This window comes from Oncorhynchus masou, chromosome 14 (assembly GCF_036934945.1).
Source record: "Oncorhynchus masou masou isolate Uvic2021 chromosome 14, UVic_Omas_1.1, whole genome shotgun sequence".
Taxonomy (NCBI): Eukaryota; Metazoa; Chordata; class Actinopteri; order Salmoniformes; family Salmonidae; genus Oncorhynchus; species Oncorhynchus masou.
The window spans coordinates 17,685,815-17,749,607 of NC_088225.1; the positions used below are offsets into that span (position 1 = coordinate 17,685,815).

Sequence of the window (63,793 nt, forward strand, 5' to 3'; positions counted from 1 at the left end):
ATTCATACACAATCACATATATCTCTCTATTATACATTGGAATAGTTTGGAGATTTCAAAAATTAAAAACACTTGGAGCTGATTTGCTGATGTTTTTTCAGTCTTGTGTCCAACAGAATATATTCCAAAACATGCACCCTGTTTGCAACAAGTCACTTAAAATGTGACAAAAATGAACTTTCTGTCCTGAAAACAAAGTGGGGCAAATACAAATACAACACAACACGACTGAGTACCACTCTTCATATTTTAAAGCATGGTGGTGGCTGCATTATGTTATGTGTATGCTTGTCATCGGCAAGGAATATGGAGTTTTTGGGGATAAAAATAAATGGAATACAGCTATAAGCACAGTCAAAATCATCAAGGAAACGTGGTTGTCTTCTTTCCAACAGATACTGGGCGAGGAATTCATCTTTCAGCAGGACAATAACCTAAAACAGAAGGGCAAATCTACACTGGAGTTGCTTACCAAGACAACAATGAATGTTCCTGAGTGGCCTAGTTACAGATTTTACTTAAATTGGCTTGAAAATCTATGGCAAGACTTGAAAATGACTGTCTAGCACTGATCAACAATGAACTTGACAGAGCTTGAAGAATTTTAAGAAGAATAATGGGCAAATATAGTACAATCCAGAAACTTACCCAGACAGTCTCAGCTATAATCATTGCCAAAGGTGCTTCTACAAAGTATTAATCAGGGGTGTGAATAGTAAGGTGAGAGATATTTCTGTACTTCATTTTCAATAAATTTGCATTTTTAAACACATTTTCACTTTGTCCTTATGGGGTATTTGTGTGTAGATGGGTGAGAAAAAAAATATTTAATCCATTTTGAATTCAGGCTGTAACAACACAATGTGAAATAAGTCAAAGGCTATGAATACTTTCTGAAGGCACTGTACATATGATTAATTGGAACGGTATACCGGGTTCACTTTAAAAAGAGACAGGCCGAATGTAACAATGTAACTCGCTGAACCCAGAACATGCTGGGCTGGGTATATTGGTGGCAGTGAGCACCCATTGAGACAGTGTGAGAGAGTAGCTAACACATGCAGAGTGGAGAGGAGCTGCTCACCAACCAGGCAGGTGCCAAAACGAGCACAGGGAGTTTGTGCCTGGTAAAGTTCAGTGCATTTTTTTAAACATGTATTTTGGGTGAGAGTTTTTGTGTATATGTGTGTGAGTCTCACCAGGTTGGCCTGTCTCTGCTGTTCCTCCATCAGAGTGACCTGACTAACAGAGGGCATGCCCACCACCACAGACTGAACAGAGGAGAGAGAGAAGGGGAGGAAGAGAAGGTGCAGAAGGGGAGGAGATGAAAGTCATTGCGGGACATGCAGTCATTGCGGGAAAATAGAAACAGGAGATGCAGACAGGAGGAGTGTGTGAGGGGAGAGGGAGGAAACGAGGAGTGCACAAGCTGAGACACCACAGGATTAATCACAGTACCTGCTGCTGCACGTTGCCATGGGAGACAGGGATGGGCCCCTGCGGCCGGTTGAGGAAGTTCTGATTGGGTTGAACCTGGCCAGGTGGCCCTGGCATCGGCCCTCCTGAACCTATCTGGAGAAGAGAACCAGCAAGGTTACTTTTCTAGTGTAAGGTGACCGAAAAATGAGACAAAATGAGAGAATTTTTCCCCCCAGAAAATCACATTGTAGGATTTTTAATGAATTTATTTGCAAATTATGGTGGAACATAAGTATTTGGTCAATAACAAAAGTTTCTCAATACTTTGTTATATACCCTTTGTTGGCAATGACAGAGGTCAAACGTTTTCTGTAAGTCTTAACAAGGTTTTCACACACTGTTGCTGGTATTTTGGCCCAGTCCTCCATGCAGATCTCCTCGAGAGCAGTGATGTTTTGGGGCTGTTGCTGGGCAACACAGACTTTCAACTCCCTCCAAAGATTTTCTATGGGGTTGAGATCTGGAGACTGGCTAGGCCACTCCAGGACCTTAATGCTTCTTACGAAGCCACTCCGTTGCCGGGGCGGTGTGTTTGGGGTCATTGTCATGCTGAAAGACCCAGCCACGTTTCATCTTCAATGCCCTTGCTGATGGAAGGAGGTTTTCACTCAACATCTCACGATACATGGCCCCATTCATTCTTTCCTTTACACGGATCAGTCGCCCTGGTCCCTTTGCAGAAAAACAGCCCCAAAGCATGATGTTTCCACCCCCATGCTTCACAGTAGGTATGGTGTTCTTTGGATGCAACTCAGCATTCTTTGTCCTCCAAACACGACGAGTTGAGTTTTCACCAAAAAGTTCTATTTTGGTTTCATCTGACCATATGACATTCTCCCAATCTTCTTCTGGATCTTCCAAATGCTCTCTAGCAAACTTCAGATGGGCCTGGACATGTACTGGCTTAAGCAGGGGGACACGTCTGGAACTGCAGGATTTGAGTACCTAATGGTAGGCTTTGTTACTTTGGTCCCAGTTCTCTGCAGGTCATTCACTAGGTCCCCCCGTTCTGGGATTTTTGCTCACCGTTCTTGTGATCATTTACCCCACAGGGTGAGATCTTGCGTGGAGCCCCAGATCAAGGGAGATTATCAGTGGTCTTGTATGTCTTCCATTTCCTAATAATTGCTCCCACAGTTGATGTCTTCAGACCAAGCTGCTTACCTATTGCAGATTCAGTCTTCCCAGCCTGGTGCAGGTCTACAATTTTGTTTCTGGTGTCCTTTGACAGCTCTTTGGTCTTGGCCATAGTGGAGTTTGGAGTGTGACTGTTTGAGGTTGTGGACAGGTGTCTTTTATACTGATAATAAGTTCAAACAGGTGCCATTAATACAGGTAACGAGTGGAGGACAGAGGAGCCTCTTAAAGAAGAAGTTACAGGTCTGTGAGAGCCATACATTTTGCTTGTTTGTAGGTGACCAAATACTTATTTTCCAACATCATTTGCAAATAAATTCATTAAAAATCCTACAATGTGATTTTCTCATTTTGTCTGTCATAGTTGAAGTGTACCTATGATAAAAATTACAGGCCTCTCTCATCTTTTTAAGTGGGAGAACTTGCACAATTGGTGGCTGACTAAATACTTTTTTGCCCCACTGTACTTACAATGGTATTCCTGCCTATCCTAACCTGTCTAATCGTGGCACTGGATGAGACAACACCACCATCTACGTGTCAAACTCAAGGCCACAAGACAATTCAATCCTGCCTGCAGTTTTTTTTAGATATTTTTTTCCGGGTGAAAACCAATCTCAATTAACATTGCATTGACTAAAATTCAAAACTGTAGAAATTATAATTGATCTACATTTATAGTCTCTTCACTCTGTCCAGTGTGCTAACAGTCATCGAAAGCTAACAGTCAGGGAGCAATCGAAAATTCCAAAAGTGATGGAGGAATATTTTTGCACATTTTGACGGAGAGGAATTATTACCCATTTGAAGTGCGGCCCTCCAGACCTCAGTGAAGACAGAATTTGGCCCGCGGGGTAAATTAGTTTGACACCCCTGATCTAGGATCAGGATAAAAGCTGTCCGTCTCCTCTATTTTCTCCTCTCTCTTCCCTGTGGACTTCCTATTTAACTCAGCAGCCTGCCTAAAAACACCCAGAGCACACATTAAAGGCCCAGTGCAGTCAAAACGTGATTTTACTGCGTTTTACACACTGAGGTTGGAATAGTACTATGAAAATAATGCTCTTTTAGTGTCAGAGCTGTTTTAAAAGACATTCTGAAATGGGTTGGCGTTTTGGCCTACCTGGTGACATCACCAGGCGGTAAAAAGTTCCAAACCTCTCTGCCAATAAGAGCTAGTTAAGTTTTCCCCTCTTCACTCAGACCATGCTCAGACAGCTTAAGAAAATAATCTTTGCTAAGAAGCAATTTTTTTTACAATTTTACCTAGGGATGTGCATGTATTCAAATACTTGTGAGTATTCATTTTATCAACAAAAAACATCATAAGCCTATTTTAACACTGAAAAAGCCCTTTCTAAATTAAATGTAACATTTCAAATAATAATAAAACATTTTCTGCATAGTTTTTAATAAAACAAACTTTACAATGTAGTTATGACGTGCTCCCCAGAAAAAAAAGACGTATCCTTCTTGTGTAGCTTGTTATTTATGTTGGCCAATCAAAGCTGTGAAGAGTCTCAATTTGTAGAAAGTGGAATGAGAGTTTACTAATACATGTGAGATGGAATAAAATTATGTAATTAAAAGTTAGTGAAATGAGAAGAGGTAGGCTACAACAAGCATCCAACAAATAGGTTGTTGTTAGCCTAGCTTACTATAACCATCTCTCTCGCTCCCTCCGGTCCCATCTCACATACACCGCCCCCTCTGCAGCATAGTGCACCAGCCTCTCTCCTTCAGGCAGCAGTGCTCAGGTTAAAGTTTAAAAACCACATGCATTTAGAATATCCAGATATCTGACAAATATTCATGATACTATTCAAATAGTGAAATTATTTCTCACCACATCCATAATTATAATTGAATACAATCACAGTAAGGTACTTAATTGTTACCCAGAAATGATTTGATATTGAGAGAAAAACAGCTGCATTGGACCTTTAACATCAAGTCATCTGTATGGTTCAGGGAAAATATTCAATTTGGGTCTTTCACGGTTATAAAATCATATCTAATCACCAGTAACACTATTCCAGAGCCACGTCTGGAAAAAAAATACCCCAAACAACGATCAAATAATTGAAATTTTAATTGTGTTGAGATTGCCATAGCAATTCCCCATTAGCAATGCAGCTTTGAATATGTAATGGGACACAAGGTCTCTGTCTTCTCTAAATACACACGGTCTAACATGTTTCACTTAAATTTGCAGCATGAGTAGACAGGCGGCATCAACTATAATGGGAGCAGAAAGGCTGTGAGGATATAAAGTCATGTAGACCACAAGCAGGTTGGATTTGTAAGTGAGGCATTCCGTTTCTGTCACAAAATCTGCACGCTAAATGTTAACCTGAAGGAAAACACGGTATCCTAACGGTTGTTAGAATTGTGTTGACTGTAATCGAGATCAAACCAGAAATGACAAGGGGCGGTGCTCTCAAACAGGAAAACATTTTCCGCAGGTAGCCTTGTGGTTAGAGCGTTGGACTAGTAACCAAAAGTTTGCAAGATCCGAATCCCCGAGCTGACAAGGTAGAAATCTGTCGTTCTGCCCCTGAACAAGGCAGTTAATGCACCGTTCCTAGGCCGTCATTGAAAATAGGAATTTGTTCTTAACTGACTTGTCGAGTTAAAAAGGTAAAAAAATATTTAAAAAATAAAATCCAAATTGACCACCGCATTGGCCCAAGCCTGCTCTTGGGAAGCCCTTCCACTGTGCTGGTTAGTATAGCTCCAGTTACTAGCGCGTATACTACCCTCTTTTCTCCAGGTTGAATCCCTTCATTCCCTCCTAACTCACAGAGTGGTGCTGCTGGACCTGTCTGTCTGACGCACCGCAGTGTTTGTGGTTGTTGATGACCCGTGTCTGTATGACTCACCGAGCGGTGCTGCTGGACCTGTTTGTGGTTGTTGATGACCCGTGTCTGTATGACTCACCGAGCGGTGCTGCTGGACCTGTTTGTGGTTGTTGATGACCCGTGTCTGTATGACTCACCGAGCGGTGCTGCTGGACCTGTTTGTGGTTGGTGATGACCCGTGTCTGTATGACTCACCGAGCGGTGCTGCTGGACCTGTTTGTGGTTGTTGATGACCCGTGTCTGTATGACTCACCGAGCGGTGCTGCTGGACCTGTTTGTGGTTGGTGATGACCCGTGTCTGTATGACTCACCGAGCGGTGCTGCTGGACCTGTTTGTGGTTGTTGATGACCCGTGTCTGTATGACTCACCGAGCGGTGCTGCTGGACCTGTTTGTGGTTGTTGATGACCCGTGTCTGTATGACTCACCGAGCGGTGCTGCTGGACCTGTCTGTCTGACACACCTAGCAGTGTTTGTGGTTGTTGCTGGACCTGTCTGTCTGACACACCTAGCAGTGTTTGTGGTTGTTGATGACCCGTGTCTGTATGACTCACCGAGCGGTGCTGCTGGACCTGTTTGTGGTTGGTGATGACCTGTCGGATGCCGTTGACGAAGCCACTCTGGTCGTTGGGGATGAGGCCCATGAAAATCCTCTTCTTGGAGGAGTAGAGCAGCATGAGCACCCGCACCTCACAGGGGGCGCTGTGGGGGAAGTGGACGCACCCCGCCTGCAGCCAGAGGGGGGACATAGGTCAGAACTGTCTGTCAGTCTGTCACAGCCCTCATCATAGTTCAAGTGACACAAAACCAGTCAACCTGACCTGAATTCAATCGGACCTGGGTAAATCTCACAGGCTGCATGTAGTTTTTCTATGACGCCCGACAGCGTTGAAAATCTCTGTAGACGTTTACTAAATGATGAACATGGTGCCCCCTCTAGTGTTCTCAGAGTGTAAGTGCAGCCTATTTATATCTGCCTAGTCCATCTAGTGCCAATGGAGGGAACTGCTGATGTCTATTGTTGAGACTCCACTGTATTGAATATTGAGACAGAAAAGGATAGGGACAAATGGCAGCAAAAATGGAGCATGTGAAGCAGAAGAGCTGGACTTACAAATCCAGTGGCCATGATACGATAAAGACCTTTTAGTGACTCCACATCTTTGTTGGTGAAGAGAAACTGAACCATTCTAGAGTTTCTGAAGAGGGGACCGAGTGTTGTCTGGGGAGGGAGAAAGACTTTATTTAGATGTCTGTATTCTCAATGTCATCGAGTAATTTCTGAACACACACACACACACACCACACACACATACACCACACACACATACGCACAGAGAGGGTTCTCTCACCAGTAGCTGTTGTGGGATCAACTGCATGATGAGCTTCTGTGGCCACTGGTCGGCATTTCTGTCATGAAGAACAGGGAACAAACCAATCAGAACTCTTCATACATATAGCAATACACACAATGACCAATCAGTGCAGCTGACACTGGAATGATATCAAAGATAGTTGCAGTGAAACACTCACAGGTTCTCTCCTTGGTTGACTTGCACCTGGCAGGGCAGGGAGCGAGTGAGTTTGGTATTGGAATCCATAGACGAGGCTTTAGGCTTCTGAAGTGATGGATGGAGAGAGGGTGGGGGAGGTAGGGAGGGAGGAGAGGAATGGAGGGATGTTTGGAGAAACGGAAGGAGAGGTTTGAAAGTTAGCATACAGAGTGACCAGGGGGCTTCGATCCTACACCCAGGGGCACCGTTTGAATAAAAACCTCCATGTTAGAAATTACCCAGCATGCAAAACAGTGCTGCCAGTGGAACATTGTGAAGAGGATGGATGGCGCCAATCCTACGGGAAAATAAGCAGCGTTCATCTTCAGGGGATCAATCTCAGATCGGTCCGCTCTGCTGCAGTCCCTGTTGAACATTACTACTGCATTGTGTTGGGATTAAAGACCAGATGTATGGGTTCTTTATATGTGTACTGTACAGCATTTGGGAGGACTCTGGTGGATTAGAGGAGACTAAAATATGATCCAGCAATATCCTGACCTGAACAAGGAAGATATACAAATCTAACCTGAATGCTGCATCTATTGATACGTGACTTCAGATGCACTTTAGTGACCTGTGGCAATACTATGTATATTGTCTATGTGTTTGGGGATGTTGTGGTCTAACTGTGTGTTGGTTACAGTGTGTAGGCTTACTGCACATTGTTGTGTGACAGTTTCATGGTCAACAGGCATCACAGAAGAAGTAGTGCAAATCAGTCAATACCTTAGTGATTATTGACCAAGTCAGGTTTTCAAATGGCTTGGAAACACAAACATCTCCAGAGTTGATTAGTATTTTAGATCATTAAAATCCATGTTCCCCTACAACAGGTTCAACCATGTCAAGTAACTCCATCACTTTGATCGAAGGTGAAATCCATCACAAAGGTATAGTATGATTATTCACATCACAATCAATGACAGTTGATTCAATCAGTTCCAAGCATAGCTTTGTTGCAGACCGTATAACATTTCCTTACAAAGTCAGAGGATGACTTGAACACACAAATAGAAGACGTATAGACCTCTTCAGCAACATGTTTACACCAAGTTCTAGTTTCCCTCACCTCTTGCCACTCCAGTACCCCACTCCATGCTACAATCTTATTGGCAACGCCTTGCTGCTGCCCCCCAATCGGATTTGCCTGGGCTGCAGACACACCAGGCTATCAGAAGAAAATGAGAGAAAGAGAAAGCGTTAGATGGAGAGAAAGACAACTTGACTGGGGGCAGAGAAGTTGAATATTGATGTGGAGTATTGTGGGAAGATGATGCAACATATGGACAGGCCTCACCATGCCAGGCTGTGAGGATGGGGGCGTCTGCTGATTGGCTGTGGGCTGCTGCTGCTGAGGGGGCACCGGCTGCTGCTGATTGGGCTGTGGTTGTCCCGGCGGCTGGACTTGTTGCTGCTGCGGGGGAGGGGCTTGTTGCTGGGGCAACATGGGTGTGGAAACTATGGTGACTGTGGATAGGCTGGGCTGACTGGAGGGAGCCAACTTCACTCCTGCTACAGATGGGAGAGTTGACTGACCGCTGAATGGGGGACCAGGGTTGACCATGCCTGGGACTGGATGGGGGATGCCAAAAAAGACAAGGTAACAGATATAATAGACCCCTCATATTCAACTCTGGAATTCGAAGCCAGTTCAGTACTGCCCCCCCCCCCATTCTAACCCTCTAATCAGGGACTGATTTTAACCTGGTGCATTTAATGATCAGGTAGAACAGAAAACCTGCAGGCTCCGGACCTCGTAGGGTAAGAGGTGAACACCCCTGTAATAGACTAACAATCAACCTGGGCTGATGATCAACCATACTGGTGACAGAGGATAGAAGAATACAGGCTATTGGTACTCACAGCGACTCTTCTGGTTGTTGGCTGCCTCTACAGCCATCTGTGCAGCTGCCTGGGCCGCGTTAAGGGAAGGTGGGGGCTGACAGGGCAGCAAGAGAGGGAGAGAGAACAATGTGTCAGCTAAGAGCCTGTCAATCCAATGTTGATGGGCTGGTAAAAGCTACCAAGTTAAAACATATCTTCAGTACCTGATATGGATGGGCCGTGCTTATTGGTGGAGGAGCCTGCGAGGAGGAACCAAGAGGAGGCTGACTGACAGGCAGGGGTTGAGGGGGTAGAATTGGTTTGAGAGGGCCCGATCCTCCCCCTGATGACACTGGAGAAAGAAACAGTTTAGAATTTGATCGGCCGATACTGACTTCAATCAATCTGTTCTCTGTCAATTATTTTGAGTGCTGCTCCTCACCAGGAAGTGAGATACCCCTAACCAGGATCATGTGGAAGGGGTCTTGGCTGTAGTCTGGATGGGGGTCGACCTGTCCCCCGACTGGTGACGCCCTGTCGAACAGCGCCCGTAACGCTGGCAGTTTCCGTGGCGACACTACAGAAAAATGAATCCCTCTCTGAGGAAGAGGCACAAGGTTATTATGGGATATCAGCAGCCATTAATAAGTACAGAAGTCACATCATTCCCCAAAATGCCACAGCGGGTAGTCTATACAGGCTATCTGATAGAGGTGCTATGTTACTTACATCTCTGATGATCTTGACCAGATTGTCTGCAGTGCAGCCCGTATAGCTGACACTCTCCACGGCAGGGAGCAGGTATGGCGGAGAGTTACACAGCAGCACACAGACTTTGTGTGTCTGACCTCTGATTAATAGAGACAAGAGACATATGCTAGTGTGTGTGTGTCTACTAAACTCAGCAAAAAAAGAAACGTCCCTTTTTCAGGACCCTGTCTTTCAAAGATCATTCGTAAAAATCCAAATATCTTCATTGTAAAGGGTTTAAACACTGTTTCCCATGCCTGTTCAATGAACCATAAACAATTCATGAACATGCACCTGTAGAACGGTCGTTAAGACTAACAGCTTACAGACAGTAGGCAATTAAGGTCACAGTTATGAAAACTTAGGACACTAAAGAGGCCTTTCTACTGACTCTGAAAAACACCAAAAGAAAGATGCCCAGGGTCCCTGCTCATCTGCGTGAACGTGCCTTAGGCATGCTGCAAGGAGGCATGAGGACTGCAGATGTGGCCAAGGGAATAAATTGCAATGTCCATACTGTGAGACGCCTAAGACAGCGCTACAGGGAGACAGGACGGACAGTTGATCGTCCTCGCAGTGGCAGACCACGTATAACAACACCTGCACAGGATCAGGACATCCGAACATCACAGGTACAGGATGGCAACAACAACTGCCTGAGTTACACCAGGAACGCACAATCCCTCCATCAGTGCTCAGACTGTCCACAATAGGCTGAGAGAGGCTGGACTGAGGGCTTATAGGCAGGGGGCTGTTGTAAGGCAGGTACTCACCAGACATCACCGGCAACAACGTCGTCTAGGGGCACAAACCCACCTTCGCTGGACCAGACAGGTCTAACAAAAAGTGCTCTTCACTGACAAGTTGAGGTTTTGTCTCACCAGGGGTGATGGTCGGATTCACGTTTGTTCTCGAAGGATTGAGGGTTACATCGAGGCCTGTTTTCTGGAGCGGGATCGATTTGGAGGGGGAGGGTCCGTCATGGTCTGGGGCAGTGTGTCACAGCATCATCGGACAGAGCTTGTCGTCATTGCAGGCAATCTCAACGCTGTGCGTTACAGAGAAGACATCCTCCTTCCTCATGTGGTACCCTTCCTGCAGGCTCATCCTGACATCACCATCCAGCATGACAATGCCACCAGCCATACTGCTCATTCTGTGTGTGATTTCCTCCAAGACAGGGATGTCAGTGTTCTGCCATGGCCAGCAAAGAGAGGACCTGGGATCAGAAGGTGAGGGCTAGGGCCATTCCTCCCAGAAATGTCAGGGAACTTGCAGGTACATTGCTGGAAGAGTGGGGTAACATCTCACAGCAAGAACTGGCCAAATTGGTGCAGTCCATGAGGAGATGCACTGCAGTACTTAATGCAGCTGGTGGCCACACCAGATACTGACTGTTACTTTTGATTTTGACTCCCCCCCCCACTCCCTTGTTCAGGGACACGTTATTCCATTTCTGTTAGTCACGTCTCTGGAACTTGTTCAGTTTATGTCTCAGTTGTTGAATCTTGTTATGTTCATACAAATATTTACACATGTTAAGTTCGCTAAAAATAAACGCAGTTGACAGTGAGGACGTTTCTTTTTTTTGCTGAGTTTAGTAATAAAAGAAGAACTCACATTTGCTCCCTCATCTTTTTGAAGTCATCAAAGAGCTGCAAGGCCACAGACAGACCCTCTGCGATGAGACTACAGCTCTCTGCTCCTCCTCCCATGAACCTGACAGAGACAAAGTTACACATTGATCAAGGAAGATTAATACTCACGAATCTTAACATGTCCTTCTAAATAGCATGACAAAAACAAATCTTACTGAATGCTGTCAATCCACGAGACAAACTCAAAGGCTGAGCTGGTTGGTGCGTGACACTGGACGTAGGATTCAGGAGCACAGTCCACTGTGTTGAACACAACAAGACCATACTGTGTGCCTCCATACTGAGAGAAGAGGAGAGAATTGGCATTGTTGTTCTCATACCTTCTTAAATAAAGAGTAAGTAAATAGTAATAACCGTAAGGAGAAAACAAAGTTGAATTAAGACTCACATCTCCTCCAAAGTCTGTCTCTGCTGGAGGGCCTCCATTGAAGTACCTGTGATGATGGGACAGGGACCAAGTCAGGACTCCACAGAGCGATATTGTACATACCCAATGAAGCAAAAAGTGCAATTGAAGTCCACTTACTCGATTGCAGGTAGTATGTAATGTTTTCTGAGGGATTCAAAATAGGGGCCGAGGTTTGCAGTTCCTTCGATGACGAACACCACGTCTGCCACTTGATTAGCGCCAGGTTTAATGGGCAGGTCCATGATCTAGATGGAGAAAAAAAAAGTTGACTAGTTGAATCAGTTACTGGGCCATAATAAAAGTTGCTCTCTCGGTGATCACTGGTTGTGACAGGTATGCATAACATACTGTGATATGTTACCTAGGTTGACGTTATGATAGCTAACTATTTAACAATACTTCACATGAACACTCGATCTTGATAAAAACGAAATGCATGGAATAGCAGATGGAAAGTTGTCCATCAGTCCAGAATCAGTTGTCCATATTGAAAAATAACCAAATCAGGCATAATGCGTTAGGCAGAAGATAAGAACTAGACAGGCATAAAATTCATAATTAGCTACACTCCTTTGGTCGTTTTTAGCTGGACAACTATAAATAAACGTATACTGATGGACCACGGCTACTGATTATGCTCAGTCAAAGCATCCTAAAGTTACGTGTGTGTGTGTTCATTTACGCCTTGCAACGGAAACCGTTTAAGAACCAAACGGGAGCAAAAAAAATAAAATAACGGGGAGGGTCCTACCTGAATTCGCCTATATAAACTACTGTTCGTGGCAAAACGTTTTCCGTTTGGAGTAAAAGGTAGAATCGGCGTAATGAACACACACCCCCAGTCAGCCAACGTTAGCTTAGCTCCCGCTAACTTTTGTACATCAATGACCAGCAACTCTTACATTCACTATAAAGTTATACAGCTAACAGTAATGTGGTTAACATGTCAAACATGTTAATAGACTAATATAAAAGCTTTAGTAAGCGAAGTAGAAATTCAATTTATCGTGGGCATGTAGACATTATAGCATTAGCGAGGTGGCCACAAGCCAATGCTAGCCAAAGGATTACATTAATTGCGTTCAGCTAGCTAGAGGGCTACTCACCTGGCGGTATTTAGCCGTCAGCCAAATAATTGTGTTTTAGACGAGGCCAAATACTTAAATTGTACAGTTAATAAAACGAAACCATTGTCATTTTGACACACAAAGTAGGCCGTGTCGAAAACAAACCACTCGACTAACGTTCTGTTATCGACATCTCAGGTCTGGTTGAGCTTGAAAATGGACCATAAGGGATGCTCAATCAACAACCGAGCAACTGATCAAGAACTGATTGACCTCTCTATGGCTGCCATGAGGAACCTAAGCGGTAACGGACAGTCCTGACAGTCCTATCATTTATACCAAATTGATGACATTTACAGTGAAATTATAGAGACATATAATATATATGAGATATTATTTATTTGCCATATATGCCATACCGCCTTGTTACACCAGAGGTCAGCACAGTATGCTAGTCTTAGAAAATGACTAGGCCTTGAAGGCAGTGAGCTGCATGATTTGAGAGACAACAGGCAAGGAAGTGATACATCAGTGATTATAGTGTCCATGTATCCAGTACATCAAGCATAAACCTATACGTCCTGTACGTTTACATAGGTTGTGAAATGGGCCTACAGGTTCTGCCTAACCCCCTTGCCAACGTAACCATTTTATAACCAGGACATGTCTCGATCACCTCCTATCCTCTGTGCTGAAATAAGCACATAATTACTGGGGCGGCCTTCAGCGAGCTAACCTCTTGTCAAATCAACACAATGCGCCACGAGCGAAACCTGTGAACGGAACGCAACGGGCGCTGTGTTTCTCTCGTCCAACAATAGAATCTATTCCCCTGTGGCACTGTGAGCCAGTCAGCACAGCCCAGCGAACAGCAAAGGGCATCAGAGCTCATCAAACTCAATCCCACAGAAACAATGTTCTGAATCCATTTAACCCAATTTAAAGCAGTGCAAGGCGCTGTAAAGTGGCAGCGGTTCTATTTAGGTCATGGGCAAACATCAAGTGAGGGCCACATCATGGGCGCTGGCTCCCAGTGACCTTAGCAGGGTTTGTGCGGGGCCATGAGTGTGCCCAAGGCTATCCTTGGGTCCCGAACACATTGAACCCACACAGCCTTTCATTCTGACTTAAGCACAGTGGCCAAATTAATTCTGGTAAAGGGACCGTGTGTCCATCCCTTTCTAGGGGACTTTGATTATTTTGTAGCTCTGAGGGAAGTGCAGTTTGTCACTGCTTTTGAAATTCAATTGGCAGAACCGGCAGTTCTCCTGCAATTAGAAAAGCTTACAACTCCTGATGTGGTCAGAAAACAAATTTAGTCACTGTTGTATTTTGAATTCCTCTTGGTGATGAGAAATGGTATATTGCTTTAGGGGACTGTTCTGTGGGGTTTGATCATTTTTCTCTATCAGGTGCTTTGATTGTCCTGTCTGGTTGTTCCAGGGGGAGTGTAGAATAGACGATCCCTCTTTTGACTGGCTCCTCCAGCTGGGAGAGAGGGGACCATCTGGTTCTCAACAGGTAATCACCACCAACACACTGATACACCTGACATACAGACAGAACTGGGTTACGACAAATAACTGACACTGATTTTGGAAAACGGTATTAGGTCAAAACACAAATAAACACACACACACACAGAGGTTATTTCTAATTCTGGGATGACATTTATGAACATTTATGGAGGCATAAAAAAAAAGTGAAATTCATAGGGAGTGGACTGAAAAGTGTAGTCATATTGCATATGATGAGTCTTACACCGCACAGAATATTTATATTTTTGTCACATAGATATGAGGTTTACATTCCCTTTTTCTACATGGTGTCGTTGCTTTCTTTCATTGCTAAATTCAAAAACACCAAAGGCTCACCCACAGCAATGACATGTATATTTAATGAGATAACAGAATACATTACCATTATATATAGTAATGAGTAATATATTAGCAATAATGCATAGCTGACAGCTTCCTAATAAATCCCTCCAGTGTGATAGAAACAGCTCTATGTAATGTATTGCACACACCTCCCCCAGTCTCTCTCCCTCCCTCTCTGCTTCTTTCAGCTCACTGAACTGAGTGAAATGTCTTTCCGACTAAAGAAAAAAAATTGCACGGTGGGAACGTTGCCATGGAGACAGCAGTTCCCCCAGCCCCTTCACCCAGCTCCAGCCCCCCCCCAGCAGTTCGTGGTGTTGTAGCAGTGCTAACTGGTGCTTCTGCACTTCTGTGTGTATGTGTGTGAGTGTTGTTCTGAACTGTTCTCATGCTGCTCACACTGTCAAAGTGCTGCAGGTGCCCCGTTCACCCCTAGTCAAGTGTGTCTATATACAGACCTGTTCTCCTCCGCCTCTCCCTCACACACAAACACACTCACTATTTCACTTCCATTCCTTGTCTTTTTAATTCATCTCCTCATCCACTCCCTGCCTTCCCCTTTCTCTGTGTCATTCCCCCTCACTCTCTTAATCCTTTCCTACTCCTCTCTCTTTGTGTCACACACACACACGTGCATGCAAGCGTGCACACACACTTCCCCCTCGGTTGGTGTAGCAGAGTTTCAGTGTGCTGATAGTGAGCATGACTGTAATGCTCAGTTCATAAGGGTATAATCACTGCATGACTTCCCTGGCATTTATATGACTACTAGAAAAGACTCACAAAGCAACAGTAGGTGGCAGACCAGAGAAAGGCACACTCAAGGCAGGCAGCAGCACTCCACTTTGCATTGAGATAAAGTGAGGACACAACAAAGAATTCATGACAAAGTGACTAAATAATTACACACAACGATAATACACAGTAGGAAAGAGAGAGAGGAAGGTCCTATAGGTTCAAAGAAGATTCCATACAGTATGGATACAGATATATATATAGCTCCAGTGTGTGTGTAGGCTACTGTATACGTACATAATACACAAGGCATGCACACACACACACCTACTTCACACACAGTGATTAATAAACAAACACACACAGAATGAGGCTGGATGATACATATCCTTTATTTCCATGACCATTGCTTCAGCCACACCATCTCCCACACATTCACCTACATCATCTTCCTCTTCACCCTCCTCCCCCTAGCTCTCTGGCTGAAACAAGCATGTCTCACTTCTGTTCAAATGTCTATTTATCTGTTTAACCCATATAAAAAGTAAACTTCTGAAGAAATTATATATTTTTAAAGAATCAAAAATGAAATCAGGAATAACTATTTAATGAAGATATACAGGATAAACAATGTTATTTATCATCATTGTTTTGATTACAGAGAGAACGATTGCTAGGTCTCCATTTTCGTCATTAGTAGTATTAATATCAAGTTCATTGTCAGGTTTTGCTTAAAGCATCACGTATCTAATTTTCATTGCATCAAGTTGACATCATTCATGTTAATATAAGCATGCACACGTTTCCCCATGTCCATTCAGAACTGCACTAACACTGAGAGAGACAGGGGAGAGAGGAGTCCTACACACAGAGAGAGCGGGCAAGATGGAGGGAGGCGGAGAGAGGGGGTGAATGGCTGTGTGGAGAGAGAGGGAAGTGGGGAAAAGGCAGTTTTCAGAAATAGAGTGGGAGAACAAGCAATCAAAGAGAGAGAGCGAGAAAGAGAGAGAGAGAGCGAGAGAGAGAAAGAAAGAGAAAGAGAGAGAGAGAGAGAGAGAGAGAGAAAGAGAGAGAGCGAGAGAGAGCGAGAGAAAGAGAGAGAGAGCGGCAGGCAGGCAGGCAAGAGATAAAGGGGCAAGAGAAAGGTATATTTAGAGAGAGAGAGAGAGAGGTGGAGGGTAATACAGAGAGCACACTAGCAACCTCCAGTGCTGAGTGAGTGCTAACACCACAGTGTTATGGGGCAGAGAATCATGTGGACTGCGAGGGATAGAGACAGAGCCTGGAGATCGGCCAATGGATCAATACTATAGTATCTACTCATACAGGCAGATCAATGACCTCCCAGAACAACCTGAGCAGACATACAGCTCCAGATGGAAAACGTCTGGCTATGATATGGGGTATACGGCTTTAATCTGTGTACATACCAAACATACCAGTAAGCATCCCTGCACTTCCTTGGCCTGAAGTTGGAATAGTAACTGGATCCCCCTGAATGCGTTTAAGGGGAAATGGCAGCCATAGCATTAGTAGTGCTAACTGTTAGTTGAGGTTATAGTAGCAGAAGTGGTGGTAGACATGGTTCTCTCATGGCAGTAGCCACATGGTGCTTAAAGAGGAAGTGCAGAGCGTAAACAGGGGGTCATCGTATTTCACAAAAGATAAAGGACATGGCTACCCCCTCTCTGTCTCCCCGTTTGGAGGGACTGCTAGGGGACATAAAAGAGTCATTACTCAGCCCAAAATTCTACCTCAAGTAATCAAAACGTATCTAACATCACGGTGCCAACTGGTTTCCCCTCAGACACACAGTACACATTTACTAAAAGTAGTACACAACCAACACAGTTACTTAGATCAGGCAGGGGGGGGGGCACTTTTGAGTGACGGACAGCTGATCTGGGAAACAACACACACAATACACTCTAATCTCTGTGAGAGACCGACTGTTCATCAGGGATCCCACTCCCCACCAAGTGCAATGGGTCCTACACACAAATGGTTCCTCTAAGACACACAGGACAGAAGACACATTTTGTTCAAAAGACAGTAGTTTCAGTCTGTGGATGCTAGGAATGGTGTGGGGCCGCGAGGACAGGTAGAAGATAGGGACGTCATGAGCACAGAAACGTGTCACACAGAAGGTCACAGTGACACACACACAAACATACAGGCATACACACACAGACGCACACGAATACAAAACACACACACAAACACAGAAATACACACAAATCAAAGCAACACAAATGTGTGTGTCCTTCTAACGTTGTCGTCCAGTCGGAGACATGATGGACTGCAGACAATTTTTATCTTTTCAAATTAAATAATGTCTTTCCGAAAAACAAAATCTTGGAATGATAGAAACATTTGATATAATGGTGAAATCCTTCCCTGTAGGATACATTTCCAGTAAGTGCACTCCAAGCCGAGCAGGTCCGTCCTCATCACAGTTCCCCTGTAGAGTCCTCTGGGGTAAAGTCTGCCAGTATGTCCAAACAGGGGAACACTATTCCTGTAACATCCCAAGGCGCTCAAATAGTTCAGGTTTTCAAGTACTCACAGTCACATCCTTAGTGGATCGTAAAAAATGGTATGGATAAATTCCTTTCTGGATGATTATATTACACAAACCCCCAAAACCAAACAAATAGAAAAAAAAGCAAATTCACATTAATGAGCACCATGAAGAAGGTGACAAAATAATGAGGCGAAGGGACACATTTCAAGGTTACATGCTTCAGCAGATGGATTCATCCACATTTCTCCCTCCCCTGACATCAATAATAACGACCGGCAAAGGTTCCTTCCTCCAGCTAAAAGAAGCCAGAAAAGCCCAGATCCAGAGGGTAGGCCCAAACCACTAGAGTCCTGCTGTTTGTCCTGCTGGAAACACTACATGGATGTTTCCTAACACCTACACTTGTATACTAATGGCCTAAAGTAAAGCATTGGCACGGTTTGTCTTTTGAAGTCCATACAGAGCAGAAACCTTAGGCCCAGGTTTGATTGGAGGGAGAAATGTGCATCATCACACCCCTCCTGGATGAATTACTGGCACTAACCTGAAGCACTGTGTGTGTGTGTGTGTGTGTGTGTGTGTGTGTGTGTGTGTGTGTGTGTGTGTGTGTGTGTGTGTGTGTGTGTGTGTGTGTGTGTGTGTGTGTGTGTGTGTGTGTCAGCGTTCTAAGTGTTGCTTGTATAGAATGTAGATTCTGTTTTCCTGTGCTTCGTTGCGACAGGACAGGAGTTGGAATATTCAGCAGTAGCAGTAGAATAGCAGTCGATGTGTCTCCTTATCTCTATTTGTTTGATGGAGAGAATTATTCACAGATGAGCAGAAAGAAAGGAAAGTCTGGAAATGGAAAGATGATAATAACCTGGGGAGAAGAGGAAAAAGAGAGAGATAAAGCAGGAGAGAAGATACATAACAGAGAACAAAGCCTTAGAGTACAGTAAGTCAGGGGGTGGGGTACATAACATCTAGATGGTACAGATACTCTTGCCTCACAGCACGTTAATCTAACAGCCTCTGAGTCTCAGCTGGATCACATTCACCAATATTATAATCACAAAGCTGTGGTTATATAGGTCCCTCCAAAAAAAGCTATGGATATTGAAAAATTGTGTGTCAGGTTTGGGGTCCACTTCAATAAAGGCAATGCAGGAAATCAATTCAATCTAATTAATGAAGCAGAAATTGCCCGTCCATTGTAATGATGATGTTTTCTAAATCATACAACTAATTTATCTGAATTGAAATGGAAAGGACTCCAACACTAGTCCTGGCACTACATGTGAGAGCATTGAACCAAGAGTTCTACTCACTGTTCTACTCAGAGTGAGGACTGTCCACCACAATGTGAGGCTTGGGAGAGGCTGCGGGACTCTTTGACACAAATGAGGCCACAAGTTTTTCCTGGAGAAATATATTAAAGCAGAGTTAGTATCACCAACACAGACACTGTAGATAACAAAGGTAAATGTATGCTAAAATAGATATTTCATGACCAAGAAAAAATATGGTGAGTGGATGAGTAGTCAGACCAGTTGTTGTACAATATGTTTCAAGCATCTCAGAGTAGGAGTACTGATCTAGGATCAGGTCCCCCTTGTCCGTGTCATCTTATTCAATGTGATCTAAAAGGAAAAACTGATCAGCACTCCTACTCTGAGACGCTTGATACATACGGCCCCCAGACTACTGTGTGGTTACTTACAATGACTGAATAGAAAAACAAAGACTAGTTAGAACAGGGGAAAAGAAGGCCAAGTACAATTACAGTGCCTTGCGAAAGTATTCGGCCCCTTTGAACTTTGCGACCTTTTGCCACATTTCAGGCTTCAAACATAAAAATATAAAACTGTATTTTTTTGTGAAGAATCAACAACAAGTGGGACACAATCATGAAGTGGAACGACATTTATTGGATATTTCAAACTTTTTTTAACAAATCAAAAACTGAAAAATTGGGCGTGCAAAATTATTCAGCCCCTTTACTTTCAGTGCAGCAAACTCTCTCCAGAAGTTCAGTGAGGATCTCTGAATGATCCAATGTTGACCTAAATGACTAATGATGATAAATACAATCCACCTGTGTGTAATCAAGTCATTGTGTAAATGCACCAGCACTGTGATAGTCTCAGAGGCCCGTTAAAAGCGCAGAGAGCATCATGAAGAACAAGGAACACACAAGGCAGGTCAGAGATACTGTTGTGAAGAAGTTTAAAGCCGGATTTGGATACAAAAAGATTTCCCAAGCTTTAAACATCCCAAGGAGCACTGTGCAAGCGATAATATTGAAATGGAAGGAGTATCAGACCACTACAAATCTACCAAGACCTGGCTGTCCCTCTAAACTTTCAGCTCATACAAGGAGAAGACTGATCAGAGATGCAGCCAAGAGGCCCATGATCACTCTGGATGAACTGCAGAGATCTACAGCTGAGGTGGGAGACTCTGTCCATAGGACAACAATCAGTCGTATATTGCACAAATCTGGCCTTTATGGAAGAGTGGCAAGAAGAAAGCCATTTCTTAAAGATATCCATAAAAAGTGCTGTTTAAAGTTTGCCACAAGCCACCTGGGAGACACACCAAACATATGGAAGAAGGTGCTCTGGTCAGATGAAACCAAAATTGAACTTTTTGGCAACAATGCAAAATGTTATGTTTGGCGTAAAAGCAACACAGCTCATCACCCTGACCACACCATCCCCACTGTCAAACATGGTGGTGGCAGCATCATAGTTTGGACCTGCTTTTCTTCAGCAGGGACAGGGAAGATGGTTAAAATTGATGGGAAGATGGATGGAGCCAAATACAGGACCATTCTGGAAGAAAACCTGATGGAGTCTGCAAAAGACCTGAGACTGGGACGGAGATTTGTCTTCCAACAAGACAATGATCCAAAACATAAAGCAAAATCTACAATGGAATGGTTCAAAAATAAACATATCCAGGTGTTAGAATGGCCAAGTCAAAGTCCAGACCTGAATCCAATCGAGAATCTGTGGAAAGAACTGAAAACTGCTGTTCACAAATGCTCTCCATCCAACCTCACTGAGCTCGAGCTGTTTTGCAAGGAGGAATGGGAAAAAATGTCAGTCTCTCGATGTGCAAAACTGATAGAGACATACCCCAAGCGACTTACAGCTGTAATCACAGCAAAAGGTGGCGCTACAAAGTATTAACTTAAGGGGGCTGAATAAGTTTTTGATTTGTTAAAAAAGTTTGAAATATCCAATAAATGTCGTTCCACTTCATGATTGTGTCCCACTTGTTGTTGATTCTTTACAAAAAATACAGTTTTATATCTTTATGTTTGAAGCCTGAATTGTGGCAGAAGGTTGCAAAGTTCAAGGGGGCCAAATACTTTCGCAAGGCACTGTACATACATGAAGTAGGAAAATAGAATGAGAGCACAGACCTGCACAAAAAAGCACTGTAGTCACGCACTCACTCACACACACACACACTCAACGGTACACAGACACATACACATCACATCATGCACATAATTACCTCGACGAGCTGGTGCCAGTGGTCTATGGGCTTGCGGGGGTTGGCCAACATGGCAGTCCAGTGCTCCCTCCCAGGACCCTCAGCGTCACTGCCCACACGACACATTCCTATGACCTCATTATGACCAATACTGACCAACACACCGCCAGGTACAGAGAGAGAGAGAGAGAGAGAGAGAGAGAGAGAGAGAGATGGAGAGGTAGAGAGACTGTGACGAACAGGCAAAGTAGGCCTCATTTATCAACCTTGAGTGCCGGGAAAATGAATGCGGCCACAGAGATTGGATATTCAATAGTGAGCGCACAATATACAGAGACTATACAAAGGTTTCGATACAAATGGAGAGCACATTCATATCATACACAAACACACACATGCATGCATGCCCACACACAAACACACACCCACAAGCATCGAACGATAGAGATGCTATAACCTGGGTTTTAAATGCATAAAAGATAACACACACACACACACACACAACTATAGAGATACTATAACCTACAACATGGGTTTAATAATAGACAAAGAAACCACAAACACACACCAGCCAGGCGATGGTGTGATGATGGAGGGTGTGAGTGCCAGATAGAGAAACACTGGCATGGTTACACAGTGTCTCACCACCAGATACTATTTCCATTAGCATTAGCATAAATCATGTTTATTCATGAGGCGCCCATCCTCATGTAAAACAGGAGGAATCCACCAGGAGTCTGACTCACAGGGACAATCAGCTATGTGTTCAACAGACCACTGCTACACACCAACCAAATAACAACGTCTATCAACGGTACAAACCCACATAGTACTAACTACACACACCAATGTTTTAGACTGACCCATGCTAGTACACAACAATGTCTATTAAAGTAACTGTCCAGTGAAAATGACAATTTTCAAAGTTAATATTCTGCTAACTCATACCCAAATAATTGTGTTTATTCATCCTGTACTCAAATTAGTGGCCAAATCATGAATTGGAGAAAAAACACCTCAAACTTGTATCTCATACAGACCTTTTCAAAATGCTTGCTACTTCCTCATAGAGTATGGTGTCATACTCCTGAGGAGGATGAGCTGGCCAATCAGCGGTCTAGAGGAGGATATTTTTAACGACCGGTATACGCCCACATCATTCTGTTGGGGTACGCCCACACTATTCCAACACAGAAAAGCTTCTTAACATACATCATTTAAAAAAAATTGGAAGGAAATCTATTTCACTCATATTTGAAGTAATAATAGGTCATATTTAACACTGGACAGTTATTTTAAGGTAACATAATGACCCATCCTACTATACACCAACATCTATCAACGTAATAGACCCACACAGTGCTAACTACTCACCAACCAAATAATAACCACCATCAACATACGTTACACATGATCCAGTACTAACTACACACCAACCCAATAACAATGTCTATCAACGTAACAGAGTGCTAACTACAAGGTTATTATTGTTTATATTCCTATTAGTTTTAAGATTTTCATTCGAAATTCAGTTTTGTTTCAGTTAGTTTTCAGATCTACTTTGCCTCATTTTTTATTTAATTTACTTTTTATAACAACATGCATATAGTTTTTGTGTTTATTGGAAAGTCACTTATTGCCACTGTGGGGCAGTAATGCATAAGGTGATGGGTCAGGTCATAGGTTAGGTTAGGTTTAAAGGTAGACTCAGGGAGATGACGTAGATGCACAAAGTAAATAGTAGTGGTGGGTCAATTTCCACAACAACCAGGAGCGTTGAAGCTCCATCGTTGGTCACCGCCTTTTAAGGTGTTGCATTCTGGTGATAAAAATTGTCAGGCGGGAGCCTACATGTCAATTACATGAAATTTACAAAAATCATATGATCAAAGGTCATGACATTTGGACTGCAGTCGTCTGCAACTTTCTGCAGTTGCTCTTCACCAACTTTACCTGCAGTCATCACCTGCATTGTGGGAGGCTCTATTGTAAACCAATCATTAGTTTAGCTTGAAAACCCTGTTCGATTTTTGCCCCCCAAAAACATAATTGTCACGTCCTGACCTTAGTTCCTTTTTTATGTCTCTGTTTTAGTTTGGTCAGGGCGTGAGTTGGGGTGGGCATTCTATGTTTTGTAGTATTTTGTAGTATTTCTATGTGTTTGGCCTGGTATGGTTCCCAATCAGAGGCAGCTGGCAATCGTTGCCTCTGATTGAGAACCATACTTAGGTAGCCTGTTCCCACCTGTGTTTGTGGGTAGTTGTTTTCTGTCTTTGTGTGTCTGCACCAGACAGAACTGTTTAGTTTGTTACGCTTTGTTGTTTTTTTGTTCTAGTGCTCAGTTTCTTTATTAAATCTACCATGAACACGTACCACACTGCACCTTGTTCCTCTTCACCTTCTTCCACCTATGACAACTGTTACAGAACTACCCACAAAATAAGGACCAAGCAGCGTGATCACCAAGAGCAGTGTGGAATGGACTCATGGACATGGGAGGACATTCTGGACGGGAAGGGTTCCTACACATGGGAGGAGATCCTGGCTGGAAGGGATCGCCTCCCATGGGAACAGGTGGAGGCAGCCAGGAGAGCGGAGGCAGCAGGTAAAGGGAGCCAGCGCTTTGAGAGAACACGGCTGGCAAGGAAGCCCGAGAGGCAGCCCCAAAAATGTCTTGGGGGGGAGGCACATGGGGAGTGTGGCTAAGTCAGGTAGGAGACCTGAGCCAACTCCCCGTGCTTACCGTGGCGAGAGGTTGACCGGGCAGCCACCGTGTTAAGCCGTGAGGCGCACGGTGTCCCCAGTGCGCAGGCATAGCCCGGTGCGCTACATCGCAGCTCCTCGTATCGGCCAGGCTAGAGTGGGCATCGAGCCAGGAATAATGAAGCCGGGTCAGCGCATCTGGTCTCCAGTGCGTCTCCTCGGCCTGGGTTATATGGCACCAGCCCTACGCACGGTGTCCCCGGTTCGCCAGCACAGCCCAGTGCAGTCTGTTCCACCCCGCCGCACTTGCTGGGCTAAAGGGAGTATCCAGCCAGGACAGGTTGTGCAGGCTCAGTGCTCGAAGCCTCCAGTGTGCCTCCACAGTTCGGTCCTTCTGGTGCCTCCTCCACGCACCAGGCCTCCTGTGGCAGCCCCACGCACCAGGCTGCCTCTCCGTCTCCTCCCTCCAGAGTCTCCCGCCTGTCCGGCACTTCCAGAGTCTCCCGCCTGTCCGGCGCTTCCAGAGTCTCCCGCCTGTCCGGAGCTTCCAGAGTCTCCCTCCTGTCCGGAGCTTCCAGAGTCTCCCTCCTGTCCGGAGCTTCCAGAGTCTCCCTCCTGTCCGGAGCTTCCAGAGTCGCTTGCCAGAGCTGCCCATCAGTCAGGAGCTGCCAGAGCCGCCCGTCAGTCAGGAGCTGCCCGTCAGTCAGTAGCTGCCAGAGCAGCCCGTCAGTCAGGAGCTGCCAGAGCCGCCCGTCACTCCGGCGCTGCCAGAGCCGCCCTTCACTCCGGCGCTGCCAGAGCCGCCCTTCACTCCGGCGTTGCCAGAGTCGCCCTTCACTCCGGCGCTGCTAGAGTCTCCCGTCTATTCGGGGCCCGCTGAAAGGGTCCCCAGTCAGGGATCGGCGGCGAGGGTCGTCGCTCCAAAGGCGCCACCTAAGTGGGCCCAGACTAAGGTGGAGTGGGGTCCACGTCCCGCGGCAGAGCCGCCACCATGGACAGATGCCCATCCAGACCATCCCCTATGGGTTTAGGTTTTGCGGCCAGAGTCTACACCTTTGGGGGGGGGGGGGGTACTGTCACGTCCTGACCTTAGTTCTTTTTTTATGTCTCTGTTTTAGTTTGGTCAGGGCGTGAGTTGGGGTTGGCATTCTATGTTTTGTAGTCTAGGTTTTGTATTTCTATGTGTTTGGCCTGGTATGGTTCCCAATCAGAGGCAGCTGGCAATCGCTGTCTCTGATTGAGAACCTACTTAGAGAGCCTGTTCCCACCTGTGTTTGTGGGTAGTTGTTTTCTGTCTTTGTGTGTCTGCACCAGACAGAACTGTTTTGTTTGTTCCGCTTTGTTGTTTTTTTGTACTAGTGTTCAGTTTCTTTATTAAATCTACCATGAACACGTACCACACTGCACCTTGGTCATCTTCACCTTCCACCTATGACAACCGTTACAATAATTCATGATGGTTGTTATTCTATTTAGTTTTGGAGGCAGTACAGTTTTAATTCTTCAAACGGGTTTGGTAATTATTTTTATTAAATTTACTAAATGGTTTTGAGTGATGATTAGTCATAATTTGTTTTTGTTTTAGTTTGCTATAATAACTTTGCTACACACCATAAAAATAACAACTACCAACAACAGACATGCCCTTATCTAACAATTAACAACAGACATGCCCTTATCTAACAATTAACAACAGACATACCCTTATCTAACAATTAACAACAGACATGCCCTTATCTAACAATTAACAACAGACATACCCTTATCTAACAATTAACAACAGACATACCCTTATCTAACAATTAACAACCGACATGCCCTTATCTAACAATTAACAACAGCCATACCCTTATCTAACAATTAACAACAGACATACCCTTATCTAACAATTAACAACAGACATACCCTTATCTAACAATTAACAACAGACATACCCTTATCTAACAATTAACAACAGACATACCCTTATCTAACAATTAACAACAGACATACCCTTATCTAACAATTAACAACAGACATACCCTTATCTAACAATTAACAACATACATACCCTTATCTAACAATTAACAACAGACATACCCTTATCTAACAATTAACAACAGACATACCCTTATCTAACAATTAACAACATACATACCCTTATGCAGCAACCATCCAAATACATAGTCAGTATTATAATGGTATAAATTACATCCACATCCCACACAAACCTATAAAACTCCCATTGTCCAGTAATAACAGCCCAGGTCTCTTCTTACCAGTCATAGTCCATGACAGCGATGATGATGGACACCCTGTCGATGTCCTCATGAGGGATGTCAAAGACTAGAGCCTCGTTGTAGGTGGGGTTCAACGTATTCTTCTTAATGGAGGTCTTCCTCTTCTTTAGTCTGCGACCGTCACATATCAGAGAAGCCTTCACGTATGGGTCTGAGAGAAGGAGAAAGAGGGAGGGAGAGAGAGAGAAAGAAATAGAGGAAGAGAAGGGAAGAAAGAGATAGAGGGGGACAAAGATAAGAGACAAACCTTGAGCAGGCTATTAACAAATTATACTCCCACGTCCAGGCATCTATCTGTCTTTAACACATAAAAGACATCCAAATCAAGGCCCCTTGGACGAGGCGGATTAAGGCCAAAGTAAAACAGGTGGATTCACGTCAATTACCACAGAATACAAACTGCTGCTCTAGTCCATTGTAGCACTTACAGAATACGGTTTGATTTTATGGTGGATTGTTTTATACCTTCGTTAGGCATTCTAATAATCTCCTAATCATTAAAGCAATAATAACGGTGTGGCCTCATAATTTAGCGTGTCATTTCATCAGTATAGTAACTGTTACCGTGGTAATGCAGGATCATCACATCCTCACAGGCAGGATTAATAACTCAATTAATTTCATTAGGCATTCATTAATTAAATCATCATCAGCTACCTAAGTCCCAGCCATCAATCAGGCCAGGACATGATTGTGTTTAAAGCGTTTGGTTGTTTGTTGGCTGCGGTTTTTAGCACTCCAACGTTTATGATTTTTGCTATTTGCTTGTGTTTCCAACATTGCCACAAAACATATTTTTTGCACTTCATTATGTTTGGAACAGTTGAACAGTATTTATTTGGGAAATATTTACAGAATGTAACATATCAATATTCAAATATTCATGAATTCAGTCAATTGATGTGTTTGCTCCATCTGTTTATGCAGCCTAATTGCATTCAAATAATAGTTTAAATACAAAATGTGTGATGTGAGTTTTGTCAGGCTGTTTCTAACAGAAGAGACGACCCCCAGTGCTGTGATCAGTGTGCTGTTGTCAGTGTGCTGCGGTCAGTGTGCTGTTGTCAGTGTGCTGTTGTCAGTGTGCTGCGGTCAGTGTGCTGTTGTCAGTGTGCTGTTGTCAGTGTGCTGCGGTCAGTGTGCTGTGATCAGTGTGCTGTTGTCAGTGTGCTGCGGTCAGTGTGCTGCGGTCAGTGTGCTGTTGTCAGTGTGCTGTTGTCAGTGTGCTGTTGTCAGTGTGCTGCGGTCAGTGTGCTGTGATCAGTGTGCTGTTGTCAGTGTGCTGCGGTCAGTGTGCTGCGGTCAGTGTGCTGTTGTCAGTGTGCTGTTGTCAGTGTGCTGTGATCAGTGTGCTGCGGTCAGTGTGCTGTTGTCAGTGTGCTGTTGTCAGTGTGCTGCGGTCAGTGTGCTGTTGTCAGTGTGCTGTTGTCAGTGTGCTGTGATCAGTGTGCTGCGGTCAGTGTGCTGTGATCAGTGTGCTGTTGTCAGTGTGCTGCGGTCAGTGTGCTGTTGTCAGTGTGCTGTTGTCAGTGTGCTGCGGTCAGTGTGCTGTTGTCAGTGTGCTGTTGTCAGTGTGCTGCGGTCAGTGTGCTGTGATCAGTGTGCTGTTGTCAGTGTGCTGCGGTCAGTGTGCTGCGGTCAGTGTGCTGTTGTCAGTGTGCTGTTGTCAGTGTGCTGTTGTCAGTGTGCTGTTGTCAGTGTGCTGCGGTCAGTGTGCTGTGATCAGTGTGCTGTTGTCAGTGTGCTGCGGTCAGTGTGCTGCGGTCAGTGTGCTGTTGTCAGTGTGCTGTTGTCAGTGTGCTGTTGTCAGTGTGCTGCGGTCAGTGTGCTGTGATCAGTGTGCTGCTGTCAGTGTGCTGTTGTCAGTGTGCTGTTGTCAGTGTGCTGTTGTCAGTGTGCTGCGGTCAGTGTGCTGTGATCAGTGTGCTGTTGTCAGTGTGCTGCGGTCAGTGTGCTGTGATCAGTGTGCTGTTGTCAGTGTGCTGTTGTCAGTAGGTAAGTCACCTGAGAAGCCGGTAAGGTCCATGGCTTTGAGGTTGGTGGCCTTGATGACAGTGGCGGTGAGCCGACCTGCCGTGGGCAGGTAACACAGAGAGAAGTTCAGCTCCCCGAGGTCAGCCTTCTCCTGTACAACACACACAGAGGTCAGAGTTCAAACACAGATCCCAGCAAACGTGTGCTAAACACTCAGCCAGTAATACCCAAAGAGCCACAGGCTGAGAGCAGAGGGTCTGTAAAAGAGACCACCATCTTGCATTTGGTTTGCTAAACCATGAAGCAGGCATCAGTAATAATTGCCACAGAGACATGACAGGTGTCACAATCTAAACAGGCAGCATATTCAAACTGAAGGCAACTGTCATCACAGTACATTAATGAAATGTCAATCTTTCAATGTCCCCAAGAAGATAAAAGTTAAATTGAGCTAGATCTAAAGGCTATTTAAACACTCTCTCCTGCTTCCTTCTAACTCGACACAGCCAGTGGTCATGGTGGTGGCATAGTGGCATAGCAGTGGCATTATAGTGGCATAGCGGTAGCATTATAGTGGCATAGCAATGGCATTATAGTGGCATAGCAATGGCATTATAGTGGCATAGCAATGGCATTATAGTGGCATAGCAATGGCATTATAGTGGCATAGCAATGGCATTATAGTGGCATAGCAATGGCATTATAGTGGCATAGCAATGGCATTATAGTGGCATAGCAATGGCATTATAGTGGCATAGCAATGGCATTATAGTGGCATAGCAATGGCATTATAGTGGCATAGCAATGGCATTATAGTGGCATTATAGTGGCATTATAGTGTCATATGGTGGCATAAGGTGTCATAGCAGCGGCATTATAGTGGCATAGCGGCGGCATTATAGTGGCATAGCAATGGCATTATGGTGGCATAGCAATGGCATTATAGTGGCATTATAGTGTCATATGGTGGCATAGCAGTGGCATTATAGTGTCATAGCAGCGGCATTATAGTGGCATAGCGGCGGCATTATAGTGGCAAAGCGGTTGCATTATAGTGGCATTATAGTGTCATAGCAGCGGCATTATAGTGGCATAGCGGTGGTATTATAGTGGCATAGCAATGGCATTATAGTGGCATAGCAATGTCCTTATAGTGGCATAGCAATGGCATTATGGTGGCATATTATAGTAGTGGCATTATAGGGGCATAAGGTGGCATAGCAGTGGCATTATAGTGGCATTATAGTGTCATATGGTGGCATAAGGTGGCATAGTAGTGGCATTATAGTGGCATAGCAGCGGAATTATAGTGGCAAAGCGGTTGCATTATAGTGGCATGATAGTGGCATAGTGGTGGCATTATAGTGGCATAGCAATGGCATTATAGTGGCATAGCAGCGGTATTATAGTGGCATAGCAATGGCATTATGGTGGCATAGCAATGGCATTATAGTGGCATTATAGTGTCATATGGTGGCATAGCAGTGGCATTATAGTGTCATAGCAGCGGCATTATAGTGGCATAGCGGCGGCATTATAGTGGCAAAGCGGTGGTATTATAGTGGCATAGCAATGGCATTATAGTGGCATTATAGTGTCATAGCAGCGGCATTATAGTGGCATAGCGGTGGTATTATAGTGGCATAGCAATGGCATTATAGTGGCATAGCAATGTCATTATAGTGGCATAGCAATGGCATTATGGTGGCATAGCAGTGGCATTATAGTGGCATTATAGTGTCATATGGTGGCATAAGGTGGCATAGTAGTGGCATTATAGTGGCTATAGCGGCGGCATTATAGTGGCAAAGCGGTTGCATTATAGTGGCATAGTGGTGGCATTATAGTGGCATAGCAATGGCATTATAGTGGCATAGTAGTGGCATTATAGTGGCATAGCAATGGCATTATAGTGGCATAGTAGTGGCATTATAGTGGCATTATAGTTGCATAGCGGAGGCATTATAGTGTCATTATAGTGTCATATGGTGGCATAAGGTGGCATAAGGTGGCATAGTAGTGGCATTATAGTGGCTATAGCGGCGGCATTATAGTGGCAAAGCGGTTGCATTATAGTGGCATAGTGGTGGCATTATAGTGGCATAGCAATGGCATTATAGTGGCATAGCAATGTCATTATAGTGGCATAGCAATGGCATTATGGTGGCATAGCAGTGGCATTATAGTGGCATTATAGTGTCATATGGTGGCATAAGGTGGCATAGTAGTGGCATTATAGTGGCTATAGCGGCGGCATTATAGTGGCAAAGCGGTTGCATTATAGTGGCATAGTAGTGGCATTATAGTGGCAAAGCGGTTGCATTATAGTGGCAAAGCGGTTGCATTATAGTGGCATAGCAATGGCATTATAGTGGCAAAGCGGTTGCATTATAGTGGCATAGCAATGGTGACATTATAGTGGCATAGTGGTGGTATAGTGGTAGCATTATAGTGGCATTATAGTGGCATAATGGTGGCATTATAGTGGCATATGGTGGACTTATAGTGGCATTATAGTGGTGACATTATAGTGGCATTATAGTGGCATTATAGTGGAATTATAGTGGCATATGGTGGAATTATAGTGGCATTATAGTGGAATTACAGTGGCATATGGTGGAATTATAGTGGCATTATAGTGGCATATGGTGGAATTATAGTGGCATTATAGTGGTGACATTATAGTGGCATTATAGTGGCATTATAGTGGAATTATAGTGGCTTTACAGTGGTATATGGTGGAATTATAGTGGCATTATAGTGGTGACATTATAGTGGCATTATAGTGGCATTATAGTGGCATTATAGTGGCATATGGTGGAATTATAGTGGCATTATAGTGGCATTACAGTGGTATATGGTGGAATTATAGTGGCATTATAGTGGTGACATTATAGTGGCATTATAGTGGCATTATAGTGTCATATGGTGGCATAAGGTGGCATTATAGTGGCATACTGGTGGCATAGTGGTGGCATTATAGTGGCATAGTGGTGGTACAGTGGTGGCATTATAGTGGCATATTGGTGGCATATTGGTGGTATAGTGGTGACATTATAGTGGCATTATAATGGCATATTGGTGGTATAGTGGTGACATCATAGTGGCATTATAGTGGCATAGTGGTGGCATTATAGTGGCATAGTGATGGTATAGTGGTATATTGGTGGCATAGTGGTGGTATTGTGGTGACATTACAGTGGCATAGTGGTGGTATAGTGCTAGCAGTATCGTGGCATAGTGTTGGCATTATAGTGGCATAGTGGTGGCATTATAGTGGTATATTGGTGGCATAGTGGTGGTATAGTGACGGAATTATAGTGGCATATTGGTGGTATAGTGGTAGCATTGTAGTGGCATAGTGGTGGTATAGTGGTGGCATTATAGTGGCATAGTGATGGTATAGTGGTGGCATTATAGTGGCATAGTGGTGGCATTATAGTGGCATAGTGGTGGTATAGTGGTATATTGGTGACATTACAGTGGCATTATAGTGGCATAGTGGTGGTATAGTGCTAGCAGTATAGTGGCATAGTGTTGACATTATAGTGGCATAATGGTGGCATTATTGTGGTATATTGGTGGCATAGTGTTGACATTATAGTGGCATTATAGTGGTATAGTGGTGACATTATAGTGGCATTATAGTGGCATGGTGGTGGCATTATAGTGGCATAATGGTGGCATAGTGGTGGCATTATAGTGGCATAGAGGTGGTACAGTGGTGGCATTATAGTGGCATATTGGTGGCATAGTGGTGGTACAGTGGTGACATTATAGTGGCATTCTAGTGGCATAGTGGTGGTATAGTGGTGACATTATAGTGGCATAATAGTGGCATAGTGGTGGCATTATAGTGGTATTGTGTTGGTACAGTGGTGGTATTAAAGTGGCATATTGGTGGCATAGTGGTAGCATTATAGTGGTATATTGGTGGCATAGTGGTGGTATAGTGGTAGCATTGTAGTGTCATAATGGTGGCATTATAGTGACATAGTGGTGGCATTATAGTGGCATATCGGTGACATTATAGTGGCATAGTGGTGGTATTGTGGTAGCATTATAGTGGCAAATGGTGGCATTTTAGCGGCATAGTGGTGGCATTATAGTGGCATAGTGGTGATACTATAGTGGTATAGTGGTGTCATCATGGTAACATAGTGGTGGCATTGCGTTGGCATTATGGTGTCAGGCATGGGCTCTCTCTCTCACCGCAGTGCCCTCCACTATGTCCCTCCAGACAGGCTTTTCCCCTGTGCCCTCGCTGAAGTCCAGAAGGTTGTCCACAACCACCTGGCCAATCAGGTCGTGTCTGGAGAAGCGGTCAAAGTCGTAGACAGAGAAGTGTAGCTTCCGGGAGTGCAGCTCTGCCAGGGGGACACCGAACTGAAACGTCTCGTTGAAGATAGGGTTTAGGGTCTTTCTGTGGACCTGTGGGAGAGAGGAGAGGGGGGAATTGAGGAGGGAGAGTGGTATAGAGGTAAAGAGGTGAAGGGGAGAGAAAGGGGAAGGAGAGGGAGAGAGAGAACAAGAGTCAACAAAAGTGTAATGGTTTTCCTCCTCTTCATCTGAAGGGGAGAAGCGAGAAGGATCAGAGGACCAATATGCGGCGTGGTAAGTGTCCATGGTATTTATTTAAACACATAAACTGAACACTCCATACAAAAACAATAAACGGAACGTGAACAACCGAAACCAAAAACAGTACCATGTGGTGTAAAACACAGACACGGAAACAATCACCCACAAACAAACAGTGAAAAACCCAGGCTACCTAAGTATGATTCTCAATCAGAGACAACTAACGACACCTGCCTCTGATTGAGAACCATACTAGGCCGAACACAGAAAAACAACCTAGACACACAAAACATAGAATGCCCACCCAACTCACGTCCAGACCAACTAAAACAAACAATTAACACAATAACTAGGGTCAGAACGTGACAAAAAGAGTCTGCAAGAAAGTCTGCAAGATAGTCTGCAAGAGAGTCTGCTAGAGAGTCTGCTAGAGAGTCTGCAAGAGAGTCTGCAAGAGTCTGCTAGAGAGTCTGCAAGAGAGTCTGCAAGAGAGTCTGCTAGAGAGTCTGCAAGAGAGTCTGCAAGAGAGTCTGCTAGAGAGTCTGCTAGAGAGTCTGCTAGAGAGTCTGCAAGAGTCTGCAAGAGAGTCTGCTAGAGAGTCTGCAAGAGAGTCTGCAAGAGAGTCTGCTAGAGTCTGCTAGAGAGTCTGCAAGAGAGTCTGCAAGAGTCTGCTAGAGAGTCTGCAAGAGAGTCTGCAAGAGAGTCTGCTAGAGAGTCTGCTAGAGAGTCTGCAAGAGAGTCTGCAAGAGAGTCTGCTAGAGAGTCTGCTAGAGAGTCTGCTAGAGAGTCTGCTAGAGAGTCTGCTAGAGAGTCTGCTAGAGAGTCTGCAAGAGAGTCTGCTAGAGAGTCTGCAAGAGAGTCTGCTAGACAGCCTAACATATTTATTCAGATTAGGCTGAACAAAATATCAGCTAATTCCAATGTGTAAGGGAGGAGACTACGCATTTATACGTTATAATAAATTACTGATAGTAATTTAGAATAAAATCCTAACTTGAGAAACGGCAATGAAACTCTGCACAAATCTCTCGTGGTGATGCATACACAAATCTCTGAGTGACATCAATGGATGATTCACATAGAACATTTCTCAATTGGCATCAGAGTGAAACTACACATTTGGCAGGTTAGTATTTTACTGTGCCTTCAAACTGGACTGAAAACCAGCCCAATTTGTGTGAAAACTGACAAGTGTAATAAATGACAGCCTGATCCCAGATCTGTTTGCACTCTTCCAAGGTATTTATGGTCATTGGCAAGACGGCACAAATAGATCTGGGATCAGGCTTGATAAATGTGTTACCTTGGTCTGGAACTTCTTCTTCCTGTCTGGCAGAAGGTAGATCTTGACGTAGGGGTCTGAGAAGCCGTTGGCGTCCTTGGCAGCCAGGTCTACAGCCTTCAGGATCTTCACCACTAGCTGCTCTGTACTGCAGACGAGGACACACATATACACTCTATGTTAGACTCACCGTCTGGGACACACACACACACAACACGATCTATATGTCCAACTTAGCTGGACAGACATAGGGCGACAGAGTAGATAGAGAGACAGTGGAGTGATTAGGAGAGTATGTTGTATCTATGGAGTGGGTCGATGGGGATCCATTGAGGTCTAGGATGAAGCAGCCCGTGACACTGATTTAAAAGTTTACTCCCTACTAATGGGGAATGTGAGGAAGGGAGATCTGTGAATGAGAGCAACTTCTACAAGTAGCATAATCCATTGCTACAAAGCTACAGATTGGCTCCAGCAGTTCCAGGGAGAGAAGCCAAGCCATTAATACTCCTTCATAGTAGGCTATTCCACTGTGTTATGGTCAGTCTGGTACACACACACACACACACACACACACACACACACACACACACACACACACACACACACACACACACACACACACACACACACACACACACACAGTCTTGCACATATACACATGCATACACACACACACACACATACACATACACAGTCGTGCACATATACACATGCATACACATACACACGAAGATGTCCGTCTAAACCGCCTATGTCCAGTGGTCTGTCTGCAGAACTACTTATGAGGGATTTAATTAAGAGAGTGAAGGCTGGCAGGCCTTTAATCAGACCTCATTATACCCTGTCTTTCTGCGTTAACAAGCGTGTCACCACTTCATTACGGGCCTTTAGGAGCACAGCGTGAACTCTGGGGAAGAGAGCACCACCAGGCCATAGCCAATAGCAGCTCAGACAAACACACTGTTTAATCATCTGGCCCAATCAGGACTGAGATGAGCCTGTTGATGACACGATTGCATCCAATCAGGTTTCATGTTTATCATGCAATCACGTCCAATTAAGGAAATCAGGTAAACATGCCAATCCTACAATCACATCAAATCAGGGATAAGATTAATACCGTCATTAGTAAATTAGGAAGTTATATTTAAATTGGATAAACACGTTAATCAGAGAAACATGTCCAATTAGTATTTCTTAAGTCTATCTACTTACTTTAAGTCCAATATCATCTCCGCTTGGAAGTTGATACACACTGTCAGTACGTGTTGGGAACTGTAGTCCTTATGACTATGAGCAGTGTAGTTTTATAAAGCATAATTGAAAATGACAGGTGAGTCCTGTATAAAAGCTGGCCCTGATGGCATGTCACATTCAACAACATTACCTCATTACAACAACAAACACTGTAGTGTTCATACTCTGACATGTCCGTTTGAACATCAAGACAACAAAGAGCAGGAACAAAAGACAACCTTTAAATATATATATATATATTTAACCTTTATTTAACTAGGCAAGTCAGTTAAGAACAAATTCTTATTTACAATGACGGCCTACTAACACGGTCCCAGAAGCACTCGGCAGAAAATACACCTATTACTGATGTGTCAGAGGGAAATTCTCTATACTATTCCTCAATGGCTGGAAACCGCCCTATTCCCACAGCACTAGTGTCAGCTTTTAACTACAGTGTCAATAGAAAATACATTTCCCAAAGGGCCGAGGGAAAATTGACATTGTTATCCTGACTGCTATTCCCCAAATGTACTCGGGTCTAGCACGTTAACATTGATGTATGGTAAATACATTACAATTATCCCACACAGTGCTAACAGTGTGAAGAGAAGGTGACACATTATATCTCTCTCCCCCTCTCTCTCGGTCTGTCTCCTCTCTCTCTAGATTTTCTAACAACGATTCACAGTGTATCAGAAAGCAGAGCAAATGATCTTGTGACGTGAGGTAGAAATACATGTAGGTACAGGTAGAGATACACCAACAGCACCCTCCCTCCCTCGTTCCCTCTCTAATTCTGTGTGTCTGTAATTTGTGCTATAACAGTCTGGTGTTATTATGTGTTGACAGGGTCTGCTGTTTAAAGTAGCTCACCATATATAATTCATGACCCTAACTGCCTCTCACTCCCTTGTTTTTCAAACATCAGCACTTTCTTTCACCATTGTAATGTTTCTTTGTGTGACGGCAGAAAGAAAGGACCCCACCAGGCAGCCACAGAGCCACAGATAGACTGAGACTGAGATTGACCTAGCAGACTGTACTACACTGCCCCTGATCTCTCCCTCCTCTCTGTCTTCCCTCCATCTTCCCATCTTCAACCCTGGAGGGGGGCACGTCCACCATTTACATAAACAGAGCCAGTGCTGCAGAAAACCTACAACGGGGGCATGCATGACTAATGCACTCAAGGTATGGAAAATTAGACAATTACAATATCTATCTATCTATCTATCTATCTATCTATCTATCTATCTATCTATCTATCTTGTGTACACTATTTAGTCCATAATATAAAGATATATATGGGTGATGAAAACTGCCCACTGTGTGATACTTGACACTGCAATGATAGAGTTTCTAGGGCAAGTACCTTAACTCAGCTGTGATGACAGAGCAGCTGTTGATCCTCTGTCTAAGCCTTAATGTAATGTATATTTAACAGTGCACTCAGACCGAGGTGTGAAGAGGATTAATTAAGTGAATCGGTTCACTCACTTGAAGGCGTAGCGCAGGAGGAAGCTGATCTTGCCGCAATTGTCCCCTGCTTTCCCTTCCCCCTGGTCGCCCCCACGCAGTCTGTAGAGTTCCGGCTTGATTTGGCCAATGCTGGTCACCTGCTCGCTCTTCTCCTCACCATGGAAATCAGGGCTGGACAACTGGTGAGTCATGGGCTTGGGCCTGGGGAGAGAGAAAGGCTTAATAGACACATTAACACTCACTGGAGAGACAGACAGGGTTAAAGGAGAAGTTCTCTTTATTACAACCAAATCTACATTTTTGAAGACACATTTTCGTGTACCACATCTTAAGACCTGCTTCACTATACTGAGAGCTTTGCCGTTTCTAAAAGGATGTATTTGGGTGTTTTTGGAGCCTTTTTTCATGTTTTTCAGGGCCCCCGTACTGCACAACCAGGATGAGGAAGTGATTTGCATGTTTGGGGTAAATTTCCCAAAAACAAGTGAAATCACAAAAAAGGTGTCTGGACCCTTCTATAACATGGCATTTACATCAAAAATAGAAACAGGGTTGTAAAAAAGAAAACTAACACACACTAAAAACCATGGTGTATCGCTGCAGAATGCTGTGGTAGCCATGCCATGGTTAAGTATGCCTTGAATTCTAAATACAGACAAGTGTCACCTGCAAAGCACCCCACCCCACACCATCACAACTTCTCCTCCATGCTTCACGTTGGGAACCACACACGCAGAGATCATCTGTTCACCTACTTTGCGTCTCACAAAGACACAGCGGTTGGAACCAAAAATCGAAAATTTGGACTCATCAGACCAAAGGACAGATTTCCACCGGTCTAATGTCCATTGCTCGTGTGTTTCTTGGCCCAAGCAAGTCTCTTCTTATTGGTGTCCTTTAGTAGTGGTTTCTGTGCAGCAATTCAACCATGAAGGCCTGATTCACACAGTCTCCTCTGAACAGTTGATGTTGAGATGTGTCTGTTACTTGAACTCTGAAGCGTTTATTTGGGCTGCAATTTCTGAGGCTGGTAACTCTTAATGAACTTATCCTCTGCAGCAGAGGTAACTCTGGGTCTTCCTTTCCTGTGGCGGCACTCATTAGAGCCAGTTTCATCATAGCGCTGGATGGTTTTTGCAAATGCACTTCAAGTTGGGAACAAAAGTTCTTGAAATTTTCCGCAGTGACTGACCTTCATGTCTTAAAGTAATGTGGGACTGTCATTTCTCTTTGCTTATTTGAGCTGTTCTTGCCATAATATGGACTTGGTCTTTTACCAAATAGGGCTATTCTCTGTATACCACCCCCACCTTGTCACAACACAACAACTGATTGGCTCAAACGCATTAAGAAGGAAAAAAAATCCACAAATGAACTTTTAACAAGGCACACCTTTTAATTGAAATGCATTCCAGGTGACTACCTCATTAATCTGGCTGAGAGAATGCCAAGTGTGTGCAAAGGAAAATGGTGGCTACTTTCACGAATATCAAATATCAAATATATTTGTATTTGTGGTTACTACATGATTCCATATGAGTTATCTCATAGTTTTGATGCCTTCACTGTTATTCTACAATGTAGAAAATAGTAAAAATGTAGAGAAACCCTGGAATGAGTAGGTGTGTCCAAACATTTGACTGGTACTGTATACACAGTGCATTCGGAACGTATTCAGACCCCTTGATTTTCCCCCTGCATTTTTCTACTTTACAGCCTTATTCAAAAATGTATTCAATTGTTTTTCCCCCTCCTCAATCTACACACAATAACCCATAATTCCAAAGCAAAAACAGATTTAGACATTTTTTCAAATTTATAAAAAAAGAAAAACTAGTATTCAGACCCTTTACTCAAAACTTTGTTGAAGCACCTTTGGCAGCAATTACAGCCTCGAGTCTTCCAAGGTATGATGCTACAAGCTTGGCACACCTGTATCTGGGGAGTATCTCCCATTCTTCTCTGCAGATCCTCAAGCTCTGTCAGGTTGGATGGGGAGCTTTAACTGCACAGCTATTTTCAGGTCTCTCCAGAGATGTTCGATTGAGTTCAACTCTGGGCACTGACTGGGCCACTCAAGGACATTCAAAGACTTGTCCCGAAGGCACTCCTGCATTGTCTTGACTGTGTGCTTAAGGTTGGAAGGTGAACCATCACCCCAGTCTGAGGTCCTGAGCACCCTGGAGCAGGTTTTCTTCAAGGATCTCTCTGTACTTTTGTTCTTTGCTCCGTTCATCTTTTCCTCAATCCTGACTAGTCTCCCAGTCCCTGCTGCTGAAAAACATTCCCACAGCATGATGCTGCCACCACCATGCTTTACATGGTTCCAGGTTTCCTCCAGACGTGACACTTGGCATTCAGGCCAAAGAGTTCAATCTTGGTTTCATCAGACCAGAGAATCTTGTTTTTCATAGTCTGTGAGTCTCTAAGGTGTCTTTTGGCAAACTCCAAGTGGGCTGTCATGTGCCTTTTACTGAGGAGTGGCTTCCGTCTGGCCACTCAGATTGGTGGATTGCTGCAGAGATGGTTTTCCTTCTGAAAGGTTCTCCCATCTCCAAAGGAGAACTCTGGAGCTCTATCAAAGAGACCATTGGGTTCTTAGTCACCTCCCTGACCAAGGCCCTTCTTCCCCAATTGCTCAGTTTGGCCAGGAAGCCAGCTCTAGGAAGAGTCTTGGTGGTTCCAAACTTCTTCCATTTAAAAATGATGGAGGAAACTGTGTTCTTGATGACCTTCAATGCTGCAGAAATGATTTTGTACCATTCCTCAGATCTGTGCCTGGACACGGAGCTCTCGGGAGCTCTACAGACGATTCCTTCCACCTCATGGTTTGGTTTTCTGCTCTGACATGCACTGTCAAGTGTGGGACCTTATAGAGACAGGTGTGTGCCTTTCCAAATCATGTACAATCAATTGAATTTATGACAGGTGGACTCTAATCAAGTTGTAGAAACATCTCAAGGATGATCAATGGAAACAGGATGCACCTGATCTCAATTTCGAGGCTCATAGCAAAGGGTCTGAATACTTATGTAAATAAGGTATTTCTGTTTATTATTTTGAAAACATTAGCAAACATTTCTAAAAACCCGTTTTTGCTTTGTCATTATGTGGCATTGTGTTTAGATTTATGAGGGCAAAAACATATTTAATACATTTTAGAATAAGGATGTAGCATAACAAAATGTGTAAAAAGTCAAGGGGTCTGAATACTTTCCAAAGGCAATGTATAGATATAAACTCAGAAGAAAATGGAACGTCCCTTTTTCAGGACCTGTCTTTCAAAGATATTTTGTAAAAATTCACAGATCTTCATTGCAAAGGGTTTAAACACTGTTTCCCATGCTTGTTCAAGGAACCATAAACAATTCATGAACATGCACCTGTGGAACGGTCGTTAAGACACTAACAGCTTACAGACGGTAGGCAATTAAAGTCACAGTTCTGAAAACTTAGAACACTAAAGAGGCCTTTCTACTGACTCTGAAAAATACCAAAAGAAAGATGCCCAGGGTCCCTGCTCATCTGCGTGAATGTGCCTTAGGCATGCTGCAAAGAGGCATGAGGACTGCAGATGTGGCCAGGACAATAAATTGCAACGCCCGTACTGTGAGACGCCTAAGACAGCGCTACAGGGAGACAGGAGGAACAGCTGATCGTCCTCGCAGTGGCAGACCACGTGTAACAACACCTGCACAGGATTGGTACATCTGAACATCACACTTGCGGGACAGGTACAGGATGGCAACAGCAACTGCCCAAGTTACACCAGGAACGCACAATCTCTCCATCAGTGCTCAGACTGTCCGCAATAGGCAGAGAGAGGCTGGACTGAGGGCTTGTAGGCCTGTTGTAAGGCAGGTCCTCATCAGACATCACCGGCAACAACGTCGCCTATGGGCACAAACCCACCTTCGCTGGACCAGACAAGACTGGAAAAAAGTGCAATTCACTGATGAGTCACGGTTTTGTCTCACCAGGGGTGATGGTCAGATAAGCATTTATCGTCGAAGGAATGAGCGTTACACTGAGGCCTGTACTTTGGAGCGGGATCGATTTGGAGGGGGAGGGTCCGTCATGGTCTGGGGCGGTGTGTCACAGCATCATCGGACTGAGCTTGTTGTCATTGCAGGCAATGCTGTGCGTTACAGGGAAGATATCCTCCTCCCTCATGTGGTACCCTTCCTGCAGGCTCATCCTGACATGACCCTCCAGCATGACAATGCCATCAGCCATACTGCTCATTCTGTGCGTGATTACCTGCAAAACAGGAATGTTAGTGTTCTGCCATGGCCAGCGAAGAGCCCGGATCTCAATCCCATTGAGCACGTCTGGGACCTGTTGGATCAGAGGGTGAGGGCTAGGGCCATTCCCCCAGAAATGTCCGGGAACTTGCAGGTGCCTTGGTGGAAGAGTGGGGTAACATCTCACAGCAAGAACTGGCAAATCTGGTGGTCCATGAGGAGGAGATGCACTGTAGTACTTAATGCAGATACTGACTGTCACTTTTGATTTTGCCCCCCCCCCCCTTTGTTCAGGGACATATTATTCCGTTTATGTTCATTACATGTCTGTGGAACTTGTTCAGTTTATGTCTCAGTTGTTGAATCTTGTTATGTTCATACAAATATTTACACATGTTAAGTTTGCTGAAAATTAACGCAGTTGACAGTGAGAGGACATTTCTTTTTGCTGAGTTTATATATAGATATATCACATCCTGCATATTTTAATCAATCACACACAAATTCACTAGATATACCATAACCTCTTTGTAATCACCGACATAGAGAACACACACAAACAAACAAGCGCTCACACACAGTACAGTACTGACCGTGCAGTGACCTGCTGCTGGGAGTGGGCGTTGGGCATGTCTTTGTGGGGTGGGGCGGCTCCCCCCTCAGTGGTGGGGGGCAACTCTGGAGACGTCTGGCTCAATTTAAGATTCCCTAGACCACAGACCAGAGAGAAAGGGAGAGAGAGAGAGAGAGAGAGAGAGAGAGAGAGACAGAGAGAGAGAGGGAGAGAGTGAGAGAGACAGAGAGAGAGAGACAGACAGACAGACAGACAGAGAGAGAGACAGACAGACAGACAGACAGACAGACAGACAGACAGACAGACAGACAGACAGACAGACAGACAGACAGAGAGGCAGACAGAGAGAGAGAGAGAGAGAGAGAGAGAGAGAGAGAGAGAGAGAGAGAGAGAGAGAGACAGAGACAGAGAGAGAGAGACAGACAGACAGAGAGACAGACAGACAGACAGACAGACAGACAGACAGACAGACAGACAGAGAGGCAGACAGAGAGAGAGAGAGACAGAGAGAGAGAGACAGAGACAGAGACAGAGAGAGAGAGAGAGAGAGAGAGAGAGAGAGAGAGAGAGAGAGAGAGAGGGGACAATACAGAAAATGTAGTGCAGAGAATAGAAGGGGGATAGAGAGAAGAAAAGAGATGTTTGTATAGAAAGTGAAGCTGGTTCTACTGTAAAGAGATTGTTGTGTCTTATTTCTTCAGCCTATGGGGGGTTGTAGTGCATTTAGCAATGTGCTGCACCATTTCCAGATGTGTTAATAATACTCTGGCTAGACATACCGTCAGTGGAGTTCAAATGTAATATAGTACAGAACATTTTGTAGATATAAATATGATATGTTGCTATAGTACAAGACTTAAAACATCGACCAAGGCATTATATGTCGCAAACTCTGTACACATGCTATAATAAAGCCACTCCAGTATCAGTGGGGTGAGATCAGGCGTTCCTTCTCACCAGCGTTGTTGGGGTAGGAGTCCATGTCCAGGTAGGAGTGTTCCTGTGTCTGCTCCGGGCCTCCCACCACGCCCCCCACCCCCTGGCCACTCTCCACTCCTACCAGGTCAGAGAAATGGGGGTGATGTTGCTGGGACTGGGCCAGGGAGGGGTAGAGTGAGGAGTGGGACGCCTTCCTCTGCATGACAGGAGGTAGGAGGGAGGCCCCCCCACCGCCGCCCATCCCACCCACACCCCCGGGCATCAGCCCCGATGTCAAGCTCAGGCCCCCACCCTCCTTGTCTCGCCATGGCAACCAACAGAGCTTCCAGGAGACAAAGAGAGAGACTGAGAGAAGGACGATCCCGCAGAACGTCACGATCACCGACAACAGGCTGACAGAGATCTCTGGAGGACGAGAGGAGAGAGGGAAGGATGGAGAGAAGAGAGACAGAGGGTGAGTTTGTTTCAGGCAATGATGGATGAAGACTCAATACTTCAGCCTCATCATCTAAAATACCAAAAGGCCTCATGTCACATTAATCAGTATCCTTCACATTGTTTATTCTCTCAATTAAGCCTCCTTTTTCCACTCGTCATCACAAATAGCCCCTATCAGCCCAAAATCCACTAAATCCCACATCATCAGAGCAGAGGGACAACACACTGTGAGTGTAATGTGATATGCCGCTTCAAATGCTAATATACCCATTTTGAATATGGCAGCTTAAACATGAACAAACGTTGGTGGCCTGATAACACCACAATAAAAATACTAACACCCGCAATGATATTTCCTATGATGTGATTGGGCCTGTGCTCGTGGTTATGAGCTTTTAATCACTGACGGCTAAAATATTTTGTCTGGGGGGGGGTGGGGTGAGTCATCCTGGTGTAGAGCGATCAGTGTGGGACCTGGAGTATGTCTCTCCTTATCTGTCTTTCTATCGCTCTCTCTCTTTTTGTCTGTCCATCTCTCTATTTTTCCTTCTCCATCCCTCTCTTTCTATCACCCTCTCTATCTCTTCTTATCCCTCTTAATCTTTCGGTCTCTAGGTCTCCCCATCTTTCCTTCCCCCTCTCTCTCCCCCTCTCTTCCTATCTCTGTCTCTCTTTTTTGTGCATCTGTTTATCTATCTTTCCTTCACCCTCTCCCTTCCTTTCCCTGGCTCTGTCTTTCCTCGATTCAATCCGAAGTGGCTTTGTGGGCATGACAAAGACACAAACATTGTTCAATCATTCAAAAGATATTGAAACTATATCTATAACTCACTGACAACGAGACTGAGAGTAAATGAGTAAATGAGACAACAGCAGCCAGTGCGAGACACTCCTCTACCCCTAGGGTGCATCTCCTGGAATTCTCTATGCCTTCCTTCTGTCTCTCTCTCTCCATCTCTTCCCCCTTTCTTTAGTCTTCTCTCACATCCTCCATTGCTCGCCTTTTTCCATGCTGTCTTACTTTGCCTCTCTCTCCTCCATCAATTGCCTCTCTCTCCTCCATCAAATATTCATCAGTCTATGTATGACATTAATCAGCACTTGTTCAAAGGATATGATCAGAGAGAAAGAGGGAGAGGGGGAGAGCAAGAGGGAGAGAAGGAATGAGAGAGAGGTGGGAGGGCATTGATGTATCACTGTGGAGAACATGACACAGATGGAGAGAGAGAGAGCGAGAGAGAGAGCGAGAGAGAGAGAGAGAGAGAGAGAGAGAGAGAGAGCGAGAGAGAGAGAGCGAGAGAGCGAGAGAGAGAGAGATAGAGAGCGAGAGAGTGAGAGAGGGAGAGAGAGAGAGAGAGAGAGAGAGAGAGAGAGAGAGAGAGAGAGAGAGAGAGAAAGAAAGGGGAGAGGAGCCCTAAGGTAGAGAAGAGAGGTGGAACGAAAGAGATGGTGGGAAAGAAAATGAGCAGGGGAGCGAGAAAGGAAAGGGAAGAAGAGATAAGGACAGAGGGAATAGGTGTAGAGCATGATAAGAGAGAGAGAGAGATTCTGAGAGAAGAGAGGGGGAGAGGAGAGGAGAGGAGAGGAGAGAGGCTCTAGGGGCTGGCGAGATAGAGACAGATTGGTAACCATGTTGAAACAGACATATTGGCTGACTGGTCACATTCAGCCTCTCCATCTACACCTCCAGTCCACCCAGAAGGATACAGCTAGGTTAATATAGTCACCATCTACCAACATGCCACGCCACAGAAGAAGACAAAAAGAGATAGTGATGGAGAGAGAAAGAATGAGAGAATGAATGATGGAGAGAGATGGAGGACAAACAAGACAACGTGGATTTAGAGAGAGAACTAAAGAGGGGAGAGGTTTAGGACGGTAGAGAGAGAGAGAATAACAGTGTGTGTGTGTGTCTCTACATACGTGTGTTTGTGCATGTTTTTTTGTGTGTGTGGCAGCCCCATATTATTAACGTGTGCGTGCGTGCGTGTGTGTGTGAGGGGGGTAGCTTGGCGGAGGCAGGCGGGGGTGGTTCTTCTGAGACAGAAACCCAGCATGGGGCAGATTGACACCGGCTGTCAATCAGTAAGTGATGTTTTTTAGGCAGAACATCAAACAGCTCACACCCACCCTGCTTACACAAGCCATTGATTGACAGACAGGAGACGGATGGCGGATCCTGTACTGCCTAGAGGCCCTTGCTTTGGTTTATCACGTCATTACCCAGAGGCTAGCCGCTAACGCCTCCCACCAAACCCATTACATGATGACATCCTGCACTGTGTCACACAAATCTCTAGGTGCTCCATGCAGCAGATCCAGCCTAATCTACACTACAGCACACTGATCCACACGCATCCCCTCTAATCTACACTACAGCACACTGATCCACACGCATCCCCTCTAATCTACACTACAGCACACTGATCCACACGCATCCCCTCTAATCTACACTACAGCACACTGATCCACACGCATCCCCTCTAATCTACACTACAGCACACTGATCCACACGCATCCCCTCTAATCTACACTACAGCACACTGATCCACACGCATCCCCTCTAATCTAATCTACACTACAGCACACTGATCCACACGCATCCCCTCTAATACACTACACTACATCCCCTCTAATCACACTGATCCACACAGCACACTGATCCCCCTCTAATCTACACTACAGCACACTGATCCACACGCATCCCCTCTAATCTCCACGACTGCACATTTCTGCCACCGCTCCAAAACCTCTCCATGAGAATCCACACAGGACCAGAATGCTGCTGGGGCTGCAGCTAGCTAGCGCCACCACTCATCCACTCTGCTGTGTAGAATTCATTCAAAGGGATCTGGGACGTTGCTCCATATTTACAATTAGCCAGGTTGGGATTGCACTTGGACTCTTTGGTTTGCCCTAAAAACAGAGGGCTGGACCTTCGTTATCAATTTGGAAATGTCTCATGAATATTTCAAAGTGTTCCGGAGGTGCCCTGATTTGTTGTGGGAGTGCTAGCCAGCCCCTCAGGGCAACCCTGGCATCAGAACCCAGATAATAACTCTTCTTCAGGATCTTCTGCTCTATCCCACAATACACATTACTACGGCCAGGAGTTTTCCTGGGATTTCCTGCTAATGTCACTTGGACAGAAACACCTCTATGCCCTATACATGGCTAATGATTCCTGTATGTTACTGTATTGTTAATGATTCATGTATGTTAGTGTGTTGTTAATTATTCTTGTATGTTACTGTATGTCACTGTGTGTTTATAATGATTCCTGTATGTTAGTGTGTTGTTAATTATTCTTGTATGTTACTGTATGTTACTGTGTGTTTATAATGATTCCTGTATGTTAGTGTGTTGTTAATTATTCTTGTATGTTACTGTATGTTACTGTGTTGTTAATTATTCTTGTATGTTACTGTATGTCACTGTGTGTTTATAATGATTCCTGTATGTTATTCCTGTATGTTAGTGTGTTGTGTATGTTACTGTGTTGTTAATGATTCCTGTATGTTAGTGTGTTGTTAATTATTCTTGTATGTTACTGTATGTCACTGTGTTGTTAATTATTCTTGTATGTTACTGTATGTTACTGTGTGTTTATAATTATTCCTGTATGTTAGTGTGTTGTTAATTATTCTTGTATGTTACTGTATGTTACTGTGTTGTTAATGATTCCTGTATGTTACTGTGTTGTTAATTATTCTTGTATGTTACTGTATGTCACTGTGTGTTTATAATGATTCCTGTATGTTACTGTGTTGTTAATTATTCTTGTATGTTACTGTATGTCACTGTGTGTTTATAATGATTCCTGTATGTTAGTGTGTTGTTAATGATTCTTGTATGTTACTGTATGTCACTGTGTGTTTATAATGATTCCTGTATGTTAGTGTGTTGTTAATGATTCCTGTATGTTACTGTGTTGTTAATGATTCCTGTATGTTACTGTATGTTAGTGTATGTGAATGATTCCTGCATGTTAGTGTATGTGAATGATTCCTGTATGTTAGTGTATGTTAGTGTATGTGAATGATTCCTGTATGTTAGTGTATGTGCATGATTCCTGTATGTTAGTGTATGTTAGTGTATGTGAATGATTCCTGTATGTTAGTGTATGTGAATGATTCCTGTATGTTAGTGTATGTGAATGATTCCTGCATGTTAGTGTATGTTAGTGTATGTGAATGATTCCTGTATGTTACTGTATGTTAGTGTATGTGAATGATTCCTGTATGTTAGTGTATGTTAGTGTATGTGAATGATTCCTGTATGTTACTGTATGTTAGTGTATGTTAGTGTATGTTAGTGTATGTGAATGATTCCTGTATGTTAGTGTATGTGCATGATTCCTGTATGTTAGTGTATGTTAGTGTATGTGAATGATTCCTGTATGTTAGTGTATGTGAATGATTCCTGTATGTTAGTGTATGTGAATGATTCCTGCATGTTAGTGTATGTTAGTGTATGTGAATGATTCCTGTATGTTAGTGTATGTGAATGATTCCTGTATGTTAGTGTATGTGAATGATTCCTGCATGTTAGTGTATGTTAGTGTATGTGAATGATTCCTGTATGTTACTGTATGTTAGTGTATGTGAATGATTCCTGTATGTTAGTGTATGTGCATGATTCCTGTATGTTAGTGTATGTTAGTGTATGTGAATGATTCCTGTATGTTAGTGTATGTGAATGATTCCTGCATGTTAGTGTATGTTAGTGTATGTGAATGATTCCTGCATGTTAGTGTATGTTAGTGTATGTGCATGATTCCTTCTGTTAGTGTATGTTAGTGTATGTGAATGATTCCTGTATGTTACTGTATGTTAGTGTATGTGAATGATTCCTGTATGTTACTGTATGTTAGTGTATGTGAATGATTCCTTCTGTTAGTGTATGTTAGTGTATGTGAATGATTCCTTCTGTTAGTGTATGTTAGTGTATGTGAATGATTCCTGTATGTTAGTGTATGTTAGTGTATGTGAATGATTCCTCTATGTTAGTGTATGTGAATGATTCCTGCATGTTAGTGTATGTTAGTGTATGTGCATGATTCCTTCTGTTAGTGTATGTTAGTGTATGTGAATGATTCCTGTATGTTACTGTATGTTAGTGTATGTGAATGATTCCTGTATGTTACTGTATGTTAGTGTATGTGAATGATTCCTGTATGTTAGTGTGTTGTTAATGATTCCTGTATGTTACTGTATGTTACCGTGTTGTTAATGATTCCTGTATGTTAGTGTATGTGAATGATTCCTGTATGTTAGTGTATGTTAGTGTATGTGAATGATTCCTGTATGTTACTGTATGTTAGTGTATGTGAATGATTCCTGTATGTTACTGTATGTTAGTGTATGTGAATGATTCCTGTATGTTAGTGTGTTGTTAATGATTCCTGTATGTTACTGTATGTTACCATGTTGTTAATGATTCCTGTATGTTAGTGTATGTGAATGATTCCTGTATGTTACTGTATGTTAGTGTATGTGAATGATTCCTGTATGTTAGTGTATGTTAGTGTATGTGAATTATTCCTGTATGTTAGTGTATGTGAATGATTCCTGTATGTTAGTGTATGTTAGTGTATGATTCCTGTATGTTACTGTATGTGAATGATTCCTGTATGTTACTGTATGTTAGTGTATGTTAGTGTATGTGAATGATTCCTGTATGTTACTGTATGTTAGTGCATGTGAATGATTCCTGTATGTTACTCTATGTTACTGTGTTGTTAATGATTCCTGTATGTTACTGTATGTTAGTGTATGTTAGTGTATGTGAATGATTCCTGTATGTTACTGTATGTTACTATGTTGTTACCTGTTTCGTGCTGCTGTCCCCTCATCATGTAGACGAAGTCTCGGCAGCTGGCTTCATGGCTGTCCTTCGCTGAGGAGTGTAAGCACAACTCCTCCACCAGAGTGAGTGCCTTCTTACACAGGTGGTCTTCATCCCAGTCCCCCGACATCCTCCAATCCGCATTGCACTCCCACCCGCAGTCAACCAATCACAGCACAGCCCTCGCCGCCCTCACCAAACGGACGGCACCTGGGTGAGAAGAGGTTCGATCCGGCCACGTTCCTTGGATGGTCTGGAGAAATGGGTGGGGTCGGTGGAGATTGGACCAATCCAGGAATAAGGGGAGGGGCTCTGTCAGGCGGTGTTTACTTAGGCGGAGTCTAGCAGAGACCCTCCATGTCTGACACGCCCATAAATGTGTGAGCCAAAACCACCCCTTTGTCTTTTCCTGAGAGGAATGAACGGAAAAGATGAGGGAAAAGAAGATGAAAGACAATGTATAAATAGGTACTGTTATCATTGTACCAATTGGTGACAGATTTTCATGCAAATATTCTCAAATCTGCATAAAACAATATGTGCATTTTCCTACCAGAGGGGAGTTTCCATCAAACTAACCCATTGTGGATAAACGTCTCTGTGTGTAATAAAAATCACTTTTGTAGTTCCCGTGTACCGGATAAAACATGTAAATTAAATGGGGTACCGATGGTTTTGTCACACAAACTGTTGTGATAAATAGCACACTTGGCCAATCAGGTTTTGGCGCATGCTCTCTAGACAAGTTCACTGATATGATCATTGGCAGCCAAGCACCGATCATCATATCCCCAGAATTCAAATAATAGCCTACCCTCGATATTTATCTTCTTGGAAATTTGCAGGATCAACGTGCACTTAACCACCATGTGAAGTTCATGATCTGCCTGTAAACCTTTCCTGCTCTTCCATGTCGTGGTGGGAGGTCATCGTGTGACTCCAAGTTTATTTTCGATATGATGGTTATTATATCAATATTTGCGCATGAAGGCGTTCCCGTTACCATTTCTCAGATAACTAGTTTTAACAGACACAAAAAGATCCCAACATGTCGAATGGACTAATTGTCTGTCGGCATTTATGAATTTGAATGGACATTTCCTGTTTCCATCAGCCTTGACTATTTTTTAGGTCAGGTAATTCATCTGCGTTTAATAGTTGGATGGAAACCTGGTTTATGGTACATTTTTATTTCTGTTTTATGTCAACATACCTGTATTAGAGTTGTTTGTAAAGCCTAGGAGTCCCTGTCATGTTTGAAATGTCTTCTCCACCAAGATACAGCTGAACAACACTTGGTTATGCTTCCAGGAAATTCATAACATTATACTAGTTTGTGTTCTTCTTTTTCTAATGTCACAGAGATAGGGATATCTCTAACAACATTTAGAGCACGGTTCAGCTCTGAGTAATGTAGTTCCAAGCGGATTCAATGGAATGCAGTAGTTTTCCTGGTTTTCCTCCAACCGAGATTCATAGAATGTCTTATAAATGGCTCCAACATCACCTGAAAGACAATGACAACACATTGCTGAATGAGGTCAAGAACAAAATCCACAGAGATTGTGATAGAGATTCTATTACAATGGTTACACAAGGGGTATTACATTGAATTTGTCTCTTGTTGTTTGGATGCTCTCAGTAGTACACAGAATGTAAAATCCCAGGACTGTTAGTGTTTCAGTGCACATACAGACAGACAATGTGTCATCTTTGTCCTTTTGTCAGAGAACTCTATTTCCAGAGCTCCTTAACATTCTCCCTTTGTTTTGAACTCATTATGTCTCCAAAAAGCAGGTCAATGCCCCAACTTTCTCTTTCTCTATAGCTCTCTCCCTTTCTCACGGTCTGTGAGTCTGCAGGGATATATGGTAGAAATATGTCTAAAAATACATAAATTAATGAATGTCTACATTCATAGTAATAGCTGGCATACTGTAATAAGATTTCTCATCAGTGAGGTGTCTGCTGCCAGAACGTCCAATGAGACGTCGTATCAGTGAGAGGCAGGCCCACTTGTCCAATGAGAACCCGGTTCGGCCAAAGGAACATCTATTTATCATTTGATGATTCTGGCTCTGTGAAATGTCAGCATCAAGTCTTTGTGCAGTGACTGACAACCTCCCTAGCAAAGTGTTGCTTAAATGTCTATCTATCTCCCTGGCCATCAATCCATCAATCCATCACAGCATTAAGAAGAGACACATTTCAATCAGGACAAGACTCAGGACAGGACATGTTGGTGCCATTTCTCCTTCCTCATCTCTCTCTCTCACTCTCTCTCAAACACACTCTTTCTCTCTTTCTCTCTCTCTCTCCCTCTCTCTCTCTCTCTCTCTCTCTCTCTCACTCAAACACACTTTTTCTCTCTATCTGAAAACTTCTGATAGGCATATTAGGCTAATTCATCTGGAACAGGTTCAGAAAGGAATCTCAGACTCAACAAGGTCCATTTATCTGTCCATCTAAGTTCGCTCCATTGTAAAAAATTAGCCTGAGATTAGCGTATTAAAACGCTACCCCCAACCCAACACCCCAGTCTGTATCCCCGCTCCACTCCCCTCCATCCAGACTGAGATAGTAAATCTTTCTGAGTGTGACTTTAAAACCCAGCATATCTCAATCTGAGGAATGGCTGTCTGGCACCAAACTGGTCCTCTCAAATGGCAGCAAGAACATCAGGGGGAGGCAGAAAAAGAGAGGGGAGAGAACGAGAATGTGTATGGATGTGTCTGTGAGAGAGAATGAGATGGTATGAGAAAGAGAATGTGTATGGATGTGTCTGTGAGAGAGAATGAGATGGTAAGAGAAAGAGAATGTGTATGGATGTGTCTGTGAGAGAGAATGAGATGGTAAGAGAAAGAGAATGTGCATGGATGTGTCTGTGAGAGAGAATGAGATGGTATGAGAAAGAGAATGTGTATGGATGTGTCTGTGAGAGAGAATGAGATGGTAAGAGAAAGAGAATGTGTATGGATGTGTCTGTGAGAGAGAATGAGATGGTAAGAGAAAGAGAATGTGTATGGATGTGTCTGTGAGAGAGAATGAGATGGTATGAGAAAGAGAATGTGTATGGATGTGTCTGTGAGAGAGAATGAAATGGTATGAGAAAGAGAATGTGTATGGATGTGTCTGTGAGAGAGAATGAGATTGTATGAGAAAGAGAATGTGTATGGATGTGTCTATGAGAGAGAATGAGATGGTATGTGAAAGAGAATGTGTATAGATGTGTCTATGAGAGAGAATGAGATGGTATGAGAAAGAGAATGTGTATAGATGTGTCTGTGAGAGAGAATGAGATGGTATGAGAAAGAGAATGTGTATGGATGTGTCTGTGAGAGAGAATGAGATGGTATGAGAAAGAGAATGTGTATGGATGTGTCTGTGAGAAAGAATGAGATGGTATGAGAAAGAGAATGTGAATGGATGTGTCTGTGAGAGAGAATGAGATGGTATGAGAAAGAGGGGAGAGAAAGGAGTGATATGGACATTAGATGAAAGGAGGGAGAGGAGGAGATGAAAGGTAAGTAGAAAGGAATGGAATGGAGCAGGAGGCAGTGTTGGTGACATAGCAACAATAGTAATCAAGGTCTGGCTGTGCAATTTACCAGAAGCAAAATATTTACAGAGCCTCGTTATTTACTGATAAATATGCCTTCAGACACGTAGAGACTCATCTCTTCCTCCATACAACACTCTATACTGAGACGCTCACAGCCACAAAGGAACACAAACCTCCCACAGACATTCCATTGACTGCTGCCCTGTTTTAAATCAATAACCGTAGGCAACCAATACACCAACAGAGACCGGTCAACCAGGAAGGTCACTGTCCAATCGCACTACAGCGACAGGACAGCAGGGAAGGTATTTGTCTAATCACACTACAGAGACTGGAAAACCAAGGACGTGCTCTGTCCAATCACAATAGACAGACAAGGCAACCAGGAAGGTCACTGTCCAATCAAGCAACAGTGAATAGGTAAGCGGTGTGAGGTCACTGTCCAATCTCAAAATGGTGGCTGCATTGCAAGTAAATTCACTGCTCAAACACCCAACATGGACTCGGTAACCAGGAAGGTCACGTTCCAATCACAAAACATTAATCTGGCACCAGTAAGGTCACTGTCCAATCATGTAGCAGAGAGCAGCCAGGCGCCCACTAAGGTCAGAGACGGATAACCAAGGCTACTGCCCAATCTTATGGGAAGAAACAGATGGTTAGTAATGTCACTGTCCAATCAGAGACCCCTTCCAGCTAAACACATTTAACATGTGATGAATGATGCCTGAAAGTGCACCTCAGCACTGGTTTTAGGCCAGATGTTTCTTTGGGCCTATAATGGGTGAGGCTTGTATTTGCTTTGGGACAACTGATTCTGGGCATTGCTCTCGGGCCTTTTCTCTCTCTAGAGTGTGATGAATCTCTGAGCTTGTGCCAGTTTGTTGAGAAAAGCCGAAAAGGCAGAAGAGGAGGAGAGGTGTGAACTGTGACACATTGAAACCCAAAAAGCATGTATTTCACACACAGGGGATCATAGGAGAGGAGCGTAAATCTCAGCTCATTCACTGGGTTTCCTCTTCAGAGGAAGGCATCACACCTGAGCCTGACACAGTATGTCTCTCATACAGAATACGTTCAATATCACAGCTTTGCATTATGTCAGAATTAGTATAATATCACATTACATGCTGTGTAGCGACTATTATGCAGAGATTATGGTAATGTCACCACGTCCTTTGAAATATTGCAATTTATTTCACATCAGACGTCAGTCTTTCTTGAGGGACTTCACTTTTCCTTTCATCGCAACAGAAGTGGTGAATTCGACCAAAGGGCGAAGCAGTTTGGATTACTTACAGAGACAAATCAAACATTTGGATGGGTTTAGAAGATTTCATCGTCTCCTTCTCATATGCACGGCTGACTTTCACTCTACAGGCTCAGCAACTGTTACCTTTTAACAGAATTCCTTTGCTATTCGAAGTGACGCTCTGTCTGAAAAACGACAACCTATGTGTTTGATAGAGAAAATGTAAGTGAGCAAAGACAGGTTGGGTGGAAATTTGCACGATGCAAGAAGAGACAAAGAGAGGTAATCCATGAGGTACAGCGAATGGGATGTTTCAGCTGCATCTCAATGAAGCTGATGGGATGTTTCAGCTGCATCTCAATGAAGCTGATGGGATGTTTCAGCTGCATCTCAATGAAGCTAATGGGATGTTTCAGCTGCATCTCAATGAAGCTGATGGGATGTTTCAGCTGCATCTCAATGAAGCTGATGGGATGTTTCAGCTGCATCAATGAAGCTAATGAAGCTGCATCTCAATGAAGCTGATGTTTCAGCTGCATCTCAATGAAGCTAATGGGATGTTTCAGCTGCATCTCAATGAAGCTAATGGGATGTTTCAGCTGCATCTCAATGAAGCTAATGGGATGTTTCAGCTGCATCTCAATGAAGCTAATGGGATGTTTCAGCTGCATCTCAATGAAGCTAATGGGATGTTTCAGCTGCATCTCAATGAAGCTAATGGGATGTTTCAGCCGCATCTCAATGAAGCTAATGGGATGTTTCAGCCGCATCTCAATGAAGTTGATGGAATCATTTTCTATTAGCTCCCTCTTCTTTTTGTTATCTTTTACCTGCAGTCATCTCAAATCTACCTCTCATTACTTTCAGGAACGTTCTGGTTTCTTTCACCTGAAGTCATCTCAAATCTACCTCTCATTACTTTCAGGAACGTTCTGGTTTCTTTTACCTGAAGTCATCTCAAATCTACCTCTCATTACTTTCAGGAACGTTCTGGTTTCTTTTACCTGAAGTCATCTCAAATCTACCTCTCATTACTTTCAGGAACGTTCTGGTTTCTCCTGAGGAAAGATGACCTATTATGATGTTACACATCTAGTAGCTTAAAAAGCAACAGGATATTCCACCGTATGCAGAGTGTTTGATTAATTTCAAAAATTGCATTTTCATAACAATATGATTATATCGTTTTCTATTTCAATATCTCACTTCAAAAAGCATAGCTCTGTCCTCTTCTCTTGAGCTCTTTAGTATACTGCCCTTCTCTACTCTACTCTACCATCTTCTCCTCTACTCTACCATCCTCTCATCTACTCTACCATCCTCTCATCTACTCTACCATCTTCTACTCTACTCTACCATCTTCTCATCTACTCTACCATCCTCTCATCTACTCTACCATCCTCTCATATACTCTACCATCTTCTCCTCTACTCTACCATCTTCTCCTTTACTCTACAATCTTCTCCTCTACTCTACCATCCTCTCATCTACTCTACCATCCTCTCCTCTACTCTACCATCCTCTCATCTACTCTACCATCCTCTCATCTACTCTACCATCCTCTCATCTACTCTACCATCTTCTCCTCTACTCTACCATCTTCTCCTCTACTCTACCATCTTCTCCTCCACTCTACCATCTTCTTCTCTACTCTACCATCTTCTCCTCCACTCTACCATCCTCTCATCTACTCTAACATCCTCCACTCTACCATCCTCTCATCTACTCTACCATCTTCTCCTCTACTCTACCATCCTCTCCTCTAATCTACCATCCTCTCCTCTACTCTACCATCTTCGCCTCTACTCTACCATCCTTTACTCTACTCTACCATCCTCTCCTCTACTCTACCATCTTCTCTTCTACTCTACCATCCTCTCCTCTACTCTACCATCCTCTCATCTACTCTACCATCCTTTCCTCTACTCTACTCTACCATCCTCTCCTCTCCTCTACCATCCTCTCCTCTACTCTACCATTATCTCCTCTACTCTACCATCCTCTCCTCTCCTCTACTCTACCATCCTCTCCTCTACTCTATCATCCTCTCCTCTACTCTACCATCCTCTCCTCTACCATCCTCTCCTCCACTCTACCATCATCTCCTCTCCTCTACCATCCTCTACTGTACTTTACCATCTTCTCCTCTACTCTACCATCCTCTCCTCTAATCTACCATCCTCTCCTCTAATCTACCATCCTTTACTCTACTCTACCATCTTCTCCTCTACTCTACCATCTTCTCCTCTACTCTACCATCATTTACTCTACTCTACCATCCTCTCCTCTCCTCTACTCTACCATCTTCTTCTCTACTCTACCATCCTCTACTGTCCTCTACCATCCTCTCCTCTCCTCTACCATCCTCTCCTCTACTCTACCATCCTCTCCTCTACCATCCTCTCATCCACTCTACCATCCTCTACTCTACTCTACCATCCTCTCCTCTACTCTACCATCCTCTACTCTACTCTACCATACTGTACTCTACCATCCTCTACTCTACTCTACCATCCTCTACTCTACTCTATCATCCTCTACTCTACTCTACCATCCTCTACTCTACTCTTCCATCCTCTACTCTACTCTACTCTACCATCCTCTCCTCTACCATCCTCTCCTCTACCATCCTCCCCTCTACTCTACCATCCACTACTCTACTCTACTCTCCTCTACCATCCCCTCCTCTACCATCCTCTCCTCTACTCTACCATCCTCTTCTCTACCATCCTCTCCTCTACTCTACCATCCTCTTCTCTACCATCTTCTCCTCTACTCTACCATCCGATACTCTACCATCTTCTCCTCTACTCTACCATCATCTCCTCTACTCTACCATCATCTCCTCTACTCTACCATCCTCTCATCTACTCTACCATCTTCTCCTCTACTCTACCATCTTCTCCTCTACTCTACCATCTTCTCCTCCACTCTACCATCCTCTCCTCTACTCTACCATCCTCTACTCTACCATCTTCTCCTCTACTCTACCATCTTCTCCTCTACTCTACCATCCTATACTCTACCATCTTCTCCTCTACTCTACCATCTTCTCCTCTACTCTACCATTCTCTCATCTACTCTACCATCTTCTCCTCTACTCTACCATCCTCTCCTCTAATCTACCATCCTTTACTCTACTCTACCATCTTCTCCTCTACTCTACCATCTTCTCCTCTACTCTACCATCTTCTCCTCTACTCTACCATCCTATACTCTACCATCTTCTCCTCTACTCTACCATCATCTCTTCTACTCTACCATTCTCTCATCTACTCTACCATCTTCTCCTCTACTCTACCATCCTCTCCTCTAATCTACCATCCTTTACTCTACTCTACCATCTTCTCCTCTACTCTACCATCTTCTCCTCTACTCTACCATCCTTTACTCTACTCTACCATCCTCTCCTCTACTCTACCATCTTCTCTTCTACTCTACCATCCTCTCCTCTACGCTACCATCTTCTCTTCTACTCTACCATCCTCTCCTCTACTCTACCATCCTCTCCTCTACTCTACCATCTTCTCTTCTACTCTACCATCCTCTCATCTACTCTACCATCCTCTCATCTACTCTACCATCCTTTCCTCTCCTCTACCATCCTCTCCTCTACTCTACCATTCTCTCCTCTACTCTACCATCCTCTCCTCTACTCTACCATCCTCTCCTCTACTCTACCATCCTCTCCTCTACCATCCTCTCCTCTACTCTACCATCATCTCCTCTACTCTACCATCCTCTACTCTACTCTACCATCTTCTCCTCTACTCTACCATCCTCTCCTCTAATCTACCATCCTCTCCTCTACTCTACCATATTCACCTCTACTCTACCATCCTTTACTCTACTCTACCATCCTCTCCTCTACTCTACCATCTTCTCTTCTACTCTACCATCCTCTCCTCTACTCTACCATCCTTTCCTCTACTCTACCATCCTCTCCTCTCCTCTACCATCCTCTCCTCTACTCTACCATTATCTCCTCTACTCTACCATCCTCTCCTCTCCTCTACTCTACCATCCTCTCCTCTACTCTATCATCCTCTCCTCTCCTCTACCATCCTCTCCTCTACCATCCTCTCCTCCACTCTACCATCATCTCCTCTACTCTACCATCCTCTACTGTACTTTACCATCTTCTCCTCTACTCTACCATCCTCTCCTCTAATCTACCATCCTCTCCTCTACTCTACCATCTTCGCCTCTACTCTACCATCTTCTTCTCTACTCTACCATCCTCTACTCTCCTCTACCATCCTCTCCTCTACTCTACCATCCTCTACTCTACCATCCTCTCCTCTACCATCCTCTCCTCTACTCTACCATCCTCTACTCTACCATCCTCTCCTCTAATCTACCATCCTCTCCTCTACTCTACCATCTTCGCCTCTACTCTACCATCCTCTCATCTACTCCACTATCTTTTCCTCTACTCTACCATCCTCTACTCTACTCTACCATACTGTACTCTACCATCCTTTACTCTACTCTACCATCCTCTACTCTACTCTATCATCCTCTACTCTACTCTACCATCCTCTACTCTACTCTACCATCCTCTACTCCACTCTACCATCCTCTACTCTACTCTACCATCCTCTCCTCTACCATCCTCTCCTCTACTCTACTCTACCATCCTCCCCTCTACTCTATCATCCACTACTCTACTCTACTCTCCTCTACCATCCCCTCCTCTACCATCCTCTCCTCTACTCTACCATCCTCTTCTCTACCATCCTCTCCTCTACTCTACCATCCTCTCCTCTACTCTACTATCCTCTTCTCTACCATCCTCTCCTCTACTCTACCATCCTCTCCTCTACTCTACCATCCCCTCCTCTACTCTACCATCCTCTCCTCATTTCTGTGCTGTCTGTTCTTCTGTATTCCATGGACTTGTGTTATAAGCGCACTATCACTTCCGACCTCAAGACTCATTTTTAAGACATGAAGTCACTGGATGCAAGGCCCTCCGTGACTCACACGGAGGTCATGACCTTTTCTCACTAGCACTGGCATGGACCTTTGCATCACTTCCTACCTATCGAGGCCAGTGCATCACAGCGTCATGTCTGTCTGGGTCAATATCATCTGTGCTCTCTGCTCATCCAACTGTGTCATACTGATGCACTAGGGTAAATAGATACTACCAAAAACCTTTACCGCTACAAAAGAGGACTGCCTCCTGTATTTGGCTGTGAGATGGCACTAGAAATACAAGGCCAAGATTGAAGACCTTGTATTAATGTCTATTGACATGAAAGGTAATAGCTTTGCTGCCTGCGACTCAGCCTTTAGGTTACTCCAGGCTGGCCTGTAACAGCCCATAGGCAAGCTTTTAGTACAACTATCCGACGTTGGAGGTTTCAATATTCTGTTTATGTCCATACATCATCACACAAAAACACACACACACACACACACACACACACTGAATTCTGCTGTGCTGCATGCAGGGCTCTCTGCTGCTCCAGGCCTGCTCCCGCGAGTGTCTAAATTATCTATATCGTCACACAGGAAACACAGCGCGAGCACCAAGCTGAGCAAGAGGCCAGTGAGGAACCCTGGGATACTGGTTCCGCTCTCTTCCTGTGCAGACTAGAGCCGGTGGAAGAAGCTGCACATCCATATATGCAGAGCAGCTCACTGGTCCAATACTAAGATGGCAACATTCTCACCACCCACACAGTGCACGTGGATAGCCCTCGCTTCATACTTCACTTACATTTACGTCAAAGTCAGTGAGCCATCTAGACTATCCTTGTGACTTTGGTTACATATGAGCGTATTCATATTTGCATAATTATGGAAGTCTATCTCATAAAGCCAGAGCCACTGTGCCTTTGATGGGGGGAGAGGGGAGAGGGGAGAGGAGAGAGGGGTGGGATGGGGTGAAGGGGGTGTGGGTGGAGGGGAATAACACTCCTTTCAGCTCCTACATGTTTCCCCTGTCTTATTCATGATGTGTGTGTGTGTGTGTGTGTGTGTGTGTGTGTGTGTGTGTGTGTGTGTGTGTGTGTGTGTGTGTGTGTGTGTGTGTGTGTGTGTGTGTGTGTGTGTGTGTGTGTGTGTGTGTGTGTGTGTGTGTGTGTGTGTGTGTGTCTGTGCGTGCGTGCTTGCGTGTGTGTTTCGCCCTATACACCTATACATGTATTCAAAAGTTGGATTTATCTGAGAGAAATTGCTTACATCCCGACAGACATATAAACCCACATACATGCTATGCACACTGCACACTTGCGCGACAGATAACCTACAGGGTGGGCTACATAGGCTACTATAAGCATGCCATAACGCTCGAACCAATGGGCTATACATTAAATTAGAATAGATTACATTCGCACATCACTTGCACAAAATATGCATAACATGTATATTTGAACCGGACGGACATACAGTCAGTTAGGTGGCACATAGCTACAGTATGGATATACTATAACACTTACGGTGACACAAGATCACACAGGATATTATGGTGAGTAGCCGAACCTATATAACGACACATAGGCGTGTATTAAAATGACAACAATGAAATATCATCATACCTCTATGTTGTATCCGAGACTGTTCTTTCTCCTACCTGCCCTTTTCATCCAAACACTAGCCTATTTTTCAGATGCGACGCGTTAAAAATCAACATTCCGCCCTCTACCCCAAGACAGGAAAATGGGCTCAAATACTTTACCTGGGATGGAAGAAAAAGGCGGAAGGGTAGACTGAGAGGGAGAAATGAACAATATGGTATCTCTCCGCTCCCCTCTCATCCTTTCCTATTTTCTTGTCTTGGAATGTGTTTTCTGTCTTCTCACGCTCGTTTTTTCTTTGTATTTCACTCTCCCCTCCCTCCCTCCCTCCCTCTCTTCCCCTGTGCTCGGAATACTAAACGGGCTTCTCCGCTCGCTGACTGTATAGCGCTACCCGTGCTAAAGACATACTGATGTATATGTGTGGTAGAGAGGGGAGAGAGAGCCGAGCAGAGCCCGGGGATGGGAGGGGACTGTAGAGGCAGTGTGTGAGGAGGAGAGGGGGTGTTGCTGGAGGCGAGGAGACGCGTGGTGCGATGGGGACAGACCACTGTGGCTCGGCCCACCGCCAAAGGGACACGGCGTATGTGCCATGGTGTCCGGACGAGTGATAGCGCGCAGCACCTCGTTAGGATCAAATCATGGTTTCGTGATAATATAATTTCCCTTCGTGTGTGTACTGTAGGCGTATATAACGACGTGACACAACACCAACACCAAAATAATTGAAAACTGTAGCAATGTTGGCAACTGTGATGGGAAGCATTCCATTGCAGCCTATATGTGGCGTTGCTAATCTTTGTCAACCCGTGGGCAGCCCATGAGATTTTACTAGAATGAGTTTGGACATCGCATCATTTGAGGCTGTGAGTGACTACGCCTCATTACGTAGGCCACCGGCCATTTCAAGTTCTGTAGTAAGTCAAGTCATCTCTCTCATCTGCAAGTTATTCATGGTAGGCTTATTATGGGGTTACTACCTACCGTGTTAATTGTTGGCTGCATTGTATTTATGATTACCCTTTCCTCTTGATTTCATTTACAGTTGCAAATGTGTTTACTGTAGAAAATTACAACTGCCTTGTCCTTTGGCTGGACTAGGCCGTAGAAGCTGCCTAGATGGCAATGCCTGCAGTCTCAAATAAATGTATCTACACATCATTTATACAGGTAGTTGAAATATAGTGTAGGCCAAGCTATATAAGGTCTGCTTTCCTCTAGGATGGCCCAGCCCACAGTCCAAATAGGGATTTTATGCCAACTTCTGGGGCTGACATGAGATATGATGCTGTATGACTTTATGTAGATACACCTCAATGAGAATGGTTGTTTTTGGGACAAGAGACTTTGGCTAGACTACCACTGATAATGATAACCTCTTTGATCACTATAGCTGAAAATAGCTGAGTAATAGCGTCTTACTGGCCATACTGATATCCTATGTTATGTACAGTAAATAGTCTAGTATTAACAGGGCAATTCTCACATTTCTACCATAATTATATGTGTGTAATTAATACTTCCAAGTGATCACAGACCATTATAATAAGTCATAATTTCTTCTCTCCTGATCATCTGATCCCAGACAGTCATAATAAGTCATAATTACTTCTCTCCGGATCATCTGATCACAGACCGTCATAATAAGTCATAATTACTTCTCTCCTGATCATCTGATCACAGACCGTCATCCCAGACAGTCATAATAAGTCATAATTACTTCCCATCTGACTCTCATAATTACTTCTCTCCTGATCATCTGATCCCAGACAGTCATAATAAGTCATAATTACTTCTCTCCGGATCATCTGATCACAGACCGTCATAATAAGTCATAATTACTTCTCTCCTGATCATCTGATCACAGACCGTCATAATAAGTCATAATTACTTCTCTCCTGATCATCTGATCACAGACCGTCATAATAAGTCATAATTACTTCTCTCCTGATCATCTGATCCAGACAGTCATAATAAGTCATAATTACTTCCCTCCTGATCATCTGGTCCCAGACAGTCATAATAAGTCATAATTACTTCCCTCCTGATCATCTGATCCCAGACAGTCATAATAAGTCATAATTACTTCTCTCCTGATCATCTGATCCCAGACAGTCATAATAAGTCATAATTACTTCTCTCCTGATCATCTGATCCCAGACAGTCATAATAAGTCATAATTACTTCTCTCCTGATCATCTGATCCCAGACAGTCATAATAAGTCATCATTACTTCCCTCCTGATCATCTGGTCCCAGACAGTCATAATAAGTCATCATAACTTCCCTCCTGATCATCTGATCACAGAGAGGAAAAGAGGGTGATGGTGGACGGAGAGAGAGAGTGCCCGAGTGGAGAACCCCCAGAGCGAGGGATGACTGATGTATAAATGACGGTAAACAGCTGCCTCTGTTAACTGTCACTGCAGAGCACAGAGCGAGAGAGAGGCTGAGAGAGGATGAAAGAGGACAGGGATGATACAGTGCGAGAGAGGGAGGAGAGAGACAGAATGTGAAAGGACAACTCAGAAACAGACAGAGTGGATATAAAAGTGAGATAGAAAGAGGACAAGTAGAGTAGAAGAGAGGCAAATGGGATTGAGAAGAGAGAAACTAAAAGCATGGCCTACAGCAGCAACCACTGTCCAAATTGAGACTGTGTCGCTTTTAGAACAAGCACTGACATGACACTTATCTTCCCCTTTAAGAGCACATGCACACAAACACACACTTACCATGAAATACTGGCCTTATTGATCTCACACCCACACATACACACTCATCTTTAAGGATCTATCCTGTTAATTCCCTGTCTCAAGATCTGTTTATTGACATATTCAAGATGTGGGAGGGATCTGTCATGTTGATCCCTGACCCTGTCCCCTTGACCCTAGATGCTGTGTGACCCCAGCTGACTACAGGTCAGACATGCCACCATATAAAGAGATAGGAGAGAGGGAGATAGGAGAGAGGGAGATAGGAGAGAGGGAGATAGGAGAGAGTCCTCACCATCCTTTGAGTCTGTGTTCGTGTAGTAACTGCTCTGCATTTACTTTTAGTGTGACATTTAATTAGCAGCTTGTTTTTATGTATTTGCCCTCTCTTACCAAAAGTCTCTATTCATCTTTCATCCCTTCATTTTCATATGTTACCATGACTACCGTCTCTCAGGGCGAGTCGCCCACACCTCTCGTTCTCCTTCCCTTGCTTTTCATTTCCTTGATGTGACTCCCCCCTCTGCCTCCTACTCCCTTTCCCTCTATTCTGTTCTCTCTCTTTAGTCGTCAACCCCCTTTACTCTCTCTCTCCCTGTTTATCTTCTTACTCTGCCTCTTTCTTCCTTCATCCTTACATTCTATCCATCTCTGTCCCTGGTCTTTACTTTCTCATTCCTTCATGTCATTAGAAGCCATGTGTCATCATTAAAGTCACATTACAAATATAGATGTACATTTTCAAATGAAGGTGTTAAATGGAAGGAAATGTAAATGACGTGTCCCTGACAGACG

The 63,793-nt window shown here is 44.0% G+C and overlaps 2 protein-coding genes across 5 annotated transcripts in view; both read right to left on the reverse strand.

Moving 5' to 3' along the window:
* The window catches only part of LOC135554420 (mediator of RNA polymerase II transcription subunit 25-like), a 15,349-nt gene extending 2,417 nt beyond the window's left edge, over positions 1–12,932 (reverse strand). The window contains exons 1-17 of one of the 4 annotated variants that reach the window (XM_064986730.1): positions 12,780–12,932; positions 11,791–11,918; positions 11,653–11,698; positions 11,420–11,544; positions 11,227–11,325; positions 9,586–9,706; positions 9,299–9,455; positions 9,081–9,208; positions 8,896–8,944; positions 8,330–8,604; positions 8,102–8,200; positions 7,010–7,095; positions 6,829–6,886; positions 6,591–6,698; positions 6,031–6,204; positions 1,459–1,572; positions 1,200–1,271 (exon numbers count right to left, since the gene is read on the reverse strand). In XM_064986730.1, coding sequence (XP_064842802.1) covers positions 1,200–1,271; positions 1,459–1,572; positions 6,031–6,204; positions 6,591–6,698; positions 6,829–6,886; positions 7,010–7,095; positions 8,102–8,200; positions 8,330–8,604; positions 8,896–8,944; positions 9,081–9,208; positions 9,299–9,455; positions 9,586–9,706; positions 11,227–11,325; positions 11,420–11,544; positions 11,653–11,698; positions 11,791–11,915 — 1,836 coding nt within the window. In that variant the 5' untranslated portion in view covers positions 11,916–11,918; positions 12,780–12,932. Of the gene's footprint in view, positions 1–1,199; positions 1,272–1,458; positions 1,573–6,030; positions 6,205–6,590; positions 6,699–6,828; positions 6,887–7,009; positions 7,096–8,101; positions 8,201–8,329; positions 8,605–8,895; positions 8,972–9,080; positions 9,209–9,298; positions 9,456–9,585; positions 9,707–11,226; positions 11,326–11,419; positions 11,545–11,652; positions 11,699–11,790; positions 11,919–12,779 lie in introns of all 4 variants that reach the window. The other 3 variants (XM_064986729.1, XM_064986727.1, XM_064986731.1) reach the window with 3 other exon arrangements.
* A 3,014-nt stretch (positions 12,933–15,946) lies between these two features.
* LOC135554421 (synaptotagmin-C-like) lies at positions 15,947–60,587 on the reverse strand. The gene is made up of 13 exons (XM_064986732.1): positions 60,447–60,587; positions 50,158–50,451; positions 48,927–49,353; positions 42,678–43,064; positions 41,740–41,854; positions 36,921–37,103; positions 34,203–34,329; positions 32,531–32,749; positions 28,349–28,469; positions 26,324–26,495; positions 21,384–21,513; positions 19,187–19,277; positions 15,947–18,738 (listed from the first exon to the last, which is right to left on the reverse strand). Exons 3-12 carry the CDS (start codon positions 49,072–49,074, stop codon positions 19,191–19,193), a joined length of 1,689 nt encoding a protein of 562 aa, XP_064842804.1. The 5' UTR covers positions 49,075–49,353; positions 50,158–50,451; positions 60,447–60,587; the 3' UTR covers positions 15,947–18,738; positions 19,187–19,190.
* Positions 60,588–63,793: the final 3,206 nt, after the last annotated feature.

What these genes read in the sequence shown, in the direction of transcription:
- LOC135554421 (XM_064986732.1), bottom strand. Translation starts at nt 49,074, where the DNA reads ATGTCGGGGGACTGGGATGAAGACCACCTGTGTAAGAAGGCACTCACT. An exon ending in GGGACAGCAGCACGAAACAG is followed by an intron (nt 43,065 to 48,926) that starts GTAACAACATAG and finishes CTCGTCCTCCAG; the next exon opens with AGATCTCTGTCAGCCTGTTG. An exon ending in ACTGGCACCAGCTCGTCGAG is followed by an intron (nt 19,278 to 21,383) that starts GTAATTATGTGC and finishes ATATTTCTCCAG; the next exon opens with GAAAAACTTGTGGCCTCATT.